The following is a 72089-nucleotide window of genomic DNA, read 5'->3' as shown; positions in this document are numbered from 1 at the left end:
GTCTTATAAGACAAATTCTGACCTAATGCTTTAGAAGTGAAAAAGAATTTAACATAAATTTCATTACAAATCTTTAAGATATAAATTGACACAAACTGCCATTTTAAAAAATGATCAATGACTGACATTTTATTTTATTCCACCATATCGACCTTATCTCTTGAAATTTAGTCCAAAATACATACAGCCATCCTTCAAAAATCGTTAAACTCTCTGTGCTCCTATGCGTATTACTTGTTTCTTTTTTAAACTTTCCAAACTAAAACTGGATGTATCAACTAAAGAGATTGAAATTTGTACAAGAAAATATATTTGTCACTTTCATTATCATGTCAAATGAAAAACTTGGATAGTGACAAATTGATGTGTTGGCTGGCGCACAGAATAAGAAAATTGTACAACGGATGACCTGGCCAAAACTGTCCTTAAAATATGGTAACATGGTAGTTCTGAAACCTGTAGCCACTTTGCTTATCCTACCATGTCACTCTTTTAAATCTGCAAGAACTGATAGTTTAACTTCCATTTTAACCATCAGCCAGTTCTAAATTAACTGACCTACACCACTACAGTCCTAACAACTAATATAATTTTATGAAAAAACTACAATGATTTGAACCTTTACCTTATATGCTGAAGAATATCATAACCACAAGTAAATTTGTTTGCTATTAAACTTTTGAGTTGAGGATTTTCTCCAAACTTGAATGGCTCAATTGGCTACACTGTAGACCGAAAATATGATATGGTGGTATCTTTGAACAGTCAAGTTTGACAGTTGGGCTTAAACAGATATCTTGAAGCCCTCAATGGTACAGTCAATGTCAAACCCTCCACCAAGTTCCTCTTTCACAGCAGCATCCTCTTCTCTGCAGGTAGGAATTCACTCATCCAATCTCATTCACACATAAAAAAATGTAGGAAGAGCCAAAAATATTATATCTTAATGTAGGAACTCTACCAATATGTTCAAATGTAATAAAAAATATTTCCCCCTTTAATGGCATCCCATAAATCTATATACTGGTACCAGCCTGTAGACCATTGAGAAACACCATTATTGGTACAAACCCAATAATCATAGACAAAATGTTATATATCTTTAAGATTTTCAATTTGTTTTACAGTAAAAAAAAAAATATTAATGACAAGGGTGTCACAGTCTCAAAATACACCAATAGAGAGAGCTTATTAGAAGAAAAGTTTTTGTTACAAAACTGCACATACCATTCAAATATCAGGACAGTAGCTTGACATTTGACTTATTGACCTTGACCTAAAATAAACCTCATTGGTGACCTGGATATAAGGTAGAAGCATCCATCAACCCACTAAAAGGCCATACAAGAAAATTTCATTCCCATACGTGACCATGACCTTGGACCTAGAGACCTGGTTCTTGCACATGACACTTTGTCTCATGATGGTGAACAATTGTGCCAAGACACATTAAAATCCCTCCATGCATGAAGAAGAAATCCTCTGAACAAAGTTGTCATTAATTGAGGCATCTTCCTAACAAATCTACCATATCATGTTGAAATTTTGTCCAAAAATACATGCATGTGGCCGAAACTGCCCTTAAGATGTGGTGATATGGTAGCTTTTATAAAACCAGTAGCCAGAATTAATACATTTGCCTTATTCTACCATATCCCTAACAAAAGAAGCAAATTTATATCCCCCACCAAATTGGTTGTTTTGTGAATAACAGGACTATACTTTGAAATATAAAACAATTTAATATTGAAGAAATCCTGACCAAATGTGTGTATGCACCACCACCTTATCAGTGATCTATATAGTATTAAGTTTCATGAAGATCCAACAATGATGATTGTGTTACTCTGTTTTGTGGGAATTTCAAAACAATTAAAGGACAATAACTCTGCATTTACTTTACAAAAGATGTTTATGCACAACTACCCTATGGTGTATTACATTTAATAAAGATCCATTAATGGATTACTTTGTTATGTGGGAATTCACTGACTGTAATACAAGTAATGGGCAATCACTCTGAAGCTACTGAAGTCATCCTAATGTAAGTTGTGCATGTACCCTGCCATATCATAAACTACACTAATGTGTAAAATTTCATGAAAAATATCAATAGGTTACTCAGTCAAAATTAAATCCCTATCTTTTACCAAATTAAGTGGAAAATCTCTACATTTCACTGGGTGAATGGGGATAATACTATTATTAGCTAATCAATAACTATTTGAGGTTTGGTTGATTCTAGCTAATTTAAAAATGCTAACTGAACTTCGGAGGCAAAACACAAAGGACAGAAGAAAAATAAAACAAATATTGGACAACAACCCCAAAGGGCTTTTTCTCCCCCTTCAATGGGGGATAATAAATGCAGCAATATAGTTAAATTTCAATTTTAACCTTACCAATTCCCTTTTTGAAAAATTGGTTTTAATTACTAGTAGCATAACCCTAGCAACAAATTGTTCTCCCCTTTCCAAAAATTAATGTTAAAACCCAAACCGGGTACAATATATATTTTTATATCCCTAAAATTTAAAATCAGAGCTCCAGATAAAGCGTATTTGGTAAAAACTTTTTGAAATTTACAAAAAAGCATTTAAAATCAAACCTACCGTACTTACCATTGAAAAAAAGGGATAGTATTTTACTTTTTTAAAGTGCAAAATCCCATTTTTTCAAAAAATCGCCATCCTTTTGTAATCGAGTACAACAAAAAAAAGGGGTCTCATAAAAGCAAACGCAAAGATATCGTAAAATAATGTTGTTTTTCTTCAATTATTAAACTGTGCAAAGAACTTAGACAATCCTATCGCAAGTACGTGACCTTAAAATTTAGGGGGTAACTGTTTGAAGAACGAAGCCCCAACATGTGGGGTTTCTGAAAAAAAAAACATGCAGCAAAGTATCACTGGTTTTGAATATCGCAGTGGTCATAACTTAAATTAAGATGTAGTGTAAATTTTATGTATGCATAAACAAAATGTTAAAACTACTGATTGAAGGCTCAAAAAAATTCAGGAAAACACTTTGGGTCGACAAGGCACTTCAGGGGAGCACATGATATCAGAAAATAAAAAAACAAACTTATTATTTTACCCTTTTAAAAAATTTTTCGAATTCTAAAAAACCATTTAGAATTCTAAAATACCCTTTTTTGAAAAAATTTTAGGGTAAAATACCATTTAAAAAAAAAACTGGGGAAAAAAACCTTTAACCTAAAATTTTACTGGAGCTCTGATTAAATTTCTGGTAGTATTTGGCTAAGGGGTTCATAAAGTCTTTTTTTAGATCTATCTGAAAAAAATTATTAACAAAATACGTAATTTCTTGTTAAATCCCATTTTTTTGTCATTGTTTTTTTTTTCAAAAATTGCCCAAATTTTCAGATTAACAAATTTAAACAAAACTTTTATTAAATCACCATTTTTGAATGCAATCTTTTTTTTGGACAGTGCCTAAGTAATCTTTTTTAACATAAAATTTAAAACCCTTTTATAAACTTCAACTTTTATACAAAAAATTGTTGTCTTTGACAGATACAACACCTTTTTTACTATAACCCTCCCCGTAACACTGCCCCAAATTATTTATAAATGATAAAATATTTTAAAAGGAAATAGTCCCCCTAACCAGACACCCCAATCTGCTAAAATTTCGGGGGAAAACCCTGATATTTTGTAAAAATCAATGACTAAAAAAACATCTAATCTCCTAAATGATGTAACCAATCGCAACCCTCTTTTTTTTTATGTTGCGTGTAAGTAAAGGGGCCTGGCTACAAAGGGGATCACTTAAAATGATATGGTGTACCTAAAGACATTTTTTTTTGGGGGTTGACTGTTTAATTACCTATCACACAGTACCTTTCACCCTAACAGTGGCAAAAAAATCCTATCTTACCCTACCTTATCATCCCTACCCAAAATGAAATTTAGCCCAAAAAATACATGACCCCCTTGGGCCCGAAACTGCCCTTAAAATGTGGTGTACGGTATTTTCTGAAACCTTCACCAGTCTTCTTTCCCTTACCTACCATACCCCAACAGGGGAGATATATTCAAATGCAAAAAGTAACAACCAACTTTTAACCGGGAATCAGTTTTCAGATACATTAACTGCCCAAACTGCAGATTTTTTTAAACCAATTTGTTTAAACCGCCTGGCTGCAAGAGCTGACCAAATAAATGATAAGGAATCCCTGATTTTGTTTTTAGAGGCAAAACTTACGGGCAGAAAACCTTTTTTAAAACAAATTATTATATATTTTGGTCCCCAAAACCTTCTACAGATAATTTTGGGGAAAAACAGCCATCCCCACTGTAAGTAAATTTTATTTCTGTCAAGTATTTTTTTAATTTAAAACTTTATGGGATTTAGCTGATTGCTTGACTGACCTTCCTTATAAGCATAAAAGGGCGCTCATTCTTTAAAGTTGATAACAGGGCTTACACCTTCTTAAAAAAAAATGCTATTGCAGTGCTTACGTTACACCATCATTAAACTGTGATTGCAGGGTTTTCACCCCCTTTAAAAAAATGTGATTGCAGGGGTTACACCTTCCTTAAAATGTGATTGCAGTTGCCCCTTTCCTAAAAGCGATTGCAGTGGCACCTTCATTTATATCTATTGCATTGCACCTTCCTTAAAATGCTATTGCAGTGGCACCTTCTTTATACTATTGCAGTTGCCCCTTCCTTAAAATGCCATTCAGGGCCCCTTCCTTAAAATGCTATAGAGAGTCTTACACCTTCCTTAAACGGACGCAGTGGCCCTTCCCTTTAAAATGCATTGCAGTGGCCCCTTCCCTTTAAAAATGCTAAGCAGGGGCTTACCCTTCCTTAAAATGCTATTGCAGGGCTTACTTTTTAAAACCATCATTAAGTGGATTGAAAAAATGGAAAAAAACTTCCTTAAAAAAATGCTATTGCGGGACTTCCCCTTTCCCTTTAAAAAATTATTACAGTGGTTTACTTTTCCTTAAAAAATCTATGCAGGGGAAAAAACCTTTCAAAAAACTACAGAAAGGGGCTTACCCCTTCCCTTTAAAAATTTCTATTACAGGGGCTTACACTTTCCCTTAAATGCTACTGCTGTGGCTTTACTTTCTTAAAATGCTACTGCAGGGGGCTAACACCTTTCTTAAAAATCTTTTGCAGGGGCTTATACTTTCCTTAAAATGCTATTGTGTGGTTTATACCTTTCCTAAAATGCTATTGCAGTGGCTAAACCTTTTTTAAAAAAGTTTTTGCGGGGCTTAACACTTTCCTTAAAATGCTTTTGCGGGGGCTTATCCCTTTTCCTAAAATGTATTGCATTGGCTAACACCTTTCCAAAAAATCTATTGCAGTGGCTAACCCCTTTTCTTAAAATGCTATTGCAGGGTTTTTCACTTTCCCTTAAAATGCTACTGCTGGCTTATCCCTTTTCTTAAAATGTACGCAGGGGCTAACACCTTTTTTTAAATGCTTTTGCGGGGGTAACACATTCCAAAAAAATCATTGCAGGGCTTACACATTCCTTAAAATGCTATTGCTTGGCTTTTACCTTTCTTAAAATGCTATTGCAGGGGTTATCCTTTCTTAAAATGAAATTGCAGGGCTTACCCTTTCTAAAAATGCATTGCGGGGCTTACACTTTCCCTTTAAAAATCTACGCTGTGGCTTAACCTTTCCTAAAATGCTCTTGCAATGACTTACACCTTCCAAAAAATGCTATTTCGGGGGCTTACATTTCCCTTAAAAATCTTTTGCGGGTTTTACACTTTTTCTTAAAAATGCTTTTTGCAGGGCTTACCCCTTTTCCTTAAAAAGCTACAGCAGGGCTTACCCTTCCCTTAAAATCCTTTTTGCAGTAGCTTAAAAACCCCTTTCCTTAAATTGCTATTGCAGCGGCTTTTCCCTTTCTTAAAATGCTTTTGCAGGGGTTACACCTTTTTAAAATGCATTGAAGGAAATGCAGAGCTTACATTTTCCTTAAAATTCTATTACATGGCTTACACCTTCCTTTAAAATCTATTGCGTGGCTTACACCTTTTTAAATGTATTGCGGGCTTAATTCCTTAAAATTTTTTTACAGGGGCTTACCCTTTCCTTAAAATGCTATTGCAAGATTACCCCTTTTTTAAAATGCTATTACGGGTTTTTTACATTTTCCTTAAAATGCCTTTGGGCAGGGGCTTACACCTTTCTTAATATTTTATTGCAGTGGCTTAAATTTTCCTTAAAATTCTACAGGGCTTACACTTCCTTAAATCTATTGCATGGCTTACCCTTTCCTTAAAATGTTAGTGAAATGGCTTATCCCTTTCTAAAATGCTATCAAAGGGTTAACTTTCTTAAAATGCTTTTTCAGGGGCTTACATTTTCCCTTAAAATCTATTTAGGGGCTAACTTCCTTTAAAAGCTTTTCGGGGGGCTTACCCCTTTCCCCTTAAATGCAATGCAGGGGGGAGGGTTAAAACCTTCCCCAAATGCTATTGCGGGGGGCTTACACCTTTTCCCTTAGAATGCTATTACGGGGGCTTAAAATTTCCCTTTAAAATGCTATTGCGGGGGCTTACCCCTTTCCTTTATATGTTATAAAATTTATTGCAGTGGCTTACATCATATTAAATCAATTTTCAGTACCATTTAAAATTATTTTGAGTATTGTGAGTAACTTCGTCCTTTAATGACTTTTTTACTAAGTAAAGGGCAAAACGGCCTTTTTAAAATATTAAACCAAACAAACCCTAAATCACAGTTTAAAATGCTGTAGAATGTTCCGAATTTCCAAAATTTTGGGGTCAAATAATTTGTGAGTTAGGAGACAAAAGCTTCTAAAGCCCTAATATGCAAATTTTTTACTAATTAAAGGGGCCTAACTAGGACCCCTCTATGACTGTTAAATCCAAATTAAAATTGGGGGGCAAAATTTTCCAATGCTAAAACAACCTTAGAGGTTCACTAAATTTAGACATTTTCAAAGTTTTGTTTATTTTAGATTTTGAAAAACCACAAAGTTTGATGGACAACAAGAGCAATTTTTTGGTGCCCCAAAAAATTGTGCCCACAATCGCAGAAAAAAAATCACTCTTTTTTTCCAATACTGAGGCGAAACTTTTACAAGATAGAAATTTGACCTTAAACCTTTGAACTTAATGACTTCCAAAATAATGTTTTTGGGGTTCATTTTTTAGCATCTTTTTCAACAATTTACAGCCATGTAAATGTTTGGGTGTTGACATGTAGCAATGAGCAAAACCTCAATTTTTATGTGATATCTAAACTAAAATCATGCCTGTTTCCCCACCCAAATTCAAATTAATCGACAAGGGCAACCCAGAACGCTTTTATTTTGCTGGGTTAAACCGCACAACCAATTTTTATGGCGACTTTCCAGCTTTGACGGAGGAAGACCCCGGGTGCTCTTGTGAAATATTTCACGAGCAGGCACCGGGTAGAAGCATGACCTTCTGTAACCAGCTAAAATGACATGCTCACATAACAAATTCAAAGTCCCCTGAAAGGCTAAATCCCAATCGTGGGGGGCAATGATTTGAAGCAGGGACCTTAACCACCCCCCGGCCACGGGGCCCCTCCAATAAGCTGTAAGTCCATACCAGTTTTAAAGTCTTTATACCGGTATGTGCAGCCGGGAGTGAGCCCCAACCTCCCCCCGGGTACGGGCCCTTTGGGTGTTCAGGGGTTGGGTGAGGGTTCATGGGGGAGAAGGGGTTAGATAGCCCGGGGGCAAGGGGGGGTTTTTGCCATAATTAATTAAAGAAAATAAAAGAGATTTTTGCCAGCTAGCAAGGTGGGGGAAAACTTTTTTTTAAAACTTGGACCATTCACTTTTTTTCTACCTAGACAAAGGGCTTAAGTACAAAGTTGGATCATTTATTAAAATTTTTAAGTGTAGATGCTTATGTTAAAAAATAAATTTTATGTAAACCCCACGAAAAAGTGCATTAAACTTGACATATTTTTTTAAATTTAAAACAATTCTTCTGCTCATGGCGGTTAAAAACGGCCGAGGACTAATGGTAAAAAAAATTTTGTTCAATTTTGGTGAAGACTGTAGAGAAATTTTATTTTGGGGTGGGGGCAAGATTTGTGACAGACAGACACATCCAACAGGTGAACAATTCCCCCGCACCACTGGTGGTGGGAACAAATTACTAACACCCACAGCTGCATGCTCGAACTTGGGAAGCTTCTGAACGGATCTCTTCTGTACCAGTAAAAAAAAAACTTATAGATCCGGGATTACTAAAAAATTATATCATCATCAGATTACAAACCTGCGGGAAGACCTAAAAAAAAATATCATACAAACATAAAAACATTACCCTTAAATACCGGTTATACATGCCAAACCGAAATTTCGATATGAGACTCAAAAGCTTAAAAGTTTCAAAGAAATTTTCCCCCGTCACCTCCATTACACAAACAATATCAGTTTTTCAACATTTACTCCAAAAGCGGATTTTACCATCCCCCCCTTGGGAACCGCTGACCAAAATCGCTAAAAAAGGGTTTTGGTTTTCTTTTTAACCCATGAAAATTTTTTTACTCTCAACACAAATTTTATTTACATCAGGCTGTCATAAAAACCAACTCGGGTCATGGCATGCATGCATTAATTAACCCTACTGGTATATTTTTGGTTGTAGAGATTTACACGAAAAAAAATTAAAAGCTGTTTTTCAAAGCCTTATTTCTGGAAAAAAGGCAATCGGCGGTGACTTTGCCCCCTTAGAATGAGGACCCCCCCCCCCTTTCTCTACAATCCAATCCCAAATAATAACAGAAAACGTTTCCAAAAAAAAAAAAAAAAATGCTATATATAAAAAAAAAAAAGGGTTTTGTATTTAAGGGCCAAACATTAAGGAAAAAATGGAAGCCCTCAGTAACGATCTCACTGCGTACACAATTTTGGGCATTTTTGAAAATCTGGTCTTAATCAACTCTGAAGAAAATCTTAACGGTAAACATGCATTTTGGGTCTCAAGGCTGCTATTTTGATGCAGCGAGACCTATTTTTTGAAAACTCTCGTACAGATGTGACAACCCGAAATTTTTCTCGGCCAATAACAATAAATGGCACCACCTTTTCCCTTCTTTATTCCAAGCACAATCGGGCCACCCTTTGAAACATAAATAATTAGCCGCTTACCTTATTTACTCGCCCACATTTTACCTTTAAGTTTTATGCTTTATGCTTGATTAAGACCAATTTTCAAAAATCGCCCAAAAATTGTTACGCAGTGAGTTCGTTATGACCCATTCCTTTTTTCCCTTAAATGTTGGCCTAAAGTACCATCCTTTTTTTTTTTTATATAAGCATTTTTTTTTTTTTTTTTTTTTGGAAATGCGTTTTTCTTTTATTATGTTTGGGACTGGTTGTAGAAACGGGGGGGGGGGGGTCCATCATTCATAAGGGGTAAAAGTCACACGCTTTTCCTGTGTTTCGGATCCTATAATAAAAACTGCTCGGGGTTCCAATTTTTAAAAAACCGCATTTCAAAAAAGGCTAACAGCATTTTTTCATTGTTTTTAAATAGCCTACGAAAAAAGGGTACGTTTTTTAAACGGGCCCAAAATAAATATAATTTTTGTTTGTCTTGTTGCAAGGGTGTTGTACATGCCCATTTGATAGACCACTTTAATTTTCACATGCAAACCGAAACTTTTCACTGCAGACCCCCCAGGAGTGAATAGCCACAAAACCTCCTGCAAAAGGGTACACAAACGGACCCGTAGGCATGTTCGCGACGTTTTTGGGGGGTCGAATGGCTTTCGCCATAATTTTGACCCCTTTTTCACAACGAGACAACGCTGGGCTTATTCAAAAAAAAGCCGTGCCCGTTTCGTTTTTTACACGAAACATGGATTTTGACTTCAGCGACAGAAAGGTGTTTTAATTATTGCATGAAGCTTTTTGGAGAAATGATAAAATTTTTATTTAACTTTACATTTTTTAATAAGAATAAAAAACATAAAATCTCTCTGATTTCAATAGAATCTACCTTTCAGGAAACGAAAGAAAACCCCAAAAACCACCCTCCGTTTTATAACCCCCCTTACTCCCCTTTTTTTTAAACACCTAACATTGAATATTAACATTCATACAGGGCCCTATATTTTTTTATATTGTGTTTAGAGAAAAAAACGAAAATCTGAAGAAAAACCCAAACCAAAAACAGCAAAATAGAAGTTGCTATTTGACGAACTGGTTCATCGAAGTAATGAAAAAAAAGCAACTTCCCGCGCCCATTTTCCCGACACTTCCCCATAACAGAATCAGCTGCGCATGTTCATACATTTAATACATTTATAAGTCCTTTGGAAGCTTAGAACGTAACTTCTGAAGAATCAAAATAATAACAGAAAATCCAAACTTAAAAAATGATCTTTTTCGCCCTTTTAAAAATTTGTTGTTGCCCTAGTAATAAGATTATAAAGTTAGTTTCATCAACCGAAAAAATTTTTACGTCATTTAAAAACTAAATTGAATCAAGAACTATGTGTTCTCGTCTCATGTTTAAAACAAGCAGGTGTAGGAATGTCTGATTACAGAACAAACAAGTAACAAGATTTATAAAGTTCAGTTTTATCTAACCGAAACTTTGTACGGACATTTAAAACTAAATTGAATACAAATCAAAGCGGTGTTTTAATGTCATGATTACAGAACAGAAATGAACTAAAATTTATAAATTCAGTTTTTCAACCCAAACTTTTACGGACATTTAAATCTAAAATTAATACAAATCAAAGCAGGTGTATGAATGTCAAAAATTACAGAACAGAACATTACTTTATTGACTTTACATGATACATTCTTAAAAAACAAAAATAAAATACTACGAGTCCGTGATTGCATTTAAAAAGGGAGGTTAATGACACGGGAAAAACTTTTGCTGTTAATTAAAACTCGGAAGCCATAGTTGAAAGCTTGAAAGCCACAGTAGATGAAATGTCTTAAAAGAAACGATGTACTGAAAAAAAAATTTTTTTTTGGACTTTCGCAACATGTTTCTGGAGAAAAGCTCACACTTTTTTAAGTTAGATGGGGTCAGCAAGCTATAAGACAAAGCATTTAGGTTAGATGGCGACTTTAGACAAAAACCGTAGTTGTATTTTTCTTCACGGCCTTCGTTCAGGCACAATTCCTTTTTCAATTTTGTGTACGAATAATTTTCTAGCAAGTATTTTTAAAACTGTTTACAAAGTTTAAAAGAGTAAAGGGCAATTTTTTTTTGCGTTCCCGTTATGGAGCATCTTAATCCACTTGCGACGACCTGGCATAGTCGCAAAAAAGGGGTTTTTGGGGGTATGTGCGTGCGTATGGCCGATTTGGCATGACAACGGTTTTTTCATGATGATTTACATTTTTTATCTGCATAAACGTTAAAACCCCAAGCTCAAATTCCCGGGCCCTACCTAAGTCCGGGCCCTTTGGCCGCCAGTGAAGTGCGACCGCTTCGGAGCGGGGTCCTTTGGCCGAGTTTTAAACCAAAAAACGTGAAAACTGCGGTGCTCTTTTATTTTCAAGTGGCAAAAAAGTTTGCCCCATAAAACGAAGAGGCAACCCCAAAAATTCGACCCTATTTACAGGCAAAGAAAACTTAGAGGTCAAAAGGCATTTTAGATTTTGTCAGTACCGTACGAAGCACCTTTTTTTTCTTTTTGGGAAAGTATTTGTCTCAATAAAACACGTCGCGCCCATCCCCAAATTTCCCCTGCTCGAAGTCAAGGTACACTTTGGGGGGCCCAAAAGGGATTTGACAGCTTTTCCGGACTGTAACTTTCGCACACTGGAACAGGCAAAAATTTTTCCACAAAAGACAAAGTCTGGCACATATATTTAAAGGTCAAGGTCATTTTAGGCTTTAATGTGGCGAACTGTTTTTAGTTGCCATGTAGGTAAGATTGGGTTTGGGACTACTCCAGAAAGAGAATCAGAGTTTCCAAAATATTTTTAGATTTTTTCCCCTTTTAGAGATACCAGGGATTTGTAATTTTTTGTAAACTTTCAGTCATCCATGACAGTATAGATACTGTTTATATCGTCCAAAGTTTTTGGGAAATTGAGGATTTTTTTTTTTACCTTTCTTGATATGAACTCATTACAAGCTGAAAATTTTATTGTATTGTTAATAGAAAACAGACAAAAAGATTAACAAGAGGGCCATGGACCCTGGATCGCTAACCCGAGTAATATGAGCTACGGTTTTAAAAGTCAAACAGATGTAAAAATATTTAATAAACCCTGCACAGTTATGGTCCATTAAAAGTCGTTTTTAAAATCGGGATAAAACTGTAAATGTCATCCAAAAATTTCCGTCTATATCTAAAATAACAACAAAAGAAAAAAGGTCATAGGGCAATTTATTGCACCGAAATTCAGTTTAAAATCACTGCAAAACGGCATTCTTTTCCCAAGTTTCAAAGCTGTATATTTTAAAAAAAAGAAAGTAGGGCGTAGGGCACTTCCCTGGGCACTAAAAGTCTTTTTAAAATTGGATGCAACAGTACATGTCATCCAAATTTCAAAACTGACTTCAAAAACAACAAGAAAATAGGTCAATAGGTCCCCCATTCCCCATGACCCAGATTCGAACTTTACCAAAGGTCATCAAAGGGTTTCATTCTGACAATGTTTCATTAAGATATGGGGTTAATTTTGCGTTTTCCTTAATTTTATCTGGTGACCTAGTATTTGGGGGCCCACTGACCCAGACCCAATGACATATAGATCATTGAGATTAAGTTCTACCAAGTTTTTAGAAGATCAATCATTAAGTGGCCTCCCAAGTGTTACCCACTTTTCCTTTGATTTGACCCGGGGAATTAGGTTTTTCCCCCCCCAAATGAACCAAGATTTGAAAATGACCTAATGATCATCAAGATGAACAATTCACCAAATTTCATGAAGGATTTTTCATAAATGTGACCTCTAGAGGGTAATAAGCTTTTTCCTTTGATTTGACTTGGGCCTATGTTTTTACCAATATTACTAAGATTGAACTTGACTTTTGAAATAATCAAAAATTAACATTCTGACCAAGTTTCATTTACATTTACAAAAATGAAACCTCTAGATTTTAACAAGCTTTTCCGTTTATTTGACCCGTGACCAGTTTTTGCCCTACCTGAACCCCGATTTAAACTTGACCTAAAAAACAAGATGAACATTTTGATCAAAAATTTATTCAGATTGATCTGAAGTGGCCCCTGTTTTGTTAACTAGATTTTCCCTTTTATTTGACATATGGCCTAGTTTTAGGGGGGCACCCCCCATCTCAATTTGAACTTTTCCCCAAAGATCATCAAAATAAAAAAATTTGCATTTTCTTTAAAAAGTTTAAATGTGGGCCCCTAAGGTTAACAAAACTTTTTCCTTTTATTTGCCCCGGTGACCCATTTTGACCCCCCCTGACCCAATTTTTTCTTTACCTAAAATCATCAAGATTAACCTTGACCAAATTTTATTTAAAATTTGACATGAATGTGGCCTCTTGAAAACAGCTTTTCTTTTATTTGACCCGATGGCTTAGTTTTAGATACCCCAGACCCAATACAAAATTTACCTAAAGTGATCAAGAAAAAATTTTTAAATGTGTCTCTAGAGTGTTAACAACTTTTTTTTGTTTGACCTGGTGACCTATTTTTTGACCCCACCTAACCCAGATTTTAAACTTTACCTAAACATCATCAAAAATAACAATCTGACCAAATTTCATTAAAAATACAGAATTGGCCTCTATAAATTTTAAATTGCTTTCTTTGATTTTTACCCGGTTGGCCCAGTTTTTTGACCAACATGACCGATTAAAAATTTAAACTAAATAATTTAAGATAAAAACTCTGATCAACTTCTTAAGATAGGGCATAAATTGGGCCTCTAGAGTGTTAACAGAGTTTTTTTTTTATTTTACCCGGTGACCTACGTTTTGACCCACCCGACCCCGATTTTTTCTTTTCCTAAACACATCAAGATTTAAAAACTGACCAAATTTTTTCAGATACGTCATGAATTGCCTCTATAGAATTAACTTGCTTTTCCTTTGATTTGACCTGGGGCCTAGTTTAGATACCACATGACCCAGAACAATATTGACCTAAAGAGATCAAATAAAGTCTTAAATGTGGCCTTTAGAGTGTTAACAACTTTACCTTTGATTTTACCTGGTACCCAGGTTTTGACCCCCCCCACCCCAATTTTTAAACTTTACCTAAACACATCAAGAATAAAAATCTGGGCCAAAAATTTTATTAAGATATGATCATGAATGTGGCCTTTATAGAATTAACTTTCTTTTTCCTTTGATTTACCCGGGGGCCTGTTTTTTTACCAAAATGACCCAATTAAAATTAAACTAAAGATCATCAAGAAAAAACTTGATCAAGTTTCATTAAGATATACATGAATGTGGGCCCCTATAGAATTAACAAGCGTTTTCCCTTTTATTTGACCCGGGACCTAGTTTTAGATACCACATGACCCCGATACAATATTGATCTAAAATGACAAAAATAAAGTCTTAAAAGTGGGCCCCTAGAGGTTAAAAAAGCTTTACCCTTTTATTACCGGTGACCCAAATTTTTTACCCCCCCTTACCCAGATTTAAACTTTTCCTAAACATCATCAAGATTAAAAAAACGACCAAATTTTTGAGATAGATAATGAATTTGGGGCCTCTAAGAATTAACAGCTTTTTCCCTTTATTTTACCCCGTGACCTATTTTTGACCCCCCAAGACCCAGAATAAAAATTAATCTAAAGATCATCAAAATAAAAAATCTATCAAGTTTTTTTAAGATATGGTCATAAATGTGGCCTCTAGAGTGTTAAAATAGCCTCTTCCTTTTTTTGATTGGGGCCCGTTTTTTACTCCATGACCCAGATTTGAACTTGATAAAGTATCAAGATTAACATTCGACCCAAAATTCTAGGGAAAAATTTTCAATAATTGGCTTCTTTAAATGTTACCAAGTGTTTCCTTTGTTTTTTTTTGTTTGTTTTTTTTTTAAAAGCATTTCTCAAAAGTATTTTATCAAAAAGGGCAGTTAACCCAACCAGTGTTCCTGGATTCTGTACCAGTCAGCCTGTTCTCGCAAGAACTGCCAAATTCCCCCAAAATGAATCAGAGGTGAGGACTAATGGGTTTCAGACACAATGGTCTATCAAACATCACAGGAACTACGCCTCCCCGAGGATCGAACTCGCGACACTGCGTGTAACGAGCCTTTCCAACTGAGCAAAAAGGCAGGTTCCTTTGATTTTACCCGGTAACTTAGTTTTTTTTAAAACCCCAAAAATGACCCAAAATTGGAACTCGTCCCAAAATTTATTTAGGGTATCTTCTGATTTTCAGTAAGATTAGGCGAAAAATGTAACCTTGAGTGTTAACAGTCACATGTTGTGATGGATGATGACGGGCACAGGGATCACAAAAGCTCACTTTTAGCACTTGTTAGGGGGCTAAAAAGGGTTGGGGCCACCCAAACATTTTTCAATCTTCCCCCCTGACAAGCACCAACTAACCCAAAATAAAATAGTGCATATGAATAATTTTTGAAAGATGACTTTAGGTAATTGTGCGCATGGAATTTTGAAAACTCACAGCATTTAAACCCTCTAGAAACTACAAAAGGGCAGCCGCATTTCCTAGCCAATATGGAACGTGTACTAGATCAATTTCACAAGTTTTTGGGTGCCAACATTCGATGTGCCGGAAGCTCGAAAAACTATTTCCTGTACCATAATGTATTAAATTGACTTTTTTACAAAAAATGGCAGAATGAAGGACTTTGTCCCCCGTGCAGTTCCCCAAATAATCCACTTTTACTTTTAATTTTTTCTTTGAAGCAAATTATTTTACTTTTGAATTCAAATGGATTATACAGCTCAAATCACCTTTCTGAGATCACCATTCTTTTTGCAAACTTTAGTTATTCCCCTAAAGGCATTTTTAAAAGTAAAAAAACCAATTTTCTGTAAAAGCTTGTACAAAAGGCATTCAAAAATAATTTTTTTGTTTGTTTTGGTTTTAAACCCATTTCACAGTTTTTAGTCATGTAAGGCAGGCGTTTAACCCCAACCATGTGCCTGGATTCTGTGGGAGTACAAACCTTTTTCCCCCCAAGTAACTGCAAATTCTCCCATGAAATTATCAGGGGGAGGACGAAGATTTCAGACACATTTTTTTTATCAAATTGTCACAGAGAAAAAAATTATGCCCTGCCCCAGGATCAAAAATCCGATCCTGCGATCCGTAACCGACGCTTTCCCCCATTTTAGCTAACAGGAGGGTTTCAATAACTACAACGGTTACATAAAAACTAGATTGCAAAGTTTTTATTTGACTTCAGTTATATTACCAAACTGTCCAGATGGTCGGAGCAGTGTGATTGGCCTTGCTAATTTTTTTGACCTGAACACAACACTCCGATCAAAGGAGCTGTTGTAATGGACTAATTTATTATAAAATTTTACTTTTTTATTTCTATAAGTGTTATTGTTCACACACTTTCATAAAAAAAACACACATTGTTTTATTCTTAAATTTCGAAAAATTTGTCAAATATGGCAAAAAAATGGCATCAAAAAGACTATTGACCTTTTCCCAAAGCTTTGTAAAAATTTTCATTGTGTCCTTTTTGTCGTGCTGGGGCACCAACAAAATTTTTTAATTTCGTCTTGCTGCGCATCCAAAACAAATTTAGTTAAAGTGCAAAGCAAACAGAAACATTTTTTGTCTTTTGGGGCACACCAAAAAATAAATTTTTTGGGGCTGTTCTTCAAGTTACGTTTTTTTCTTTCAACATATTTTCTACACAACAAAATGTTCTACATAAACCATGGGCATGCCAATGCAACAGAATGAAATGTCCTTATTAAGCCACCATAGTTTTTGGCAGAAAAATTTTAAGGGTATATGGGAGCCTATAATAAAAGAGTTTCAGATTATTAGTCTTGAATAATACAAAGTCAAAACTAGTTTCTATATGGCCTTAAATCCAGATGGTCTAAATGTCAAAATTTGATTTATAAATTTATAAAAATAGGCACTAATCAATGTTTCTCCGATTCTCAGATGCAGTAAACATTGTTCAGATTTTAAATGCAGTATCATGCATAGATTTGAAACAATCTGTCATGCATGTGTGTTTAATGACATCACAGACAACGTATTTTCGAGGCAAGAGTGGGCTAAAAACATGTTTTCCTCACCACCAGGCTTTAATCAGCCTGTTTACACCTCTCAAGAAAAGTCATATTCAAGAGCCATAACATGCATTATATATACCAGTAAACAGATATCGATTGAAAATTTTGGGAAAAACAGGTTCACTTAAATATCAATGTTTGCTGGAAACCTCTGAGACCATTGCTGACTATGCCACTTTTTCTAGGTTTTCCTTAGCTCACCTATATTGCCTGAAACTGAGTCAAACATGCAAATGAATTAAGCACCCGTTCATGAATCATGAAAACCTAGTCCATATAGTGCTCTTGAGACAATGCCTGCCATATCTAACATTAAACACTTTAAAAAGTTTGTACATTTTTTGATGCAAATAAAAACACCACACAATACAGTATTTTATTTTGTTTGTAAAGAAGTGAGAGATTTATGAGATTTCTTCTTATTGGTCCACATTCCAACCAAAATAGTTGAACACTTATCAAAAGCAGGACGTATGCAGAGTCTAGGCCTTTTAGGCCACAATTTAGTCCTTTGAATTTCGACTTTTCATTCCACGTATGTTTTCATATCGAGTCCCTACTAATTATTGCTTTTTGGCTCCAGCCCCACCATTTGAACTTCATTTCAGTTGGTTAGGTAACGGGTAAAAAGAAAATATGGCACAAATAAAACCTGCTAATTTGTAGCAATATATGTTGTGCATTAGAAGCTTTCGTATTGTACCATTGCAGGTGCACAGTTGGTGAAAATTTTGACTTCTAGGAATGAACTCAATGTGATACTTATAGGTTATTAGATTTGTATTGTGAAATATGCACTAGTTCTACAGTGGAAATATTGCGTGACTTTAGGAACACAATATTATTCCACTTAAGGACAAGTGCATATCTCCCAATGCAAATCTAATAATCTTTTTATTACATGTAGTTATAACTATAAAAACGATATAAACTTGTTCTTAAGTCTGAGTAGACTTGAAAATATCTTAATTAAAGAACTTTTATATGCACTGATATACATGAAACTGACGTCACACCCAGATAGGAATTTTGAATGTCAATATGGAAAAATATTGACATTTGAGTTTCCAATGAAACTTAACGAAGTTAATAAATGTGTATGTAATAATATATTACATGTAATCCACATGTAATTTTTCATCTCTCAGTTTATGCTTGAATTAGACAGAAGTATCTTCAGGATGATATTCTGAGCATACTGGTATGTACTGGTCCATATACCAGTATGGTCCATATACTATTATAAATACTGTTGAAAAACAGCATTAAACCCAAAGCAAACAAGGCAGTCTGAAAGACAGCTAAATCCCCCTCCACTGCTATTGGATAGTGAAAGAGCAAACCTTTGACCTTTATCTGTGACCTTGACCTTGAACTGACTCATGAATTCTGCACAACGTCTTGATGAGGTGATCATTAGACCAAAGTTTCATGATAATTCTTCAAGGGATTAAGGAGATACAGAGCTCAAACCTTTTACCTTCAGTTGTGACCTTGACCTTGAGTTGACATGGTTGACTCATGAGTTATTGATGAGGTGATTATTTGACCCAAGTTTGATGAACATCCTTCAAGGGGTTAAGGAGATACAGAGTGGACACAAAATGGGAGGCTCAAACCTTTGACCCTAAGTTGTGACCTTGACCTTGAGCCAGCATGGCTGACTCATAAGTTCTGCACATTGTTTTGATGAGGTGATCATCCAACCCAAGTTTTATAAAATTCCTTCAAGGGGTTTAGGAGATATATAGCGGACACAAAATGAAAGGCTCAAACCTTTGACCTTGATTTGTGACCTTGACCTTGAGCCGGCATGGCTGACTCACAAGTTCTGCACATCGCCTTGATGAGGTGATCATTTGACCTAAGTTTCATATGAATCCTTTAAGGGAATTAGGAGATACGGAGCAGACACAAAATGGAAGGCTCAAACCTTTGACCTTCAGTTGTGACTTTGACCTTGAGCCGGCATGGCTGACTCATAAGTTCTGCATATCGTCTTGATGAGGTGATCATTTGACCCAAGTTTAATGAAAATACTTCAAAGGGTTTAGGAGATATAGAGTGGACACACAATGGACGGCTCAAACCTTTGACCATAAGTTGTGACCTTGACCTTGAGCTGGCATAGCTGACTCATAAGTTCTGCACATCATTTGATTGAGGTGATTATTTGACCCAAGTTATATAAAATTCCTTTAAGGGGGTTAGGAGATATAGAGCGGACATGAAATGGAAGGCTAAAACCTTTGACCTCGAGTTGTGACCTTGACCTTGCAGTGCCGGCTTTGGGCTGACTCATAAGATATTGCACACTTGTGCCTTGATAAGGTGTGTTATATTCACTGACCAAAGTTTCAAATGAATCCTTCAAGGGAAATTAGGAGATACTAGAGCAGACACAAAATGGAAGGCTTTAACCTTTGACCTTCAGTTGTGACCTTGACCTTAAGCCGGCATGGCTGACTCATAAGTTCTGCATATCGCCTTGATGAGGTGATTATTTGACCCAAATTTGATGAAAATCCTTCACGGGGTTTAGGAGATATTGAGGGGACACAAAATGGAAGGCTCAAACCTTTCACCCTAAGTTGTGACCTTGACCTTGAGCTGGGATGGCTGATTCATGGGTTCTGCACATCATCTTGATGACGTGATCATTTGACCAAAGTTTTATAAAATTCCTTCAAGGGGTTTAGGAGATATAGAGTGGACACAAAATGGAAGGCTAAAACCTTTGACCTTGAGTTGTGACCTTGACCTGACAAGGCTGGATTCTGCACATTGTCTTAATGAGGTGATCATTTGACCAAAGTTTCATGAAAATCCTTCAAGGGGTTTAGGAGATACAGAGCGGACACGAAAGTGTTACAGACAGACGGATGGAAGGACGGACGGAGACCATTCCTATAACCTCCCACCACTTGTGGTGGGGGATTAACAAACAAAATTAGTCCACAAAATGTAGATGTATAAAAGAACATACACTCTTGCATGGAGATTGTAACAGATCAGGACTGTCCACCTATCTCTATCTGTTTTTCTGATGAAAATTCTTGTAAAAGATAAAGAAAAGATGAAAAGCAAATGATATTTTATTATCTCATACAATGAAGCATATAGATGTGAAATGTGTTTGTCTTTCAGACAGTTACACCATGACAAAATAACAGTGCTAATTGAGCAGGGTGATTGTTGTTCTCTTGGCATGTTGCACAAATGTTTAAAAAAAAAGTCAATTAAAAAGTAGGACCACCTAGAGTTATAGTTCTTTGATTCTGCACTCCCTCTCACTGACCTTTATCAATATGTGAAGTATGAAGTCAATAGCTTACATAGTATTCAAGTTATGCCCTGTACAAGGCTTTCAAAAAAAAAAAGGAAGATACGAGCTACCACTAAATGTGACTCATACCCCTCAACAGATTCTTGTCAAAACAAATATAATTTGTCGTAATATATAATATACAAGGGAAACTAAAAAAGGGATAAAAATTTCACCAAAATTTAAGCACTGTAAAGAAAATGCTTGTGAAGTCATAACCCGATACCTGCGTTGGTTTCAGACATATTAACAACACTTTTTGGAGATTTTTTAAGTTTGAAAGGAGAAAATTCAGCGATAACTGATGTGTGCATCAAAATATAATAGGTAAGGGTAGCGCATAGCACCACAAACACAGGCTCAAGAGCCAAGCATTTGCAAAGAAGACCCACAACAACAAAGAAAAAAACACTGAACCTTTTTTTTAACAATTTAAAGCAAAATTATTGCAAAATTAATTTATTGAATTTAAATCATTAATTTATATAATGATCCTAAAGTTAAGCATAAATTCTCATTACAGTCTATGTGTAAGGCTTAAGAAACATAGGTGAAAATGTTGATTTTGAGACCATTTGCAAGTGCAAAAATGGAAATTATGTTCTTACATGTTATCATGTATTTGAACTTTCTGACTATTCAAAAAGCTTTGTTAAAGTCACAATGTTACACCTTCACTGGTTTCACAGATATTCAGAGAAAAACAACAATTCTGGTGCATTTTCAAATCCAAGAAGGCAATAATTTTGTCAAAATCATACACAGAATTATGATACTGTATACAAACACTATGATCTAAAAGAATCTGGTATAGTTTCAAACTAATGCATGCCTTGATAACAAAAATATCGAAGGAACTGACTGATTTTTGGTTTTTTTACTGAAAAGGGAAATAATTTTGTAAAAGCGAACTTGGTACTGTAAAATCATTTAATTTCTTTAAAAACAGCAAATTCTTGGGGATATGAATCTGTGATTTTCAATTTTTGAACATAAAATGAATTTACTTGTTTGTTCGGATTAAATTTTGCAGATTGACTCGACCATGAAATCCATAACAAGAGGGCCATGATGGCCCTTTATCGCTCACTAGAGTTGATCTGGCCTACTGACATAGTTTTTGACCCCACATGACCAAGTTTCGAATTTGACCTAGAGATCACCAAGACACTCTGACCAAGTTTCATAAAGATTGGGTCACAACTGTGACCTCTATAGTGTTCACAAGCTTTTCCTTTGATTAGACCAGGTGACATAGTTTTTGACCCAACATGACCCAGTTTCAAGCTTGACCTTAAAATCAACAAGAGAAACATTCTGATTAAGTTTCATAAAGATTGAGTCACAACTGTTGCCTTTTAAGTGTTCACAAACTTTTCCTTTGATTTGAAAGAGATTATCAAGACAAACATTCTGACTAAGTTTCATAAAGATTGAGTCACAACTGTGACCTATAGGTATTCACAAGCTTTTCCTTTAATTTGGCCTACTGACCTAGTTTTTAACCCCACATGATTTAATATCAAAAGTGACCTTAAGATCATCAAGGCAAACAGTCTGACAAAGTTTCATAAAGATTGCATCACAACTGTGACCTATAGAGTGTTCCCAAGCTTTTCCTTTGCTTACCATATGCCAGATTCAAACTTGACCTAGAAATCATCAAGATAAACATTTTGGCCAAGTTTCAAAAAGATTAGGTCACAACTTTGGCCTCCAGAGTGTTCACAAGCCCTTTCCTTTGATTTGACCGAGCCTTGTTTTTTTATCCCACATGACCAAGATTCGAACATGACCTATAGATTATCAAGACAAACATTCTGACTTATTCTCATGAATTTTAAACTTTAATTGTGGTCTCTAGAGTACTGACAAGATTTTCCTTTGATCTGGCCTAGTGACCTAGTTTTTGACCCAACATGACATAGTTTCAAACTTGACCTAGAAATCATGAAGACAAACATTCTGACAAAGTTTCATAAAGATTGAGTCACAACTGTGTCTTATAAGGTGTTCACAAGCTTTTCCTATGATCTGACCGGGTGACCTAATTTTTGACCCCACATGACCCAGAATCGAACTTGACCTAGAAATCATCAAGACAAACATTCTAACAAAGTTTCATAAAGATTGGGTCACAAATGTGTTGAGGGACAATGCACATCGCATGCCGCTGGACGCTGGACAATGACCGCTCACAATAGCTCACCTTGAGCACTTTGTGCTCTGGTAAGTGCTCTGGTGAGCTAAAAATTAGTCCCTCATGAATATTAATGATTCACAGTATGTGAACCTGCACGATGACCCTTAAAACAGTTTAAAGTTTCAATATGATGTAATTATGTGTATGTACCAGATATATTCAAGAAAATCACTTTTTGGTTGATTAGACAATATTTTTTTTAAAATTAAAAAGGACAATAATAATAGATAATGTAAAAATGCAAGTCAGATTTCTCAGACTTGGTATATGAATTTGACTTACAGAATTATACCTTTAAGTTTCAAAATTAATCCCCCATGAATATTAATGATTTCACAGTATGTAAATTTACATCTATCAGAAGTTTCATCAAAACCTAAAAATAGAACTTTTGAAAAGAAAGGTAATCAAAACTTAATTTTTCAGGAGATTAAAATAATGAAGACTTGGTACAGGTCCAACATTTTTAAAAATCATTCAGACCAAAAGTCATCACACCACCCTAAGTATTGGACTTTCTTTGTCTATTCTGGACTTTTTAAAAAAAATCAAATTCTACAGTGTGGAAAAAATTGATCCAAATATGCAGAACTACGTTAATCTTTACCAAACTGTTTACCAGCTGGCTTATTGTCCCCAGAACAAATTTTAATTTCTTATTAACTATCACGAAATATCACACAATAAAAAAAAAGAATTATGTTGAGCCACATAATGAGAAAACCAACATAGTGCATTTGCGACCAGCATGGATCCTGACCAGCCTGCAATCAATGCTTTCACTTATAGTTTCTCTAATTGTAATAGGCTTTGAAAGTACGGATCCTGGCCAGACTGTGCAGATGTGCAGGCTGATCTAGATTGATGCTGGTCACAAACCATTATGTTGGTTTTCTCATGGTGCGGCTCATGTTGGAGAAGTTTTGTTAATTTAAAAAAACAAACAAGAGGGCCATGATGGCCCTATATCGCTCACCTGTGTTTAATTGCTTGGTTGAACAAATTTCTTTGCTAATGCTTCAAAAACAAATAAAAACCAGGTGAGAAGGTCATGGTAAAGATTCTTCAAGATAAGAACTGAAATCTGTTAAAAAATTATACAGGTGGTACAAATCTCTTTGCTCTAGCTTCAAAAACAAGAAAGTAGGTCAGTAGGTCAGGGTTAATAATATTTAAGATGAGTATTGACATCTGTATCAGATAATTTTTGAAGTGTTTTTTCTACATTACTCATACAAGTGACCCCCTGGGCAGGGCCTCTTTTCACCCTAAGGGCATAATTTGAACAATCTTGTTCGATAACCACTAGGCAATGCTACATACCAAATATCAAAGGCTTAAGCACTGAAATTTCAGGCAGGAAGATTTTTAAAAAAAAATTCCTATAAAAGTCTATGTAAAACTTGGAACCCCCTGGGCAGGGCCTCTTTTCATCTTAGGGTAATAGTTGAACAATCTTGGTAGAGGACCACAAGACAATGCTACATACCAAATATCAAAGGCCTAGGTCTTGTGGTTTAAGACAAGATGATTTTTAAAGATTTTTCCTATATAACTCTATGTAAAAATTGGGACCCTCTGGGTGAGGCCTCTTATCACCCCAGAGTCATTATTTGAACAATCTTGGTAGAGGACCACTAGGCAATGCAACATACCAAATATCAAAAGCCGAGGCCTTTTAGTTTCAGACAAGAAGATTTTTTAAAGTTTTTTCCTATTCAAGTCTATGTAAAACTTGGGACCCCCGGGGCAGGGCCTCTTTTCACCCCAGGATAATAATTTGAACAATCTTGGTAGAGGACCACAAGCCAATGCTACATGCTAAATATCAAAAGCCTAGATCTTGTGGTTTCAGATGAGATTTTAAAGTTTTTTTTTCCTATATAACTCTATGTAAAATTTGGGACCCCCAGGGCGGGGCTCTTCATCCCAGGGGCATTATTTGAATAAACTTCATAGAGGACCATTAGATGATCTTATATACCAATATCGAGGCTCTATGCTTTGTGGTTTTGGACAAGAAGATTTTCAAAGTTTTCCCTATATAAGACAATGTAAACCATGTGACCACCAGGGCGGGGCCATATTCAACCCTAGGAGGAGGATTTGAACAATCTTGGTAAGGGACCACTAGATAAAGCTACATGTCAAATATTAAAGCCCTATGACCTGTGGTTTTGGACAAGAAGATTAAGAAGATTTTTAAAGTTTTTCCTTTAGGCTGCCATGGAAACAAGAGTTCTGTATGGAATTAAATTCTTTAATTTTTTTTAATGAGGACCAACCAAGGAACATCCCTGTAAAGTTTCATCAAAATTGGCCTGGTGCACACTATGTACCCGAATAATCCTAACTCTGTTCAGCGACCCTAACTCAGTGCCAATATGGCGGATGTAAAGCTGATACAACTTTGTTTTCTGTGTAATTTCAATGTATAAAGGAATGTTTCGGTTGTTATATCTGTCTCAATAGATAAAGTGTATATTTATTTCAAAATGTATCATGTTAAATATATCAACCCTTGTGTTTTCAGGTGGAATACTGACGAACATGTCAAACTTTTCAATGAAAAATTTTACAAAAAATCTTAAAAAATATTTATATGCTTTTGATGCCTCTACTATTTTGCTGTTTGAAAGCAAAAATATACTGCTTTACAGGCCTGTTTACACTATGTTGTTAACCCACTACATGTTGACACAATACATGTTCAAATGTACTCACAGCAAGAAAAGGGATAAAAACCTAACTTCAAGTTGATAAAAACCAAACTCAGTTTACATGAGGAATGGATAAAATCCTAACTTACACGAAATCGCGGGAAGGATAAACACCTAACTGACTAGTATTCTATAGAAATGAATGAGTTGACATGTACATGTACATGGTCTGATTGTTGTAAACATTACTTTACTTTATAAGAGGTGTTATCTTCAAACTTTGCCATTAATTCTACAAGATGTTATATTTATGCCCACTACAGTCAAATATTTTTTCATAACTTTAATATTATGCAAATAGCAATGTTTTCAAAAAGCTGGAAAAACCCTCGAAAATAATTCAACATGAAAGTTAAAATTATTATATAATTATATAAGAAATTATTTAATACCACCGATGTTCGAAGTTCTGTAATCCCCAACTTTCTCTTCCTTCATCTCTCTCTCGCTCTCACTGTTTCAGAAGAATTGCGTTTGTTTCATATCTTGTATATCTTATAGTGTAAAAGATTTTATAGAGTTGCTAATGAAATATTTTGATATTGTTTAAATGGGATTAGATTTATTATTAGTTATCTGATATTTTTCAGATGGTAAGTAGGGACTGACAGGGCAGGGGTGTGGGAAATTCACAAATTTTTCACTTGTCCACAGACACTTAAAAATCCACTTGTCTATAGTCAAATTTCACTCACTCTGATTTGTAATGTTAAACCTTCATGAAACTGCAAATAGACTGCAGAATTCTTTAAGGACAATGAAAAGAAAAGCATATCACAGTAACTGCGGTAGAAAATAAGCTGTTAAAATATTTGCCTTTTAAAGTTTATAAAAGTCTGAAATCGCGCAAGTTTTGATGCCATGCATGCCAGAAACACTGTCCACGCAATGGTGCAAAGCCAGATGAATTCAGAGGAAGACACTTAAAACGTTCCGACTTGTTTTTAGTCATACTTGCGATCTCTGTGTGCTTTTGATTTTCATTTGGCTGACTACTGGCTCCCATATTTCCTTTGACAGTGACTTATTAACAGACTTGTTGAAATACTTTTTTAAGTTGTTTAAGTTTCTAATTTTTTATCATAGTCACCGAGTTACAGTGTGCGCGAGACCTAGCCAAAGAACCAATCAGATCATGGAAAATGATGCTTAAAGATACAGATGTATGTTTTTTTTTGAAAATCTGCAGCAATCGAGAGGCTCTCAGCAAGTACATCTCAGATTTCATACATTAAATCACCTCCAAACACTTGAAGCAAGACACACTCTAAATGATCTTTTTTGTTTTCTAATTTCATACCTGAAAAAGTCTACTTGTCCGGGGACACACAGAATGAAAAATGCACTTGTCCGCCGGCAAACAATCACAAGTTGGACAGGAATTCCACATCCCTGCAGGGGTGGGTGGGTCAAAGAACTTCAAGCATCTATAGTTCATACATTAAGCATAGACGAATAGCAACGTTTTCGTTTGGTTAGGTGTTTATCCATTCTAAGTTTGTATTTATCCAGCACTGTTTCCTATACCAGTCAGGAATTATCCGCAAATTTAAACCCACCTCATAATCAATACAGTTTTTAAGCTATAAAAATGATTTTCAAACTTTGACACTACCAAACATTGTCAAACAGATGTTTATTGAACTAATACAGTTGATGAGCAAGGTCTTATTGCAATTTCTGGTACTTTAAAACAGCTAGAAACAAAAATGAAGACTTCTTTGAGTACATTTTAATGAATTCCAGCAACATAATGTGATTTGTCGATTGAAATATTTAGTACACAAAACAAGTTATCAATACAGGATATTATGGCTATCAAAAGTTTTACACTAACATTGCATACTAACATAAAATCATGAAAAAAGACAAGGAAATTAACTACATACATCTGTCTGTCAGCCATGTTGGCACTGAGTTAAGGTCGCTGAACAGAGTTAGGATTATCCGGTTACATAGTGTGTGGTGGTTTAAGAGATGTTTTTTTAAAGGAAAGTTTGGACGAACGTACGACGGACGGTGAACGATCACAATAGTTCACTCCGAGCCTTTGGCTCAAGTGAGCCAAAAACACATTCTGCTGGATACATTTTAACAATTCTTATCAGAGACATTTGATATGGAAATTAACAGCACTACAGTGTTTAATCTAAACTATAAATAAAGTTTTTAACAAGAACAAAAAAAATGTCTATATAAGTTGTAACATTTCAAAGTGAAAAAGTAGAGCCATTTCTCCCCAAAAATCATCAGACATAAAACTCCTGATGAAATGCTCATGTTTACTTCATGCTGATGATATATATATACCTAGTTCCTTTTCAACTGGACAGAATCTGTAGGAGAATAAAACCTGTTTTTACTAAAACAAAATATTTATCAGTTATAACATTGACAAAAATCTGTAACAAGAGGGTCATGATGACCCCGGATCGCTCACCCGAGTACTATGAGCCAAATGTTTTGAATGGCAAACTGATGCTAAAATAGGTCAGTAGGTCAACTTATGGTCACTGAAAGTCAGTTTTAAGAACTGTGTGACAAACTGTACATGTCATCCAAATTTCAAGGTTGTACCGTATAGTGGGTTAATTCTGCGGGTTTTTATTTCTGCTAAATCTACGAGTCAAGGTTGTCACGCACAAATAAATTCCGCACATTTAAACTTTCAGCAGAATTTTCTCGAGTTTTTCGTCTGCTGTCAAATTATTAACACCGTATCGATTGTAGTTGATTGCTTTTGTTATTGTATCAATCTATTGTCCATGAATGAATGGTTACCGTTTCGGGCATGTAATCTTTACAAGAGTATTTCACGAAACACTCTAGATTTATGAAAAGTTAAACAAATTAATAAAAGTGTGTTGTAACTGTTGTAACTTAATGGACTGTGAATGGACTAGATTTTGCATTTGTATATATTTGTAAATAAATCGTAAATTTTTCTACCAGCAGTATTGCATTTTATAACAAGAGCACCGCCTTGCGGGTGCTGACGCTCATCTGATTTTTTTTGTGTAATAGAAATATTGTCCTACCCTTGATTTTCTAAGTGTAAAAAGGGCCATCATTCTTGCAAAAAGCAGGATAGAGTTATGTTTCTTGTTGTACAGTGTCCACTTATGATGGTGAAAAACTGTTGCAAGTTTCAAAGCAATAGCTTTGATAGTTTAAGAGAAAAACTTGACCTAAACATAAAACTTAACCAAGAAATCTGATATTTTCTAAGTCCAAAAGGGGCCATAAATCTTGCAAAAAGCAGGACAGAGTTATGTTTCTTGCTATACAGGGTCAACTTATGATGGTGAACAAGTGTTGCAAGTTTTAAAGCAATAGCTTTGATAGTTTAGGATAAAAGCTGACCTAAACATAAAACTTAACCAAGAAAACTGATTTTCTAAGTCCAAAAGGGGCAATAAATCTTGCAAAAAGCAAGATGGAGTTATGTTCTTGATGTACAGGGTCTGCTTATGATGGTGAACAAGTATTCCAAGTTTCAAAGCAATAGCTTTGATAGTTTAGGAGAAAAGTTGACCTAAACATAAAACTTAACCAGAAATCTGATATTTTCTAAGTACAAAAGGGGCCATAAATCTTGCAAAAAGCAAGATGGAGTTATGTTTCTTGCTATACAGGGTCAGCTTATGATGGTGAACAAGTATTCCAAGTTTCAAAGCAATAGCTTTGATAGTTTAGGAGAAAAGCTGACCTAAACATAAAACTTAACCAGGCAACGCCGACGCCGACGCCGACAACCGCTCAAGTGATGACAATAACTCATCATTTTTTTTCAAAAAATCAGATGAGCTAAAAATGTCTTTCAAAATGAATTAACGGTACCAGACCTACAGTACATATTTTTAACTCTGATTTTTGATCATGCACGGTAATGAAAAGAAATCAGATTTAAACATAAATCAGTTGCCCCAACTTCACTGTCCTAGATTTCGACCTACATAATGCCACCAAGACATACCGGTAACTGACAAGAACAATATGCATTTGAGTCATTAATTATGACGTAGTAAATGCGGTAGCTATTTCCCATGCGCAGAATTTACTTCGTTTATGCAAACCGCAAAAATTAATTCCTGCTTTTCTTGAAGGTCGCAGAAATTAAAAGCGCAGAAATAAACTAGGCCCACTTAAGGACAAAACCGCAGATTTTTTTGCCCGCAGCATTAACCCGCTATACAGTATCTTAAAAAACAAGAAAGTAGGTCAGTAGGTCAAGGTCACAGTCAGGTGACCCCCAAATCACTTGGGGTCATCAGGTAATTATCATTAACAGTCTAGGAACTATAAATATTTTTAAGTACTTTTTCCTACATAACTCATATAACAAGTGACCCCCAGGGCGGGGCTTCTTTTCACCCAGAGGTATAATTTGAACTTTCTTGTAAGAGATCCACTAGGCAATGCTACACACCAAATTTCAAAGGCCTAGGCCTTGAACTTTAGGACAAGAAGATTTTTAATTTTTTGCCTATATAAGTCTATGTTAAACTTGGGACCCCCAGGACAGGGCCTCTTTTCATCCCATGGGCATAATCTGAACAATTCTGGTAGAGGAACACTAGGCAAGACAACATACCAAATATGAAAAGCCTATGCCTTGCAGTTTCAAGCAAGAATATTTTTAAAGCTTTTTCCTATACAAGTCTATGTAAAACTTGAGACACCCGGGGCAGTGCCTCTTTTCACCCCGGGGTAATAATTTGAACAATTTTGATAGAGGACCATAAGGCAATGCAACATACCAAATATCAAAAGACCAGGCATTGCAGTTTCAGACAAGAAGATTTTTTAAAAACTTTCCTATATAAGTCTATGTAAAACTCTAGACTCCCCGGGACATGGCCTCTTTTCACCCCAGGGTAATAATTTGAACAATTTTGGTAGAGGACCACAAAGAAATGCTACAATTTAAATATCAAAGGCCTAGGTCTTGTGGTTTTAGACAAGAAGATTTTTAAAGTTTTTTTCTATGTAAATCCTTGCAAAACTTGGGACCCCCGGGGTGGGCCTCCTCTCACCCCAGGGGCATAATTTGAACAGTTTTCATAGAGGACTATTAGATGATGTCACATGCCAAATATCAAGGCTCTTGGCCATGCGATTTTGGACAAGAAGATCTTTAAAGTTTTTCCTTTCAGTTGCCATGGCAACTAGAGTTCTGCATGGAATTCAATTCTTTGAACAATTTTGAAAGGGTACCATCCAAGGATCATTCCTATGAAGTTTGGTGTAATTCTGCCAAGTGGTTTTCAAGAAAAAGATTTTTTTGAAATTGTTGACGGATGGACTACGCACGATGGACATTGAGCGGTCACAAAAACTTAACATGAGCCTTTGGCTCAGGTGAGCTAACCAAACTCCAGAAGTCTTGCAACAGCTTGACGTTCATGTGAAACAAAGTGCATGGAAGTGCATGGAACAGAAGTCTCACACAAAGATTCTAACATGATTTCAAGGGCAATAACACTACCATATGTAAATCTTCTTGCAATCTTTCTTCCACTCATACTGCAAAACTCACTGCATAAAATTTAATGGAAACTCAATAATTTATATAAAGTAAAATGTAAGTAAAGTAAAGTGATTATATATATAAACACGTCCTAGCCTACACTCTTTGCTAAAATCAATCATTAAAATATTACAGCCAAAATGCTTACATATCCAGTCTAAGATATAAACAAGAATTTCTTGTTATATATCTTTATCTCTCTTATCACTTGATACTTTTGACACAGATTCAAGCTAATAACACTTCAGTGACAGCTCCAGCCTCCTCAGATGTGCCCAGTTTCACTATCCGGCATTGAAATAGTCGAGCACAATGTCTCCTGTGACAGCTCTTGTATTTTAAAAACACTCTTTATTTTTTTGTTTGTTGCACAATGGTTCTAGTTTATTGTATGGTTACAAACATTTTACACAGAGCATGGCAGAGGATAGCTCAGGATGAGTTTTGTCCATGCTTTTAGCTATTGTCTGTGTATCTGCATCTGTCTGAATCTTTTATCTTCAGGGCTGCAAGTTTCAGTTTGTTTTAATGTTCACGATAAGAGTGATAAATATATTGTGCATCAAAACATTAAGGTACTTCCGCCATCTTGAATTTAGAGTGATCTTCATTTGAGACGTGAAAATATAGTGAACAAAAGCTTTCAAATGCAGCTGTTCCAGAGTACAAAAACAGCTCAGTTTGCAAGACCTGAACTAAATAAAAGAAGGTGTATAAAAAGTAAAACTAAAATTTGGAAATAAACAAAGAAGATATTTTACCTGTAATTTTCCAAATTTTTGGTTAGATTTATAAATCCTTTCAAAATACTTTTTTAAAAATTCATGAATGGCAAGTTCGTTCAAAGTTTCAATTAGTGCATAGGAGAATTGTCTTACTGAATAGAACTAAACTTAGCACAAAATCTGTTTTCAAATCTGACCACCACATGTATTAAAACAAAAATAAATCTGTACATATTACTATTTTCAGCATACATAAAAGTAGTGCAATGTGCTGACAATGATTTTTTTACGTATGGTGTACCAAACTGCCTAAAATTGTAAGACAAGTCTCAGACTTAATGTGAACAAGATTTGGCAACGATCCAAAATTCTTACCAAGGATTGTGCAAGTATAAGAAAGGTTTAATTTATTATAGCGGAATTTATGTACTTACGCGCTGCTTATCTCACGGAAAATATGGTGAAAATAGAATTTTCAGCACTTCCTGCGGTAACTACCGAAATTACTTAATGTAACTTTCTCACACATACGTGTTTGTATATCTATAAATTATAAAAAAAAACAATCAAAATATTTGCTTTATCATGATATATGCAAATATTTTAGACAATCTTGAAACATTTGGCCACAGTATTTCTGCATACTGGTCCCGGACAAGTTCGATGTGTATAGTGATTCCTTATTAGATGTTTCATGCGTCGTAAACTAACCAATTTTGATCTATCGACTTTTTATACAATATGAGAATTTATGCAGTATGTTTTTAAAAACACAGTGAGAATAAATCGCATAAAAAATGTACAGCCAAGTATGTTAGGAGGTAATACAATTTGTATACAATTGTACATAACTACGAAACATTTTACAAAATGCAATCAGTTGAACTTCTCACGCAAAAACCGGATGATTAAAATCAGCAATATCTCAAAAATAACTTTTCTGTATCTTGGTTCTTCGTTAAACAATGATATTTTTTCACACTTTCATAGATTTAAACTGATAATAAATGTGTATTGAAATTCAGGGATAGAAATGGACACTGACTTAACATTAGTGATTACTGCGGTGTTGACAGCGGAAGCAGCGTTCCAGTACTAAGACTGTCTACGAAACCAAGGATAACGAGTTCTTTATCATTCTGAAAATTACGAACATTGGGATCAGTTTCAGAATACTAGTACACCTGAAAATAATAGACTTGCTATTTGCCGAGTGCATACTTAATTTCTATCGTCGTTAATATAAAGCAGACTAGTAAATATTCGTACATATGCATAATCTCATAAACACTTCTTTAATGTTTGTTCTCTGAAATTAACAAATAACTGGCTCAACTGAGACACCATACTTTAAAGTAAATTCAGTTTATTCACCATGAGGTTCAAAATGCACAGGAGTCTCGTGATAGTACATGCCTTTAATTTCACATGGTTGAAGTGTAAACAAATAGTTAAATTTGCTTCGTTTGATTTCTCACGGAAAAGACGGTTTTTTATATTGGAATAATTATAGAACATATGTGCATTTAAAGTTGAAAGTTGATTGTTTTCTACAGGACGTAAAACTGAAACAAGTAAGCACTTTTACTCTTTCAGCAATGTTCCTCATGTGAACTTTGACATTGTTTACGAAGAGAAATCAGTTTTGTGTCATCTTGAAATGCGTTTTCGGCTGAAACGTATAGTTCCCAGAAAAATTCTAAAATGGTTTATTTTGGGGATTTTTGTTTTATTTATAAGTTCAACACAATGTGCAATATTTCCAGTTCTTGAAAATGATTGAAATTCAACTTTATTTTAGAAAAAGTTTCAATCTTTCATTAATATTTTGCCAGCGGATGCTTACAAATTTTAAGTGAAACGGCTTTCTTGTCCAAGAGAGGTGTGTAAAGCGAAAAACTATCATTACACATTGCGCTTATTCTTTAAATGTGAAGGATCGGTAACAGATTAAGGAGATCGGACAGTGAAAAACTATACTAAATGGATATCTCTAACCATGAATAAGGAGACATATATATTTCAATAAGGAAATCTGAGGTAAAAGAACAATCATTTATTTTATTCCTTGAAATAAACATGGCGTCGAAATATTTTAGAAAAACTGTGCACGTGTTTTGCGCATTAGAATGTTTAACGACATTTTCTTGAAAAAGTAACGCTCGTGTGCACTATTTTGGCATTTCTTTGATTTGAAAATAAATATTTTGTAGCAATTTAGGTAGCATACGATAGCAAAATTTTGCACCAAAAATGTTCACTCATTTTCTTCCAAAGCACTGTGGAGATAGGGTTCAACGTAGCTTTCATGCTCGCAAGTTTACCTACAGATATATCTTTTCAACTTTTATCATATATATTTTATGTCCTTGCATTTTGAAAGCTGTTTCGAGGATTCTGATTTTTCACATAAATTTCTAATTTCAATTTGCGGAAGTACCTTAAATAAGTATAATTCTAAGCAAAAAGGGGGCATAATTCATGAAATATAAGTGCAAGAGTGGTGCATCTTGTGCCATATGATGTGGAACAATTGTTTTAAGTTTGAATAAAATGCATTTAGTAATAACAGAGATTGATCAGGTCGGATATCCGGGCACTTCAGCGTATCGCGTTGCTTAGCAACAAGCGGAGGTGACAGCAAACGCTAAATTGTAGTTGAAAAGCGTTTCATGTTTCACTAGTGCTGGTTGTTTTTCTTTGCTTAAAGTAAAATTTTGGGCAATATTAATAAGTCAGTGAATTTATAATGTAGCATGATGTTCCAGAAATCACTCCCGAGAAAGAAACCTTTCTTTTTTAGGTTTCAGACGTAATATTCATCATTGATCCGTGTAAGCTGCAAGGTTTCATATTTGTGACGGACTGGATGAAAATTATAATTTAAAAAATCGGAGGTCTTTTTAAAGTAAATAAAACAGAAAATCTATTTCATCTAATTAGGTTTCTCCATTCGTTTCACGTTTCTCGTTCTGTTAAGTAGCCTGCCATTAAAATAGTTCTGAAAGCCATATAGCTTATACTGTGGTGTCAAAAGTGATTCATTCACTCCAATTTTAATCAAATCAACACCTCTTACCTAAATTCTCATTCGTATGAAATTTAATGAGAGGTGTCATAATTTAAAGCTTAATAGCACATTATGCGTAAATACTGGAGAAGGGATTTTTTTCTCCCTCGAAGGGTATCAGGATCACAATAGCATTTATAACACAAAGCGGTTTTTTATATGTTACAATTGTTTTAAATGAAATATGACATCTAGAGCTACTGTGTTACACGCGGAGATAAAATGATATATATAATAACTGCATGCTAGTTTCTTTTTACGAAAAGCCAGAACGTATCAATAAACTGATGATTACGAAAATACTAAAAAAAATACTGATCTCTGTTTTGTCAATTATTTAAAACTGAGAACGATAATTTGCACGCTTTGTCTAGAATAATGTTAGTCATATCTTGTAGTTTTCAATATCCATTTTTTTTTTGTTAATTGTTAGACTGTCACAATTGACTGCTTCCACATACCACAAAATTAAAGCATTCATCCCAGTCATAAATCACTATGGAAACCAATCAGTATGTGGTATATTGATGAAAATCAGTTTTGACCAGTTCCTAATTACTATCATTTTTTAATAGATTGATTTCCTGTTTGTTTTATCCCTCTGATGTACCCCTTCGGAGCCTTATGGTAATTTCCTGTCTTATCCGTTTGATGTATGCCTTCAGGGTCTTATGATATTTGGAAGATGCACATTATTGTTATTTGCGTGTCAATTGACAAAGGGATTAATAGAGCTACTACATAAAAAAACTTTAACCAATACACATGCCCGAACATTTAGTTCATTTGAAACTTTAAAATTAATTCACCAAACTATTTTTTAAATGGAAGGACATTTCTTCAAAAAAAAAAATGTCTGCAATAAGATTACATATAGAATAAAGTATAAGTTTTCAACTTTATTTAAATGACTTTCATACTTAAGTTAATGTACTTCGACATTATAGCATTTTACATTAACTAAATAAAATATATCGCACAAAGTACATTTCAGAAAATGGCAACCATATAATTATTTCAGAGCATTAAAACATTTAGAAAATCAGCTTATTTAAAAAAGACATAAAAATATCAGAAAATTAATTTCCTATTTATTTGATCTGTTCTTTCTTAAAAAGAAAAAAAAAATTCAAGACACTTGAAAGAGATGAAAGAAACAACTGCTACGATTTCAAGCAAAGAAAGTTTGAAAGTGCACCAAAACTTTAACCTGAAATTCTAAGTAAAAGTAAGGGATTAATTCATAAAATATTGGTACCAGAGTTATGGACCTTGTGCCATATGATGTGGGTGATGATGAGGAATAACTATTTGACTATTTTAAGTTTGAAACAAATCCATCAAGTAATTATGAAGATAAGAAGAAAAAAAGAGTGTTAAAAAAACTCTAACCAAGGTGGGGACAGGGAATGCCGCCGCCGCCGCCGGGGTGAGTAAAATATCTATCCATGTACTTGGTATATTCAAGCTAAAAATAATGTATTCCCAGCATACCAAAAATAGATGTTTGCTATTTTTCAGCTGCTGTTTGGGTCTCAAAAATGTGATAGGTTCAGAATCCCAAAACTGGAGGTTTGCTATTTTTCAGCTGCTCTTTGGGTCTCAAAACTTTTTTTTTATCGACATAATTTAAGCTCACAATCACACAATTTTACAGACAAAATCCAAAAATTTATGTTATCTTTTATTCTACTCTTAAATATATTCACTTCAAAATACTAACAGAAAACATTATACTATTTTAACAACACAATATATATATATGACATATCAATATCACTTTTCTGTTTCATAACTGATGTCCTCTTATCCAGATATCACAATGAATACAAATCAAGTTGTCTCCACTTAACCATAGACACTTTATAAAAATATTAAAAGCACAATTTAGTATTTCAGCAAGTAACACATCATTTATGCGGTCTTCACTTACGAGTGTATACATTACACGCTGACTTTCCCTCTCTAATAAGTTCATGAGATGAAGAGAATGTTAACATATAGAGTGATTGTTCATTTTCACAGACATCAAGTTCTGAATGGTTTCCAGAGCTAGGTTGCTCCTGCTGTCAGCCTGTATCTTCCTCAGTATGCTGAAGGACGGCTCTGAATCAGCATTGCAGTGCAGTAGTGACAGGAGAAGTAAAGACATCTTACTCAGTTTAATACACCTTTCCTTTCCAGTGTGGAGCTTCATTTCCCAGACAGATATCCAGTATGTCTCTATATGATCTGGTTTGGGCAGTTCAGTCTCGGGAGTAAGAAGAACCACTGACAAACTGGACAAACAGATGGCAACTGCAACAGAAAGATTAATATTTAGCAATTGTGTTTCAGTTAAAGAAATTGAATAATTAAGTAAAATAAGGTATACCAAGAGCCTCGCCAAGCAGGGCAATATATGCTCGAAGGGTTACATCAGAGGATGGGGGCAAAATTTAAAGAACTTGACTGTTGAAGCCCAAATGACAGGAACAACAAAGGGAAGAAACTCCAGAAAAAATCTAAGTCCACAAAAAATCCTTAGCAGGTACAGGTAATGTCAAAATACACCTTAAAACTGGAGAAACCATACATGTTGTACTACAGGAAAGTGGTCTCAGTTTTTCCCTACGGCCAATAATAAAAGTTTCAAAATAAGCTATTAATAGTAACAAAAAAAGTGGTTATTAAAAAAAATATATTGTAAGTGAACAAAAAAGGGATCTGCCAAATAAAAACAAGAGCCATGCAATGCAAAGCAATATACACAAAACAGTCATATATGACCTTTGACCCCTAAGTGTGACCTTTACCTTTATGCGAAACATCCAAAACATGTGCTCTACATGCAGGGGGGTCTTTGTGTGGTGAACATTTGTGTCAAGTTTGTTTGAAATCCTTCAAGGGGTTCAAGAATTAAAGAGCTGACACAAAATTGCTAACAGACGAATGGACACCAAGAGTATAATATAATACATCCCTTTGGGTGTATAAAAATGTTTGTTCCACCTTGACTGCATCCCCTTCCAGGAAATGTCAAAATGTTGCTGCTTTATCAAATGTAGCTGCACTTTTTAATAAAATACCTCTCCTGAAAACTGTTGACAGACTGTTTAATACATTTTGCTGCTTAACCCTCAACATGCTGGACACAATTGATTTTGCCTTTGTGACCAGCGTAGATCATGATCAGCCAGCACATTCATGCAGTCTGACTATGATCTGCACTTATCACTATTCAGTCAGTATCTTTTTGTTAAGCACCCCTTTAAAACAGTTAATGGTACTGTCCAAATTGAAAGATGGACAAGTTCATTATAGAAATTAAGCAGGGTAAAGGTTAGAATAAATTTCTAAGCTGAAATTATATACTGACCTTCTTCAGGTGAGACAGTATCCCTTAGGTTTGGTTTCTTGAAGCTCAGTGACTGAAGGGTAGTATCTTTGAACCATAGTAACTACCATATTCTCATAGAAGACCCGCACATCACTGAAATATACCATAACATGTATTTAAACAACAGTCATCCATTTATTTCGAAGTGAGAAATATTGGACTGAAATAGCTTTTGTAAGCATTTATAAACCTAGCTGAAAACGGTAAGTTTTATAAACAAGAGGGCCATGAAGGCCATGTATCGCTCACCTGACCTAGGAATCATCAAGATTAACATTCTGACCAAGTTTCATTAAGATATGGTCATAAATGTGGCCTATTGAGTGATAACTAGCTTTTCCTTTGATTTGACCTGATGACCTAGTTTTTGACCCTACATAATCTAGATTCAAACTGGACCTTTAGGTCATCAAGATTAACATTCTGACCAAGTTTCATTAAGATACAGTCATAAATGTGGCCTCTAGAGTGTTAACAAGCTTTTCCTTTGATTTGACCTGGTGACCTAGTTTTTAACCCCAGATGACCAAATATCAAACTTGTCCATGATTTTATTGAAGGCAACATTCTGACCAAGTTTCATTAAGATTTGGCCAAAATTGTGACCTCTAGAGTGTTTACTAGCTTTTCCTTTGATTTGACCTGGTGACCTAGTTTTTGACCCCACATGACCCAGATTCAAACTGGACCTAAAGATCATCAAGATTAACATTCATACTAAGTGTCATGAAGATACAGTCATAATTGTTGCCTCCAGAGTGTTAACAAGCTTTTTCTTTGATTTGACCTAGTGACCTAGTTTTTGACCCCACCTGACCCAGATTTAATCTTGACCTATAGATTAACATTCTGACCAAGTTTCATTCAGATATGGTCATAAATGTGGCCTCTAGTGTGTTAATTGGCTTTTCATTTGATTTGACGTAGTGACTTAGTTTTCGACCCTACATGACCCAGATTCAAACTGGACCTTGAGATCATCAAGATTAACATTCTGACCAAATTTTATGAAGATACAGTCATAAATGTGGCCTCCTTTAGAGTGTTAACAAGCTTTCCCTTTCATTTGACCTTGTGACCTAGTTTTTGATCCCAGATGACCCAATATCGAAATAATCCAAGATTTTATTAAGGGTAACATTCTGACCAAGTTTCATTAAGATTGGGCCAAAGTTGTGACCTCTACAGTGTTAACAAGCTTTTTCTTTGATTTGACCTGGTGACCTAGTTTTTGACCCTAGATGACCCAATATCGCATTTGTCCAAGATTTTATTGAGGGTAACATTCTGACCAAGTTTTATTAAGATTGGGCCAAAATTGTGACCTCTAGAGTGTTAACAAGCTTTTTCTTTAAACTGAACTGGTGGCCTAAATTTTGACCCCAGATGACCCAATATTGAACTCGTCCAAGATTTTATTAAGGGTAACACTCTGACCAAGTTTCTTTGTGACCTCTAGAATGTTAACAGTCAAACTGTTAACGACGCATGATGATGGTCGACGGACAACAGACACAGGGCGATCACAAAAGCTCAACTTTGAGCTCTTTGTGCTCAGGTGAGCTAAAAATTATGATCTGCAAAAAAACCCCACCTTATCTCTAAAGAATCAACAACCTGAAGAATTTCTTTGTTATCTCTGGTGATACATCAGTGTTGTCTCGGTATTCTCTAACACTCCAGCCAACAACTAGTCTCTCATCATCATGTTGGTTGTCCCAGACCTGGAAGGATACCAGACCTGGAAGGGTACCAGACCTGGGAGGGTACCAGACCTGGAAGGGTACCTTGGTGAGATTTGTTGCATCACAGATGACTTTCGTGGTAGTGAATTTTTTATTAAGATATAGTCATAAATGTGGCCTCTACAGTGTTAACTAGCTTTTCCTTTGATTTGACCTGGTGACCTAGTTTTTGATCCTACATGACCCAGATTCAAACTGGACCTTGAGACCATCAAGATCAACAATCTGACTAATATTCATGAAGATACAGTCATATATGTGGCCTCTACAGTGTTAAAAAGCTTTTCCTTTGATTTGACACGGTGTCCTAGTTATTGACCCCAGATGACCCAATATCAAGCTTGTCCAAGATTTTACAGAGGATAACATTCTGACCAAGTTTCATTAAGATTGGGCCAAAATTGTGACCTCTAGAGTGTTAACAAGCTTTTCCTTTGATCTGACCTGGTGACTAGTTTTCGACCCCAGATGACCCAATATCAAATTCGTCCAAGATTTTATTGAGGGTAATATTCTGATCAAGTTTCATTAAGACTGGGCCGAAATTATGACCTCTAGAGTGTTAACAAGCTTTCCCTTTGATTTGACCTGGTGACCTAGTTTTTGACCCCAGATGACCCAATATCAAAATCTTCCAAGATTTTATTGAGAGTAATATTCTGACCAGTTTCAGTAAGTTTGGGCCAAAATTGTGACCTCTAGAGTGTTAACAAGCTTTTCCTTTGATTTGACCTGGTGACCTAGTTTTTACCCCAGATGACCCAATATCGAAGTTGTCCAAGATTTTACTGAGAGTAATATTCTGACCAAGTTTCATTAAGATTGGGTCAAAATTATGACCTCTAGAGTGTTAACAAGCTTTTCCTTTGATTTGACCTGGTGACCTAGTTTTTGACCCAAGATGACCCAATATCAAAGTTGTCCAAGATTTTATTGAGAGTATTATTCTGACCAAGTTTCAGTAAGATTGGGCCAAAATTGTGACCTCTAGAGTGTTAACAAGCTTTTCCTTTGATTTGACCTGGTGACCTAGTTTTTGACCCCAGATGACCCAATATCAAACTTGTCCAATATTTTATTGAGAGTAATATTCTGACTTAGTTTCATTAAAATTGGGCCAAAATTGTGACCTCTGGAGTGTTAACAAGCTTTTCCTTTGATTTGACCTGGTGACCTAGTTTTTGACCCCAGATGACCCAATATCGAACTTGTCCAAGATTTTATTAAGAGTAACATTCTGACCAAGTTACATTAAGATTAGGCCAAAATTGTGACCTCTAGAGTGTTAACAAGCTTTTCCTTTGATCTGACCTGGTGACCTAGTTTTTGACCCCAGATGACCCAATATCGAACTCGTCCAAGATTTTATTGAGAGTAATATTCTGACCAAGTTTCATTAAGATTGGATCAAAACTGTGACCTCTAGAGTGTTAACAAGCTTTTTCTTTGACTTGACCTGGGGACCTAGTTTTTGACCGCAGATGACCCAATATCAAACTCGTCCATGAATTTATTGAGGGTAACATTCTGACCAAGTTTCATTAAGATTGGATCACAATTGTGACCTCTAGTTGGGTAGGCAACTCTAGGCCGAGAAGCTCTGAAAACTGTTTACTGCCTCCTAGGTACAGATTAACATATCTGTGCACTTTCAAGTCACTTGGTCATTATACTTTATGTACAACATAAAAAATACTTACTGAAGGGCTGTAACCATAGCAACAGCTACAACAAGAGGACCATGATGGTCCTGAATCGCTCACCTGTTCCCACATGACCCAGTTTTGAGTATGACGTCGTTTTTTCTATTATTTGACATAGTGACCTAGTTTTTGAGCTCATGTGACCCAGTTTTGAACTTGACAGATATTATCAAGATAAAAATTCTGACCAATTTTCCTGAAGATCTATTGAAAAATATGGTCTCTAGAGAGGTCACAAGGTTTTTCTATTATTTGACCTATTGACCTAGTTTTCGAAGGTACGTGACCCTGTTTGAACTATAACTAGATATCATCAAGGTGAACATTCTCACTAATTTTCATGAAGATCTCATGAAAATATGGCCTCTAGAGAGGTCACAAGGTTTTTCTATTTTTAAACCTACTGGCCTAGTTTTTGACCGCATGTGACCCAGTTTTGAAACTGACATAGATATCATCAAGGTGAACATTCAGATCAATTTTCATGAAGATCCATTGAAAAATATGGCCTCTTGAGAGGTCAAAAGATTTTTCTTATTTGAGACCTACTGACCTAGTTTTTTGACCGCAGTTGACCCAGTTTCAAACCTGACCTAGATATCATCAAGATGAACATTCAGACCAACTTTCATACAGATCCCATGAAAAGTATGGCCTCTAGAGAGGTCACAAGGTTTTTTTTATTATTTGACCTACTGACCTAGTTTTTAAAGGCACGTGACCCAGTTTCAAACTTGACCCAGATATCATCAAGGTGAACATTCTGACCAATTTTCATGAAAATCCATTCAAGGGTATGGCCTCTAGTGAGGTCACAAAGTTTTTCTATTTTAAGACCTACTGACCTAGTTTTTTATCACAGTTGACCCAGTTTCAAACCTGACCTAGATATCATCAAGATAAACATTCAGACCAACTTTCATACAGATCCCATGAAAAATATGGCCTCTAGAGAGGTCACAACGTTTTTTCATTATTTAACCTACTGACCTACTTTTTGAAGGCACGTGACCCACTTTCGAACTTGACCTAGATATCATCAAGATGAACATTCTGACCAATTTTTATGGAGATCCATTCACATTTATGGCCTCTAGAGAGGTCACAAGGTTTTTCTATTTTTAGACCTACTGACCTAGTTTTTGATCGCATATGACCCTGTTTCGAACTTGATCTAGATATCATCAAGATGAACATTCAGACCAACTTTCATACAGATCCCATGAAAAATATGGCCTCCAGAGAGGTCACAAGGTTTTTCTATTATTTGACCTACTGACCTAGTTTTTTACGGCACGTGACCCACTTTCGAACTTAACCTAGATATCATCAAGGTGAACATTCTGACCAATTTTCATGAAGATCTCATGAAATATATGGCCTCTAGAGAGGTCACAAGGTTTTCCTATTTTTAGACCTACTGACCTAGTTTTTGATCGCACGTGACCCAGTTTCGAACTTGACCTAGATATCATCAATGTGAACATTCTGACCAATTTTTATGAAGATCTATTCACAAGTGTGGCCTCTAGAGAGGTCACCAGGTTTTTCTATTTTTAGACCTACTGACCTACTTTTTGAAGGCATGTGACCCACTTTTGAACTCGACCTAGATATCATCAAGATGAACATTCAGACCAACTTTCATACAGATCCCATGAAAAATATGGCCTCCAGAGAGGTCACAAGGTTTTTCTATTATTTGACCTACTGACCTAGTTTTTGAAGCCACGTGACCCAGTTTCGAACTTGACCTAGATATCATCAAGGTGAACATTCTGACCAACTTTCATGAAGATCTTGTGAAATATATGGCCTCTAGAGAGGTCACAAGGTTTTTCTATTTTTAGACCTACTGACCTAGTTTTTGACCACACGTGACCCAGTTTCGAACTTGACCTAGATATCATCAAGAAGAACATTCTGACCAATTTTCATAAAGATCCCATGAAAAATGTGACCTCTAGAGTGGTCACAAGCAAAAGTTTACGCACGCACGCACGTACGCACGCACGCACGACGGACGCTGCGTGATCACAAAAGCTCACCTTGTCACTTTGTGACAGGTGAGCTAAAAATGTAAGACAAGATGAAAACACTGACACTTTGCTCTACATACTTACTAGCCTTTCTGTACTAGGTTTTTTTTGTTCAAATTCTTTTGTGACAGATATTTATAATACAAACTATCCAGATAGTCAGACAAGACAATATTAAGTCCCCATGTTTTTGTAGCTTTTATTTGAAACTTAAGGTGGAATGCGCCTAATTTGAAGTTGTTAGGTTCCGTTTTGAAATTTTGTTTAATGTAAAATTCAGCATATTCTTCATAGAATGCGTATTTTACATTTTTGATATTTCTGTAACTTTTTTCTCTACAAACCTTCAAACACGACCATTGACGTCCATTTTTGATGAACCATGATTTCACGTCCGTCAGACTGTTTTCTTAAATCGTTCTGTTCAGTCAACAAGTATCGATTTGCTTGTTTCTCGTTATAATTTCATTTAAAAATGTCTTTGAAATGGTGTAAAATTTGTGGAGATCATTTAAACGTTGAAGTCGATATTTACGTTAAAGTGACGTCAGAGCGACAAATATAACGTTTAGTTTTGAAAAAAAAGTTTGCGTTAATCTTGTCTTATGTAAAACTCGAACGATAGAAATTGACAAAAAACTAACATTATCGTGAAAACTTTATTTTCTGTCGATTGAAGGAATAAAATTATGGGGTCACCGAATTCGTTTTGGCGTAAAATTACGTTACGCTACCCCTACCCCCCAAATCACAAGATAGTGCCATTGAGTATTTTTCATGTATCTTCTCCTTTTACGATAAACTCTAATATTTTATTTTTCTTAGTAAAATTAAATCAAAATAGCCTTTAAAACTCTGTTACATAGCGAAATAATTTCTGTGTAGAACTCAGATTTTAATGTTTAGATTATATTTGATATATGAGAATGCGACAAAATCAACACCTCGTTACCCTTTGCCCTGAATTACATTACTCTACTCCTACTCCTGATATAAAAAAAAATGCGTAATTCAATGGATTTTCTGATTCTCGTGATGAAGACAAACTCATCTTTAACCTATTTAAGTAGAATTTAATCAAAAGAGGCCTTTACAATTATTAATGATTTCATTCAACGTTACAAATGTTACAAGTGAAATAATTTATCTCGCAAGTTAATAATAATACTTGAAAACTCTTGTATCGATGCACATTACATTGTTAACATTTACAAAAATAACTTTTAAAAGAAAACGAAAGAATATAATGAAAATCCTTTATTTGAATTATCTCAGCCTTTTAATTTTAACAAGTACCAGTATATAATTCCATCACATGCCGCTAATAGAACTGAGGCAAACAAATATAGGCCTACTTTATAAATATAGGCCTCTATGCCATAAATATCTTATTAGTTAATATAGGTGCATTCTTAATGAAGCAGATTCGAACAACAACCAGTCTTCAGAAAATAATACTGGGGTAAACAGAACCTGGCCAACCTCGGCACAGTAGGAAAAAAAGTAAAACGAATGAGATGAAAATGAGAAATATTCATTTTAACATAACTCGGAAAAAAGTGCTAATATAATTTTTTAAAATTTAGGAAGCCTTTTTGTACTTATAACATTATGTTCGAGTAAACATTATTTTATCTAACTTTATTACAAATTTTACGTTTTGGAAATATTTCGATTGTTTGGAGAGTAGTCGGACACACCGATTTCGAATAGAGTGAATCCTCCTGAATAACCGTGGGAAAACAGCTACGGAGGCTGTTGCTCTGAAAAGGTTAATTTATTTAGCAGCTTGGCTAGATAGAAACACCATCCTTTGCAAAGAGGTTTCAGCTCTCCGGAGATGTGTGTACAAATGTTATCCTTGTATTCATAGACACATAATAGAAACATATTCCATACATAATACTGTTTCCTAATATTAGAAACATAATAAGAAATACGAGTAAAGAAAACATTCCATGACATAAAAAAAAAAAAAGATTTTTTTTTTTTTTTTGGTTTAGCTCTGTTTTTCTACGTTACTGCGGGCAGTTAACCTAACCAGTGTTCCTGGATTCTGTATTCTCAATAAATAACTTCTATCTTAACCACATAAATCAAAGGTGGAGGACGAATTATTATGGAAACGTGCCTTCTAACAAATCGGCATGCCCTACCCGGGGACCGAACTCGCGATCCATAGAACTGCACTCCTACTGAGCTAAGCGGATGGGGTAAAAGAAAGAAAGAAAGCAGCGGTTGTGACTGACACTCACTGTAACTCAATAAACCTCTCTTATATCATGAATAATGAATCTGTAGAAATTATGATTTATTTCAAATAGCGTCTGTGGTATTAAATTTCAAAATAATGAAAAATTAACTCTGACCCGTGAAACCAAATTCCGCCATCAAATTATGTGAACGTATGCTTGGAGCGGGTAATTAACCGGGCAAGCCCATGGCAACTTATCTTATGGTCAGATGTTACTAGGGTGGTGAAGTAAGAAACAAAATAGTAAAATTGTAAGACCTTGGGATGTGCGCGCGTGCGTGTGTGCGTACTTAGGGAGGGTTAGGAATAATACAGTAAAACTTCTCCAGCGCGGCCTTCTCTTAAGCAAAAACCTCTCTATAACAACACCATCAAAATTTCCCTCAGCTGAAATATACTATCAATTTTACCTCTCCAGAACAACAACCTCTACATAACAGTCAATATTTGTATCTCCCAAAGGGTGTTGCTATACAGAGGTTGCACTGTGTTAAGAAAAACAAGATATAAACAACCTTTACTCCCTTGGAGGGGCGGTTGAGTCAAGGGTCATACGTCTGAAATCACAACCTTTAGAATATTTGATTCTGTTGTATAATATTGATCAGTGGTACTGTACAATAATGATCCTTCTGTTTGTGTTTCAAGTGTGAAAACTCCGAACAATATACACAATTGCATATGCAAATATTTTTCATGTTAGCAGTGTTTTACAACGGAAAATATGTTTATTGGTACTTTGAATAAGAAAAATTTGAAAAAATAAGCTTTATCATATAGAAAGTATATTTAAAGCGACTTTCAAAAATAACATGATCAGTATTTTAAGCAAAGTTGTCGTATTGGCATATGTTATACATTCTGCATTCAAACCATTTCTCAATGAAGTCGCCAATTTTACAGTTATAAAGACCTCTTTTGAAAGGAAAGCTCTCTTTCTCACGTTCCATGATTTGTTTCACGCCTGTAGTGAACAACTGATGAATGAGAATGTAAAATATTAAGGTTTGAAAAGAGATATATCAGAATAACAGCCAAACTGAGCTATGTTGTTATTTGGGGGTAGGGGTAGCGTAACGTAATTTTACGCGAAAATGAATGCGGTGACCCCATAATTTTTTTCCTTCAATCAACAGAAAATAAAGTTTTCATGATCATATCTTTTTTGTCAAAGTCTATCGTTTGGGTTTTACATGAGACAAGATTTAAGAAGCAAAACTTTTTATTCAACACTAAAGTGTATTTTTTGCTTTACGTCACTTTAACGTAAATATCGGCTCAACGTTTAAAAATGATCTCCACAACTTATACACCATTTCAAAGACATTTTTAAAATGAATTATGATGAGAAACAGCAAAATCGATACTTGTGACTGAAAACAGAACGATTTAGAAAACAGCCTGACGGACGTGAAATAATTGGTTCAGGAAAAATGGAGTCAATAGTCGTGTTGAAGGTTTGTAGAGAAGAAGTTACAGGCAATATCAAAAAAAGTTAACATACGCATTCTAAGAGGTAATATGCTGAATTTTTATATTAAAAAATTTCGAAACGGAACTTGTCAAGTTGCACTCTTCTTAATATCCTAAAGAACTCAAATTTAAAAACAGAGGGTCATCGATGACCCTGGATCGCTCACCAAAGTTAATATGGCTACATGTTCAAATGGTCAACTGCTGATTTTTTAGAAATTTTTTTGGAAAGATTTCCGATGTACAATCAAGTAACCCTTGGGGGGCAGGGCCAATTTAACCCTGGGTCATGATTTGAAAAAAGTTTGTAGAAGTCTACTAGGCATGTTACATGTCAACTATCTTAAGACCTAGGCCTCTGGTTTATTTTTAAGCAAACAAAAATTTATGAAGATTTCCCTATGTACAATCAATATCCCTGGCCGGGGTCAATTGACCATGTGGGGGTGGGGGTGGGGAGGGTCAAGATTTGAACAAGTCTTTGTAGAGGACCACTAGGCATGCTATATGATATTTGACCAATGTGTGACCTTGACCTCAATTAAGGTGACCTGGGTTGTGCATCTTGCATGTTGTCTTGTTAGGCATTAAATTGGGTGTAGTTTATGAAAACTCGTTCCAGTGTTTGATGATTTGGAGCAGACACAAATTTAAGCTATCTGATCTTTGACTTCTAAGTGTGACATTGACCTTGGACCTAGTGACCTGAGTTGTGTGCTCTGCAAATTTTTTTGCCTTAGGTCAACCTTATGATGGTTAGATTTATAAAAACCTTCCAAATTGGTTAAAGTAGGCAGGAAGTGTCCCTCCAGTCCACGTATTGACCTTTGGTTGTGTTGTGGACCTTGACCTTGGACCAGTGACCTGGGTTGAGCACTGTGCACATCATCTTGCAGAGATAATATTTGATGCCAGTTTATAATCATCCCTGTGCCAGTATGGAGTGGACAAGATTATGAAAGGACAGACAAAACAAAGGACAGACATGTGTGATTCCAGTAAAGCCCAAAAATCCTTTGCATCTGAGGGTATAATAACCTAAAATTATTGACTTCTCAGTTTGACCTCATCTTTTGGTCTTGTTTGTGACATATCATCTAGTAACAATTGTCATTTGGCCTAAATTATTTCAAAGTCTTTGTCTCACAGTTATCAGTCATGCACAGAAAACCAAAATAGTGCATCAGTGCAAGAGATTACAGGGGGAGAATAATATTGAATTTGCATTGATCACTTACCTGAGGTATAATAATCAAGATATACATGCAGAATGATACATCACATCAATTACTGTTTAGACAAAGAACTCTCACCTTATTTTCAATATCCGTAACATAAAAGGCACTGGTGTAGATGACATTGCTGAAACAACTCTTGGTTCACTGAAACACACATGTCAAACAAGAGTTGCCTTCCCTGTCCCTTTTACAGAATATTATCTCACCAGGTCTTGGAACTACCTCCACACCATATGAAACATTACAGATAAAGGTATGACTTTTGTTTCACTGAAACTCCATGTCATACAAGAGTTGCTTTCCCTTTCCAAGTAACAGAATATTATCTCCCCTGGTCTTGGAACTACTTCCACACCATCTGAAACATTACAGATAAAGGTATGACATTGCTGAGATAACTCTTGGCTCATTGTAACTTTAAGTCATACTAGAGTTGCCTTCCTTGTCCAAATAATAGAATATTATCTCCCATGGTCTTGGAACTACCTCCACACCATATTAAACAAATGACCATGCAGAAGTGACTGTCACTCTGAATAAGAAGTTATCTTCAGGAAAGCGGTCATTACCAGAGTTGTTTAAGATACCCTATAAATGTTGAAACTGGAAGTACATGATGTCTACAGCACAAGTTTGACTGTATAGTTATTATAGTTAAATCAGTATACAAGAGATTGCCGTGACATCATGCATTAACATCTGATTATCTGGTGATGGGCATAACAAATGTTTTTACATCGTTTGTGTGTAGGATAAGAATTTTAAAATTTTAATAATTTTTTCGATCATTTATGGATATTCAAAATTCAAAAAGTTTTGATATACTTACAATGTTCATATTTTTGTACTTAAATATCTTTTTCAAATGGCTTACCGTTTTAAATGACATTATAATTTTAACAGCAGCGTAGTGATGTTTAAAACTTTTAGAAAAACACGGTAAGTTAAGCTTTAATAATTAATCCATTTTATTTTGAAATAATAATTAAACGTAATTAATAAATTTCTTGTTTAATAACCTTTCCATTGATCAAAAACATTATTGATATGATTTGTGTTTTAAGAAAGTTTAGGCCGTTAGAAAAACACCACTGTTTACAAAAAAAAACATGGACGTTCAGCAATTGCCCACCCAATCACTGTCTTATCAGTTCTATAAGTAGAAAATACAACAGATTTATATACAAACATGGATTTATATACAAGCACGATTTCTCCTATAAATCAGTACATAAATAACATGAAGTTACCTGTCTCCATAACATACTGAAATTCTCCAGATCTCAGATCATCTTTAGATGTGTGTGCAGCAAAGTCTGCAGTAAATGGTCTCTGTGCTTCTAGGTTCAGTATAACTGTTATCTTTCTTCACCTTTGTGTTTGACTCTGTCATTAGAAAGTTTCAGCAAAGATACAAATAAATTCAAAGCAGTAAAATTTTACAAATTTCCATTGTTGAAAATATATATAAGTATATGTATGATGGAAGATTTGTAATTCTTAACAGAGCAGATGTCAGTACATTTTATATATGTATTAAAATCATGTCAGACTCTGCAATCAATTCATCCACAATACCCCGATGTGTTCATCGCAATATGTGCTCTCCCATAAAATCTGTGATTTTTCAGATAAATAGAAACCTGTTCTGCCATAACATATAACCAGTCTGTTGTCTAGGGTCAAAGTCTCATACCTGTTCTATAATACAGAGAATGCAATACACAAGCGATTTTTAATGAATTGGGTATTAGGAATTTTGTTGCGTTTCAGTACACACATTGTATGAATTGGATTGGGTTTTCTGCAACTTTCATTGTGTAAATATGCAAATACATAGCTTATCTGGAGCTCTGGAAGTAAATATCTCAAAACAAATGAATATGTGTATGGAATAATACACTATCAAAGTCTACATCATTGGCTCAAGCCTTAAAAGAATCAGATACAATGCATAAGTATTTTAAAATTTATAAGTCTTCCAAGTTCTGGATGAGTAGATCAAATGATCAGCGATCAATTTCAAACAAAGAATATGTTCCTAGCCAAAATGTACTGTGATGCCAAGTTGCTTTAGTATGTGTACATACCTTTAATAACTTCAGACCAAAAATAGGAGAAAAACATGTGATAAAAATTGAACAAGTCTGTTGCTCAGCCTGTTTGTACACTTTAAGGACAAAGATAGTAAGGGCAATTGAACTACATGCATGTGTTTGTGTAATACAACCGGACATAAATTTTGTAAAATACATGCTTTAAAGTTATTTAGGGTTCAAGCCTATGACATTTGCACATTCACTAATCCAAAAAGTTATTTAGTGGACCGTGGCATAAATTATTTTAATGCTTGTTCCTACTGTTTCCCTCCCATTACTTGTAGATTAATTACTGTTGACACAAATTTTGATTAGAAAGAATGGGTATTTTGCTTAAGGGAACAGGGAGGGTTACGCATATGGGGAACTTAATTAGGGCAAAAAATCCTATACAGCTACAAACTCTCAATCCAAGAAAACTAATAAAGGTTAACTTTTTTTTATCATTTTCAAATAGAGTTGAAATACAAGAATAATATTTTACTGTTATTGGTAAAAGTTTTTTTAATTTATTTAAGGAGATATCATCGACTATTTATAAACAAAAGAGGACCATGATGTTCCTTAATCGCCTCACTGCCCCACAAGACCCGTTTTGAACTGAGTATAACTTCGCTTTTTCTATTATTTGAATAGTGAATAGTTTTTTGGAGTCATGTGAACCCTTTTAAACTTGACCTAGATATCATGAAGATAAAAATTTGACCAATTTTTATGGAGATCCATTCGACAAAATATGGCCTCTAGAGAGAGAGGTCCACAAGCTTTTCTATTATCTGGACCTAATGCCCTCGTTTTTGAAGGCATTAAATGACACCTCGCGTTTGACCTGCACCTGATATATTCAAGATGAACATTCTCACACCAACTTCTGAAGTCTCATGAAAATATGCCTCTAGTGAGGTCGCACGGTTTTCCTATTTTTATACCTACTGACCTAGTTTTTGACGCACGTGACCACTTTCGAACTCTACATAGATATCATCAAGGTAAAACATTCAGACCAATTTTCAGAAGATCCATTGAAAAATATGGCTCTAGAAGGTCAAAGTTTTTTTATTTATAGACTATGACCTAGTTTAGACCGCAGTTCACCCATTTTCGAACTGACCTAGATATCTCCAAGATGAACATTCAGGAGGAGGGGGGGGGGAAACCTACTTTCATACACATCCCATGAACATATGGCCTCTAGGAGAGGGCACAAGGTTTTTTATTATTGGACCTACTGACCTTGTTATGATTGGCATGTGACCAGTTTCAAACTGACCTTGATATCCTCAAAGGATGAACCATTTCTCACCAATTTTCATGAAGATCTCCATGATAATATGGCCTCTGGAGAGGTCTCAAGGTTTTCCTTTTTTTATACCTTACAGCCTAGTTTTTGACTGCACCGTGACCCAGTTTCAAACCTGAAAAAAACCCTTAGATATCATTAAGTGAAACTTTCAGGACCAATTTCTACACGATCCATGAAAAATATGCTCTAGACAGGTCACAAAGTTATTATTTTATTATCTGAACCTACTGACCTTGTTGTTTTGGACCGCAACGTGACCCAGTTCGAATTTGTTAGATATCATCAAAGATAAACATTCTGGACCCATTTCCATAAAGATCCCATGAAAAAAATGTGACCTCTAGAGTGGTCACAAGCAAAAGTTTACGCACGCACCCATGGACGGATGGATGACGGACGCTGCGTGATCACAAAAGCTCACCTTGTCACTTTGTGACATGTGAGCTAAAAAGAAAACTGAACATGGTAAAGCATTTATTGTTATGGCCTGCATAATCATATGTATGTCTTTCCTAATCTACCAAAGTTGAATTTTGAAACAAACAACAACAGAAACTATAAATTACTCATTGAATTTACAAGTGAATGGGCCATCAATGGATGGTAGCTGGTGAAATTGCATTGAAAGCTGACAGACAATAACTAGAGCTATCACTAAAGGTGATGAATGTACCCCCCGCATGCACTGACAGTACATTGCAATTTGACGCACACAAGATTGCATAATTATGTGGACTGTATGTATACAGAATGTATGTATACAGTATAGTAACAAAAAACAAAGTCCCATAACTATGCTGACTATTTATCTAAAAGAATGTAACATGCACCATGCACATCTAGGGTTGGTTACTGATCACTTGTGTGAGTTTCATTACATTGTGTCAAGGGATGAGGAGATTGGTGCGCCACCAAGATTGTGTTATGTATATATTATAGTAACAAAAAAAAAATCAAAAGTCCCATAACTCTGCAAATTTTTTGTCTGAAAGAACCTAACTTGGCCCATGCACAACTACTGTTGGTACTGATCACTTGTGTGGTGAAGTTTTCGGTAAATTGTGTCAAGGGGATGAGGAGGAGATGGTGCGCACAAGATTGTGTATTGTATATAGTATAGTATAAAAAAACAAAGTCCATAACTCTGCAAATTTTTTTCCTAAAAAGAACCTACATGCCCCATGCTCAACTACTGTTGGTACTGATACTTGTGTGACGTTTCATTAAATTGTGTCACGGGGATGAGGAGAGAGATGGTGCGCACAAGATTGTGTCAATGTATTATAGTATAGTTAACAAAAAAAACAAAAGTCCATAACTCTGCAAATTTTTTTTCTAAAAGAAACCTAACATGCCCCATGCACAACTTACTGTTGTACTGATCACTTGGTGTGAGTTTCATTAAATTCTGTCAAGGGATAAGGGAGAGATGGTTGCGCACAAGATTGCGTCTACGGACAGACGGGACAGACAGACAGACAACCTGAAACCAGTATACCCCCCCCTTACAACTTTGTTGTCCAGGGGGGGGGGGGGGTACAATAAAAAAAAAATAATTATATAGACCATGGGTACGTTAAGTACTGGTGAGGTGACTGCGGTATTTTCCATGTACTGTATATGATGACTTCTGTTAAAAACTACATGAGAGTAACAGCTTTCTTATTCTTATGTTGTGTGATAAAATCTTAGTAGAAATAAATTTGATACAAACTAAGTCCACATATTAGTTCTATACACTAAGCATAATAAAAATAACCTAGGACTCTGTTCGTTAGAAATATGGTAAAATTGCCAGATTTTCTTACATCATATCCACCTGCTATTCCTTCAGCTTGTTTACATCTATATTACAATGTAGGGTATGCCAGTAAACAGAACTTAAAGATATATCGGAATCAAGTTTTGAGTGGCTGTCATGTATTTTTGGGGCATGTTGTCATTAAACCTTCATTATTTAAGGATCTTTGCTTCTTTTATGTATTTTCAAGCCTTTTTGGTATGTTTTGGTTGTGCTTGTTGATTCTTGAGACAAGGCTTTTTATTTTTTTCTTCAAATCGCTCCTCGCCCACTCCAAAAACAGATCACCCACTCCAAAAACAGAAGAAATCCAAAAAAATTTTTTTTTCTTTTTCTCGCTTGTTCACTCCATATTTTTCGGGTCAAAATCCCATGACCAAGAAAGTAATTTGGTGTGGCCTTACATTCAATATAATCTTATGTGACCTACTAAAATAATTTGATGCTACTTTTAATTTCCCTACATCAAATAAAACAGCCATACCACTTACTTTGTCATACTCAACACTTAACACCAATTTTTTTTTTTGCTACTGTGAATACAGGCATCCCTTCATCTGGATCAATTCGTCTAATGCTGACAAATTTAAATTACAATCATATTTCCATTGCAGTATAATTTTTGTGGTCACTATCTGTATTGAACAAAATCAAATAGGTCACAAAAGTGATTTGTCTGCACTGGTTGTGGGAAATAGGGAATGTGGTTGAACAGGGTAGGGTGTGGGGTGATTTTTCTTACATTCCTTTAACTGCAGTAACATGTTCAGGGTGGATGGGGAAAGTGAGCCGCGTAAGCATTTTCATGGCTTAGAGTAATTTTTTAAACTTTTTTAGATTTTTCCAGTTTAAAACTGCCCATTTCATTAGATTAAGCAAATGTATACAACACAGGGTACAAAAATGTTAAAAAAATAATATAATTTTGCAGTATGAATGCTAGTGGACGTTACGTGGAAGTACATGACGTCGTTTAAAAGCGTTAAACGTCTAGATTATGTTCTTCGACGTTATGTATATCTTTTTATTCAATTAAGTTCCATACAACATCATTTTGTCAAACTAAAAATCTGTAAACCTTTTGACTTTATTTAATTTGTTGATCTAATGCCTCATGCATAACGACATAAAAATAACACATGTTTACTTAATTCGTATTTATAAACGGTCATTTATAAAACTAAATAAACTGTCGAAAACTTACGACTCTCTTGTGCAGGGCATAACCATCCTGAAATGGTCGTCTGAATAGAGGAAGCACGTGTTCGGTACAGGTAACGCACACGGTTCAGCGAAAGGCCGGGACGAGGAATATCTGAGACGGGACGTCATCTAATGGCCATCTAAAACAGGTGCGGTTTTGCGGCATATAACGAGCGCACGTCGTTTTGTCAACCAGCTGACTGACTCATGTACACAAACTGGTCTCCAGAACTAAAACGAAGAAGGGAATATTTTGCGACATTTGGCACTTTCTTAAATCTATCACCAATGAAAGTTTTCCTTGCCTCCAAACCCATCCACTTACTCCGTCATAGGTACAGCTGGTTATAAGGGAACTGTTGCTAACGGAATTCAGCTATATGTTGTAAGGGTGTCACAAGCCTTTCATTCGGTACAGGGTTTAATGTTCCAAATACTGCATCGATCAACCCTTAAAGAAACAAGAGCTGTGCGGCTGTCAGCGCGCTCGACTATTGAAGAATTGAATTTGGAAGAAATGGGGTCAAATATTTCCATAGTTTTTCAGCTAACAAAACAAAAAGAGGACCCTTGATGGTCCTGAATCGCTCACCTATCTCCCATCATGACCAGGTTGAACTGAGTATGACGTATTATTTCTATTATTTGACAATGTGACTAGTTTTTGAGCAATGTGACCTAGATATCATCAGATAAAAAATTCTAACCTATTTTCTGAAGAGATCATTGAAAATATGGGCCTCTAGAGAGGTCACAAGGTTTTTCTATTATTGGACCTAATGGCCTAGTTTTTGAAGGCACGTGACCCCCTTATATACTTGATCTAGATATCATCCAGTGTAACATTTCACCAATTTGTCATGAAATCTCGTGAAAAATATGGCCTCTAAGAGAGGTCACAGTTTTTTCTATTTTCGACCTACTGACTAGTTTTTGCCCGACATGCCCCAGTTACAAATCTGACCTAGATATCATTTTCCAAGGGCTGAACATTCTCACCAATTTTCATGAAGATCCGATGAGAATATGGCTCTAGAGAGGTCACAAGGTTGTTTATTTTTAGACCTACTGACTAGGTTATTGAACCCCCGTGACCCAGTTCGAATTGACTTTAGATATCCCAAGGTAAACATTCTGACATAATCATGAAGATCTCATGAAAAAATTGGCCTCTAGAGAGGTTCACAAGGTTTTTCGATTTTTAGATCTAATGACCTAGTTTGTAACCCCACGTGACCCAGTTTCGAACTTGCCTAGCTATCTTAAGGGTAAAACACTCTGAGCAATTTTCTTGAGATCCATTGAAAAATATCGCCTCTAAGACGTCACAAGGTTTTCCTATTTTTAGACTACTTGACCTAGTTTTTGACCGCACGTGACCAGTTTAGAAACTTGACCTAGATATCATCAAGGTTGAACATTCTGACCTATTTTCAGGAAAGATCCATTGATAAATATGGCCTCTAGAGAGGTCACAAGGGTTTTTCTATTTTTAGACTACTGGACCTAGTATTGACCCACATGACCAGTTTCGAATTGACTAGATATCATCAAGGGACATTCTGACCAATATTTCATGAGATCAATGAGAAATATGGCCTCAAAGAGAGGTCACAAGGTTTTTTCTATTTTTTAGACCTAATGTCCTAGTATTTGACACACGGGAACCGGTTTCTAACTTGACCTAGATCTCATCAAAGTAGGACATTTGAACAATATTCATGAAGAGCTCATGAAAATTTGGCCTCTAGAGAGAGGTCACAAGGTTTTTTTCTATTTTTAGACCTACTGACCTAGTTTTTATTAAAACCCACTTGACCCAGTTTCGTAATTGACCTAGATATCCTCAAGGGGAAAACATTCTGCCAAGTTCATGAAGATTCTTTTGAAAATATATGGCCTCTAGAGAGGTCACAAGGTTGTTCTATTTTTAGAACCTACTGACTAGTTTTGATGGCACGTGACCAGTTTCAATTAACCTAGATATCATCAAGATGAACATTTGACCTACTATTATAAAGATCCATGAAAATGAGACCTCTCTAGAGTGGCACAAGCAATGAAGTTTACGGATGCACGGGACGGACGCACGGACGGACGACGGACAAGCGCGATCACAAGAAGCTCACCTTGTCATTTGTGAAGGTGAGCTAGAAAATGGATATTAAACAAAACTGTTCTGTATTTTGTGGATTTTGATTATAGTCTTGCACTAATGGCCAATGTGTGACCATGATGCAAATATGTTAAGTATAGTCTGGCAAAAACATGGACTTATACGAAAAATTTAAAACTAATTTCCAAAGTCAAAAAGGGCATAATTCAGTCAAAATAGTTGACAGAGTTATGTACTCTTGCCTACGATGGAAATCATCGTTGATAATAAACTAGTGTTACAAGTTTCAAAGCCACAGTTCCTAATAGTTTTGACAAACGCTGGACTTGTTAAAAAAATGAAAAATTCAAAGTCCAAAAAGGGCCATAATTCAGTCAAAATAGTTGTCCGAGTTATGTACTCTCTGCCTACAGATGGAAATCATAATGATAAACAAGTGTTTAAAGTTTTAAAAGCCAAATGTCAAATAGTTTGAACAAAACATGGACATTATATAAAACAAACCCAATTTCCAAGTTCATAAAGGGCCTTAATTCAGCCAAAAAAAGAAGAGAGAGTTACGTTAATCTTGCCTATTGATTGAGTACTATTATATTGAACAAGATATAAATGTTTTCAAAGCCATATGTCAAACACTTTACACAAAAAATAAACTGGTACGAAAAAAATTAACAAGGATTTCTAAGTCAAAAGGGGCCATAATTCAGACAATATGCTTGAGGGAGTTATGTACTCTTGCCTACAACTGGACATTGTGATGGTACACAAGTGGTTGAAAGTTCAAAGACTTATCTCAAAGACTTTGTCAAAATGTGGATGGTACGTCAAATTACCAAGATTTTCTAAGTCAAAAAGGGGCCATAATTCAACCAAAATGCTTGATGGTTATGTACTCTTGCCTACAACGGACATGGTGATGGTTAACAATTGTTGAAAGTTTCAAAGCTTTTTCTCAAAGACTTTGTCAAATATCAACTGGTAATACGAAAAACTTACCAAGATTCTAAGTCAAAAGGGGCCTTAATTCAGTCAAAATGTTGACAGAGTATGTCCTCTTGCCTTTAACTGGGACCTGGTTGATGGTAAATAAGTGTTGAAAGTTTCAAAGCTTTTATCTCAAAAGACTTTGTCAAAATGTGGACTGCGTACGAAAAACTTAACCAGGGTGTGACGCCGACGCCGACGCCGAGGTGAGTAGATAGCTCTACTTATTCTTCGAATAGTCGAGGAAAATAAATAGCATTTTGAACAACATACAGAAGCAACCCAGCTTTGGTGTTCAAGACCGACATTGGAAGGTATATATAATGAATTTCGGAATTGATTCGTGACGTTAACGATAAACGTGTCCTTTATTGTTTATTCAAATATGTCTAGGTCACGGCTCCACCTGCTTAGCATCGTTCTGATTATTGAATATATAACCTGGGCTAACATCCCTTACGCATTTGAACTCTTGACCCCGTTTACCGACTATATCTAACCGAATGCTTTGATTATTTCATTAATAATTCAAAAATCTTTTTAAAAAAGGGTCAGCTGCTAATTACTATGATTTAATCAGTTCCACATACCATAACTAAATTCGCCAACATCGTTTTCGATACTGTTACAACTCTGTCTTTAATCTAAAAACTAAAGGCTTACCGTGTGTGTCCAGGAAGTTGATATGTACGTTGATTTTCTGGGTGACGCTTGCGTCATATTTCTCCAAGACAGGTAACAAGGACGTAACGGTTCTAGTTTGACTGTAAAAAGGATAGCCATAGCGAAATTAAATACAAGTTTTGAATTAAATAGTTAATACATATTTTATTCTCTGTTTGTTACTATTTGAAGATCAAACAAAAGACACTACGATAATAACCTATAATTATAGCACTACTTGCGTATATAGGTAAAAAAGAAGGCTTACAACAAGTTTTTCAATAAAATGTTTTTGAATAAAACCGGGACAATCAAAGGAACCACTACCAAAGCAGTTGTCTGCATGCAAGCTACACTCTTTCACCCAAACTGTAGTTGGCAAATGCATTGTTTACTAGATATTACAGGTAGGTCATTGTACAATGGCATCACGGTCCAGAAATATTATAAGCATAATCAAGGCACTTCAAAGGGCTAATTAGGAATAAGTACACGCAATAGAATCCCACAGCTTAAATTGTAACGCCACGACTCGTTGTAACTACGTAACTCTCATACTTAGCTGACCTGAGAATTTTGAGAACAAGCCCTAGTGATACAAATAAGTCAAATGTATGCATTCAGTCTCTAATTTTGAGCTAATGGACGTCATGAAGTTAGTATATACGCCATCCTTTTAAATGTAATTGTAGAAGTCTCTGATCAAAACGGCAAATGTTTAAATAACAAATATTTTATAATGCACATTATATCTAGAATGTTTTTACGTTTTTATGATAATATGTAAACTCGTCGGCAAATTATTAGGATAGAATTTTCAAATACATTCAAAATTTTCAGCTAATCAGCAGTAACTTCACAGAGTAGGCTCGGATGTTTCCTCTATGTAATATACTTAGACCTATCAGCAAAAATAGTTATCTCATTACGAAGTTACCGCTCATTGTTCGCCATCAAGCAAGTTAGATTTCTTTATTACTGTGTTAAACGTATTTAAAGACCCTTAATCCAATTCTTTGAACGCATTCTACACCCCCCCCCATTCAACATGTAAAGCATTTCGGCTAGATTTAAATAAACATGTACTGTAAATTGGAAAAATTCGACGCTGCCAATATTTTGCGAATTTGCTCGAATATAATTGCATCATTATCAATTTAATTAATTCGCGAGCCGACGTTCTTGAAGCACACTTGTTTTAAAAATGTCACTGTTTAAATGAATTCACGTATATAAAAAATTGAAAATCTCGCGAATAGTGTCCAATTTACCGTACACTGAATATATACTGCTAAGATAAGTAAGAAATACATATTGTCTCATTTTCATCAATAAGAAGTTGTACTGTTTGTCTCCATCACTCTGTATCCAAATAGATCTGGATTATTTCTGGGTTGAATAAAGTATGTCGGGGCCTTTCATTTCTCTGTGTGGTGGTTAATTTGGAACTTATTAGGGAAATCGAACGTGTAAGTGTACGTCGTTGCATGGAAACGTTGTCTCCACTTCTTTCGTCTTGTCGCTTATCTCTCAAAACATGTTTGTTGATCTTTCAACCCACAACCGGTATATTTCTCTTTCTTTCCTGCCTTGTAATACATGATTATGATATTTTCTGTGGCAGACAGTTTTTCATATTCTGTTCTTGCTAGCTGTATATCTTGGCGAAATTCCTCACAAGTTTTGCATACGACAATCTTTGGCGCAGCTATTTTAATGTGAGGAACGCATCTTTTCATAGATCTTTAAAAGTAGACAGGTCAACATATTGCTTTTCAATTTGATCTGATACTGTAACATATTCTTGATGAATGGGACCTGCTTAGAAAAATGCCGGAAGGTCGACTGGTGCTTTTTCTCCCCGGCACATGGAGCTGCCTGTCCTCGTGAAAGCCTTCCTCTCCTAGCATAATTCAGGAGAAAAAACTTGCACTGATCTTTAATGGTTTCATGCGAAACGCGTTAGGTGGGTTTCTACCAAATTTCCCATGACTCGAGGTTTGAACGCCTTTTTCTTTCATATGTTACTTCTTGAACCTGTCCCATAAACCTATGTCATAAATTAACAAGAAAAAGCCATCTTGACATATCTTGAATACCATTAAAGATGTATTCATAGCGTACACGTGTCTTTCACCACTTCGCATCTCTGGTTCATTTCCAAATTTTTTTTAATGTTCATAATTAGCAGAGCTCCTTTTCTGTTTTGTCAATTTACCTCAAATTATGATATGTTTGATCTAAATTTCTTTCGACTGAAAACTGCAGAAACAGTTTAGAACACCACAACCTTGTCATAAACACTGTCCAGTTTTATCTAAGTCAAACTGTGGATCATCTTTCAGAATCTACTTGTTATGTCTCAGACTCGTGATGAGTACCTGCTAACGTGGGTGTTCAATGTTATCTGTGGTCTCCTATTTCATCTTCACTGTCCTAATGTGTATCTTAGCACGCAAAAAATGAGATGAGTACTGTTTTGGAGAAGGTTCAGTTAACCAAAGACCCAAACAATGTATCTAATTCCTGAAAATAAAAAATAAAAAATGTCATTCTATTTAAACTTAGAGTATGTTAATACAGTGTGTTCATAACGATTTTATCAGGCAATAAGAGACGGGTATTGTTAACACATTGTATTTGCATTTATATTCATGTATTGATTATAGTTTATTTCTTTACATTTAAAAATTTTTAAAAAGATGGAAAAATAAAAAAAAACACGGTCACACAAAAAATGCTCTCCAAAAAAAATAAAAAATGGCATTATACAATTCGGTCTTCCGTACCCTGGCTCTCAAGTCAAGGCGTACCTCTCGACCATTGACCTTAGGTCAATTTAGTCACTACTTTATATAAACTAGATCTACAGCTTCCTTTACAAAAATGCACTAATGCTCTCAAATTGTCGGATACAATTGTGCGATTTAAAGCTTTAAATATTCCTAAATAAAATCGATGGAATCTTGAATAATAAGAATATCACCAAAATACTAATATTACTTGGTCGGTGAATAATTACAACATTACGTCAAAGCTGCCTTCAGCGAAAATTCTGCGTATCCGGTCGTTAATAAGGTATCATATAATGCTGATGATTATTATATACCCTTATTTATGATGTTACAGGGACTATCAGACAAAGTTACCTACTATATGCAAACCAAAAAGTATGTTAAAAATCCCACGGTGTAATTTCCATTACTGCAAGCAAGCTGCAATGTCAATGATCAACACAAACTGCCTCGGAAATGTTAACTTATTTCTACAATTTGGCAGCCCGGCGAGATTGTGCCTTCAGGCATTCATCTAATATTAAAATGTGTTCATGATTTATGAAAAGAAAATATAGAACTCGTACTCACATCAAATGTGTCCATTTCTTTGTTTATTTTTCCGTGTTAAATTTAAGGACGGCCATTTTATTTTCATCAGCTAGACTTTGGTCGTCACTTTTCTCGCTTTACGTCATAAATACCATAAGACATGAAATTCTTGACGCGGGCTCAAGTGTTACGGCCAGGTATATTCTTATATATTTGCCAGTATAATAATTATGAATTTTCATAAAAAGTTAATTATAATATTGTATAACATTTTCTGTCTGTGTAACAGAAATGTAAATAGAAGTACTGTGTATTTACTGAGAGTACCAACTGCTGTTTTTGGAGACCTTGTTCTCTGAAATTTCTTCTGTTTCCTTGGTATTCTGCACACATGCATCTTTGTAGCAATTTTCAGTGATGTTGTAATAAATCCTGAAATCAGTTTCTTTCATTGAATAGGGAACACATTTTGCTGTTTCAACGCTTGCAAAATTTTTGTGAGCGAGTTCAAAGAAAATAATTGTGTAAATATGTTTGACCTCTTGATTTCACGTAAACAAATAGTCTGACCACTTTTCTTTAAGATTGGACCAAAAATGTGGTCTCTTAAGTGTAAACAAGTATTTTCATTGATTTGACTTAGTGACCTCATTTTTGACCCCAGATTACTCATATTCAAACCTGACCTAGATACCATCAAGGCAGCCATTCTGAATAAATTTTGAATATTCGGTGTAAAACGCAACCACTATTGCGTACTAAAGATTTTTCTTTGATTTAACCGGGTGACCTAGTTTTTGACCCCAGATGGCCCATATTCGAACTTGACCTAGATTTCATCCAGACAAACATATAAATCAAATTTCCTATAAAATGCAGTTCCTGTTGCATAGACAATGTTTTTCTTCGATAAGACCTAGTGATAAAGTTTTTGACCCCAGATGACCCATGTTCGTACATATCTTAGGTTTCATCAAGGCAACCATTCTGACTTAATTTCATGAAGATCCTTTTTTCGCATACACAAGACCTAGTGACCTAGTTTTTGACCCCAGATAACCCATTTTCGAGCTTTGACTGAATGTCATCAAGGTATCATTCTGACAAAATTTCAAGAAGATCAGTTGAAAAATACAGCTTCTATCCCATACACAAGGATTTCTTTGATTGACTAGTGACCTAGTTTTTGACCCCAGATGACCCATTTTCAACTTGCCTAATTTCATAAGGATATCATTTGACCAAAATTTCTAAGTTCAGTTGACAAGAGGGCAAGATGGCTCTACGGTCCCTCACCTGAAAAACACACCATAACAGTGAAACATGTTTTGACCTAGTGATTTCATGGAAACAAATATTCTGGCCAAATTTCATTAGGATTGGACCAAAAATGTGGTAAGAAGTATTTTCTTTAATATGACCTAGTGACTTAGTTTTAGACCCAAGATGACCCATATTCTAACTTGACCCAGATTTCATCAAGGCAATCATTCTGGCTAAATTTTATGAATATCCAGTTGTAAAATGCAGCCCTTACGGCAGTAAAACAAGGGTTTTTCTTTAATTTGACAGCGGTTGACTGTTTTAGACCCAAAATGGGGACCCATATTCAAACCAACTAGATTTCATCCAGACAAACATTCTGATCAAATTTCGCATGCACAAGACCTAATGACCTAGTTTTTGACCCCAGATAACCAATTTTCGAACTTGGACTGAATGTCATTAAGGTATCATTCTGACAAAATTTCAAGAAGATCAGTTGAAAACTACAGCTTCTATCCCATACACAACGATTTTCTTTGATTTGACCTAGTGACCTAGTTTTTGACCCCAGATGACCCATTTTCAAACTTGGCCTAGATTTCAAGGTTATAATTCTGACCAAATTTCATAAGATCAGTTGAACAAGAGGGCCAAGATGGCTCTAGGTCCCTCACCTGAAAAACACACCATAACAGTGTAAACATGTTTGACCTAGTGATTTCATGAAAACAAATATTCTGGCCAATTTTCATTAGGATTGGACCAAAAATGTGGTAAGAAGTATTTTCTTTGATATGACCTAGTGACTTAGTTTTAGATCCAAGATGACCTATATTCAAGCTTGACTAGATTTTTTCTCAAGGCAACATTGACAGATTTTATGAGGATCAGTTGAAAAATACAACTTAACGCATACGCAGGTTTTCTTGATTTGACTTAGTGACCTACTCTTCAAAACCAGATGACCCTATTCGACTTGACCTAGATTTTATCAAGACAATCATTCTGAAGTTTCATGAAGATCAATTGAAAAATACAGCTTCTGTTGCATACACAAGGTTTTTCTTTAGCACAGATATAACTCATTCTTTTGACAAAATATTCATGTTTTTGTTTCATCTTTCACGTCTCACATTTTCAATAACTTATCACTATGAATGCCTGCATTAAGGTTCTACTTCACCTTTCATAAACATAGTTATTCTATTATAACAATTTACCTAATTTGTGCTGATAGGAACTTAAGGATTTAAGGACTACATTGCTTTATTTGCTATTTTTGATATTTGTGAAAATAAAAACTCGGGTTATATGAAGTCTTATATGTTAGTGATGTATCACACATACTGTATCTAACAGATTTCAAAATCATCAAGAGCTCGTAGAACACGAAATGCCCCCCTTGATGCATTCAGTAATTGCACAAGGAACAGAAATTATTTGGTCACTGTACACTAAAGCTCTACTGTTCTGAGTCAATGTGACACTGACCTTTGACCTATTGATGCCAAAATCAACTGGGATCATCTGCTGGTCATGGGCAACCTCCCTATTAAGTATCATGATCCTAGTCCTGAGCGTTCTTGAGATACATGTATCATCTTGAAACTGTTTAATTGTTTCTGGTCACTGTAACCTTGACCTTTGACCTACTTACCTCAAAATCTACAGGGGTCATCTGCTGATCATGGACCAACCTCCCTATTAAGTTCCTAATCCTTAGACCCAGCGTTTTCCAAGTATCGCTGGAAATAGGTTGCAACCTATCAGGGTCACTGTGACCTTGACTTTTGACCTACTGACCTTAAAATCAACAGAGGTCATCTGCTGGTCATGATTTACATCCTATCAACTTTCATGATCCTAGGCCCAAGTGTTTTTGAATTATCATCGGGAAACAGATTGGTCTACATTCCGACTGACAGACCAACTGACATGTGCAAAACAATATACCCCTCCTTCTTCGAAGAGGGCATAAATATAGCAAGCATTTAACCTTGGAAAAATATTTGACTTCTGTCTGTTATGTCTCTCTATGCTTGCGGGCAGCTCTGCACAGAGTTGAGGCTCTAGTTGCTTGTATGCTCACTGATCTTAGAAATTTTGGTTTCATTTTTTTTTTTTTTATTGGAATACTCTGTCCAAATAATATAAAAAAGTTAATGGCTAACCTTAGCTTATGTTTTCTTATTGTAAGCTACAAACAAAATAACAAGTTTTGAAATAAATAAAACCATTCAAATCTTACCAGGTTTGAAAAGGAAATCCACCACAGATAGGGTGAACAGAATGGCCAGTATTCCAGTAGACTGGTACGGTTGTCCTGGTAGTGTCTCTAACCAGTATTCCTTAAAGTCAGTGCAGTCTGGCAACAATATGACATCACTCACTGTGAAACAGAACAAAATTTTAATACCAACTGTGTATTATAACAACACTTAAATATTTCAACTGTGACATGTTTTTAAAACAAATCTGACAGTAAATTTCTTTTATAGAAAACAAATATTGAAATACAGATGAATTCTGTTATAAATACCCTGAAAGTTTGTGTTTTTCAATTCAAAAACAAGAGCTCGTAGAACATGAAATGCCCCCCTTGATGCATTCAGTAACTGCACAAGGAACAGAAATTATTTGGTCACTGTACACAAAAGTTCCACTGCTCTGAGTCAATGTTACCTTAACTTTGATCCTATTGACTTCAAAAAATCAAAAAGGTCATATGCTGGTCATGGAGCAACCTTTATTAAGTTTATGATTCTAGACCAAGCATTCTCAAGTTATCATCTGTAGGTGGTTTCAACTGTTCCTGGTCAATTGTAACATTGACCTTATTATCCTACTGAACTCACAATTATTGTGGTCATCTGTGGTCATGACCCATCTCCCAATGACTTTCATGATAGGCCCTCGGTTCTTACGTTACCATCTGGAAACCATTTAACTTCCTGGTCAATGTGACATTGACTTTGACCAACGGACTCAAATCAATAGGGTCATCTGCTGGTCATGATCAACCTCCTTGTCAACTTTCATGATCCCAGGCCCAAGCGTTCTTGAGTTATCATCCTGAAACCGTTTAACTGTTCCATGTCACTGTGACATTGACCTTTGACCTACTGATCTCAAAATCAATAGAGGTCATCTGCTGGTCATGACCAACCTCCCTATCAACTTCCATCATCCTAGGCCCAAGCATTCTTGAGTTATCATCCGGAAACCATTTAACTGTTCCGTGTCACCGTGAACTTGACCTAAGTTAGACCTCCTGATCTCAAAATCAATAGAGGTCATCACCTGGTCATGACCAACCAATCGGCTTTCATGATCCTAGGCCCAAGTGTTTCTGAGTTATCAACCAGAAACTGTTTAAATGTTCCAGTTCACTGTGACCTTGATCTTTGACTAACTGACTTCAAAATCAATAGGGGTCATCTGCTGGTTATGACCAATCTCCCTATCAACTTTTGTTATCATAAGCCAAAGCATTCTTGAGTTATCATCTGGAAATGGATTGGTCTATATACCAACCAACTGACTAAAGTACATCTCCAATTAACGCTACGTACATTCGATCTGAAGACTTGCTATTGATAGCATTGTTCTGACGACTCTTTCACTAGCCAATCAGAGCCTTACTTACAATATTTTGTATGTGAAAGTAGAAGTTTATAAACAAGAGGGCAATGATGGCCCTATATCGCTCCCCTGTGTACCATTGCTCTTAATGAAAAGATCAAGTTTTGACACAGATCACATAGGCATACACATTAAATATCATCATGATAAATATTTTCTTCTAACAGTCCATTTTGACCTATAGATCACATACTAGTCAGGGCCAATCTTCATATCAACTTTGAGGGTCCTAGGCTCAAATGCTGCATTTTTGTACTAGCATGACTATTCTTTACCCTGGAAGACTTAAATAATATTTAAAACCAATCTCATTAGATGCTGCTGAGGCATATTTATCTGCATAAAATAAAGAGAGGTAATTTGTCATAAATTTAGTAAAACGTTATCTACCCTGATTGTCCAAATCAATCTGATGGCCTAAATGACATTTCAAATAAGTATCTTCATTAGTTATAGAGATATACCCATTTTAATTTGAAACAAGAGCACCACCAAGAGGGGAAATATATTTCTCACTTATCGGACAGAAAAATCTCTATTTTTAGAAATGCTGGAAAATCTTATCTCACATGGGTTATCCCACACTCCTATGACTGACTACTTCATGCACTGAATATACATATTATTTATGTAAAATAATTAAAAATCAGGTACCTTTATCTTTTCTTTCCGTTCCTTATAGTGTATTTCTTGATTCAAAATTCGTTACTTTATGATAAGAACGTACCGTTACGCTACAAACGATAAAACTAAAGCGGAACTTTGTTATTGTGGGTCACTGACATGTCATGACGTCACTTCTGCTTACGGACGTCAGTTTCTCGCGTTTTAAATAGTTCCATATTTTCATGCTTGTTTTTATTGTTTCTGTTGTTGTAAATGAGAAATAGAATCCATCATTGGTGTTCGGTGAAGATCGGAAATCCCAACCCTCGGGCGCACCGCTCAAGTCTTAAACTCGGCACAGCCTCGTTTAAGACTTGAGCGGTGCGCCCTCGGGTTGGGATTTTCTGATCTTAACCGAAAACCAATGACAGATTCTCTATGTCCGAAGGATTAGATCAGAGGATGATAGGAGCAAAATTTTGATTGATGAAGCTTAAAGGACAGGAACAACAAAGGTAAGATATTAAAAATAAATCTAAATCCTCAGAAAAAATATCTAAGTCCAAAGGACAGGAATAACAAAGGGAAGAATTTAACCAAAAAGAAAAAACAAATTCTTACAAGGTACAGATATGTCAATATACACCTAAAAATTGGAGGTATACTCATGTTGTACTCCAGAAAAGTGGTCTCGGTTTTCCCTACAGCCAATAGTAAAAAAGTTACTAAATAAGCTATTTATAGTAACATCAAGGGGAAGAAATTAAAACAAGAGGGCCATGATGGCCCTATATCGCTCACCTGTTATCATTGCACTTGAGGACAAGAAGGTCCTCACAATAAATATCTAAGTCCAAAGGACAGGAACAACAAAGTAAGAAATTTAACCAAACAGAAAAACAAAATTCTTACAAGGTACAGATATGTCAAAATACACCTAAAAATTGGAAGTACCATCCATGTTGTACCACAGAAAAGTGGTCTCCGGTTTTCCCTACGGCCAGTAATAAAAAAAGTTACTAAAAATAAGCTATTTATAGTAACGTAAAAGGGAAGTAATCAAAAAGAAAAATATTGTAAGTGAACAAAAGAAGGATCTGCCAAATAAATCTGTTGACATAAATGAAATTTCAGATCAGTATCTTCATTAGTTACCGAGATATACCCATTTTAATTTGAAATAAAGGGAGGTAGTTTGACATAAAATCAGTCCATAGTTATCTACCCTGACCAACTAATGACAATAATGAAATTTCAAATAAGTCCTCTAAGTACTTACTGATATAAATCCATTTTGACTACAATCAGGGGAGGTAATCAGATACAAAATAATTCTGGAACCTACGATTGGATCTGATTTGTCATGGAATCCAAGATTTATTGTTGTTGAAGATATTTTGGAAGTTTGTATCAAATAAAACCATAAATGAAGTATCTATATGGCTGCAAAAGCCAAAATAGCCAATTTTGGACCTTTAAGGGGCCATAACTCTGGAACCCATGATGGAATCTGACCAGTTCAAGAAAGGAACCAAGATCTTGTGGTAATAAAAGTTGTGTGCAAGTCTGGTTAAAATCAAATCATAAATGAAGCTGCTATTGTGCAGATAAGGTCAAAATAGCTAATTTTTGCCCTTTCAGGGGCCATAACTCTGGAACCCATTAAGGGATCTGGCCAGTTTAAAAAAGGAACCGAGATCTTATGGTGACACAAGTTTTGTGCAAGTTTGATGAAATTCAAATCATAAATGAAGCTGCTATTGTGCAGACAAGGTCAAAATAGCTAATTTTGGCCCTTTCAGGGACCATAACTCTGGAACCCATTATGGAATTTCACCAGATGAAGAAAGGAACCATGATCTTATGGTGATACAAGTTGTGTGCAAGTTTAGTTAAAATAAAATCATGAATGAAGCTGCTATTGTGCAGACAAGGTCAAAATAGCTAATTCTGGCCCTTTCAGGGGCCATAACTCTGGAACCCATAAAGGAATCTGGCCAGTTCAAGAAAGGAACCAAGATCTTATGGTGATACAAGTTGTGTGCCAGTTTGGTAAAAATCAAGTTATAAATAAAGCTGCTATTGTGCAGACAAGGTCAAAATAGCTAATTTTGGCCCTTTCAGGGGCCATTACTCTGGAACCCATTATGGGATCTGGCTAGTTTAAGAAAGGAGCCGAGATCTTATGGTGATACAAGTTGTGTGCAAGTTTGGTTAAAATAAAATCATAAATGAAACCACCATCGTGCAGACAAGAAATTGTTGACGGACGGACGGACGGACTGACGACGGATGAAGGGTGATCACAAAAGCTCACCTTGTCACTATGTGACAGGTGAGCTAAAAATGGCATTTGCTTGGTATGTTCTTAAAGCTGACCATGTTTTGCCCTGTGTTGCAAATTTTAAACAACTTTTACCGTGCCGTTTTTTGTAAATTTTGTATAATATATGGAATTTCCTCAAGTTCAAGTAAAGACAAATTTCAATGTGATGGCTACTATCTAAAACGTTTACAGAGAATTCATTACAGCATTAATTTTGATAAAAGAAACATCAAACTATAGTTAAACAATTGTAAATCACAAAATAAAACTGTAAATATATTTTTTTTTTCTAAGGTACCTCAAGTAAACAGATTTAGTGGGACAGAATTCTAACTCCAACATTGAAAAATTAAGGTCGAATCCTGTAGGTCTGTTTTGAATTTTGCTCATTTCATTCAAAAATAACCTTGAGGCAGAGGTAAAACCTACCTGCATTTCTTTCACAAGATGTAATCTAAAGAATGAAGGCAAAATAGAGAACTTTTACCACATGTAACTCAGTATTTTTAAAGATGTGTAACTCTACCCCTCTTGATTCAGAGGTAAATTCACTTTGAACAGCAAGAAATTGCTTATAAAGTGAAAATTTTCCACTTTTATACAATACATCAATAATAAGTCTTGAAAGAAGTAAAAACTTACTAGAAAAAATGGAAAATATGGAGAAAAAAATTTTGGTCCCAGTGGGGCTTGAACCTACGCCCCCTGAAAATTGCAGTCAAAGTAGGTTTATGGTAGGAACTGAATACTCTTCAAAAAAGAGGTACTCTGTTACGGGTCCAATACCTTAAAGAGATAAAGGAGTCAAAGAAAGATCTCATTCAATCTGCATGGAGAAAAACCCAAACAAATAAAATTCAGTTAAATTCTAGTGGTTTTGCTGAAGAAAAACACCACCAGGGTTAAAGGTTATAAAACTCTGTTAGGAGACCAGTCTGAATATGCAACATTGCCATTGGTCAATTCCAAACATGTGATCAGCAACAGCCAATCAGAGTCCTGAGATTTGAGACTGATATAAACCATACCTTCTGTCTATTGCACTAGATGTATGACTGAACTTGCCACTCCAACTTGCAAACAAATCAAACAGACTGTATCTCAACTCTCGTGTCAGTAAAGATGGCTTGTACTCAACTGAAATATACACATAATATCCAATTTTTCATTTTAAAAGATGAATTGTTTATAAATAAACCAGCAATTCCCGAAAAACACTACTACAGGGTAGGTAGGTGGATAAAGAGATAACTTAATACAAAGGACTTTACTGAAGACTGTTTCGGTCAGCAAAAATGAATTAATTTACACAAGCAAACATCTTTATATCTTTTCTCTCATTTTGCCTTGTAAGAGACAAAACTCTTTGTAGTTTTCATTAATATAAAGAATTGTACATTTTATCTCTAATTAAAACATACATAGATTATCTCCCATTTCAGGATAAGACACATTAATTATCTCCCTTACCCGGTGTGTTACAGATGAGATGCCTTACAAACTTGCTGAAATACAGTCGTATATCTTGTAATGTGGGCAAGTCACAATCACTCTCTCCTTCCAGGAAGATCCTAGCACCATCTATATACTCCACAAATGGTTTTGTCAAACAATGCTTGTCATCTATTACTGCTGACTCACTGAAACATATAGTCAGTGTCAATACCTAGTAAAGTCAAATGCCCATTTTTTAACAACCAATTATTGGTAAACTCGTTGTTATTCCATGCTAACTTGTGGTCCCAAATTTCTTTCTAGTCATAATGTATGTAACACTAAATGGATAACCTAATGTCATAGCGGACTCGAACCCGGGGCCTCAGAATACCGTTCCGATGCTCAACTGACTGAGCTACCCGGCCGCCTATACATTTTCTCCCCGTTTAAATATTCAAGTTCTATACCGTGACACTAGCATCAGTTCTTTTGAAAACATGCAATTATTCGAAAGCTTTAAATGTTTTTTCTTATGATTAAAAATTTTACAAATGCATTTTTACCAGTTACATATCATAAGCAGTAGCTTAAAAATTCAAAACTTAAAATAAAGAGGTGGAAGACAACTTTTTATATTCTATGGTCAAACTGATAAAATGTTTGCCTCATCAAGGAATAAAATATGTAACAGGG

General features: G+C 35.4%; 1 long non-coding RNA gene across 2 annotated transcripts; it reads right to left on the bottom strand.

Moving 5' to 3' along the window:
• Positions 1–35794: 35794 nt before the first annotated feature.
• On the bottom strand, positions 35795–65771 carry LOC123553726 (uncharacterized). Of its 2 annotated transcripts, XR_008371904.1 has the most exons (6): positions 65634–65771; positions 62438–62551; positions 49875–50010; positions 48700–48982; positions 38152–38265; positions 35795–37091 (listed from the first exon to the last, which is right to left on the bottom strand). It is a non-coding gene; the product is annotated as an uncharacterized LOC123553726 (long non-coding RNA). The 2 variants fall into 2 exon arrangements; XR_008371903.1 differs by lacking the exons at positions 48700–48982; positions 49875–50010; positions 62438–62551; positions 65634–65771 and adding an exon at positions 39767–41375 and having other exon boundaries at positions 35798–37091.
• Positions 65772–72089: the final 6318 nt, after the last annotated feature.

This window comes from Mercenaria mercenaria, chromosome 7 (assembly GCF_021730395.1).
Source record: "Mercenaria mercenaria strain notata chromosome 7, MADL_Memer_1, whole genome shotgun sequence".
In the NCBI taxonomy this organism is placed as follows: Eukaryota; Metazoa; Mollusca; class Bivalvia; order Venerida; family Veneridae; genus Mercenaria; species Mercenaria mercenaria.
The sequence above is the reverse complement of the archived record's forward strand: the minus strand, read 5'-3'. Positions and strand labels throughout refer to the sequence as shown.